Raw genomic sequence first — 66,677 nt, 5'->3', positions numbered from 1 at the left:
ACTGGGAATAGTGAAGATCCCAGCACAGCCCAGCTCTGGGAAACTGGGAATAGTGAAGATCCCAGCACACCTCAGCTCTGGGAAGCCGGGAATAGTGAAGATCCCAGCGCATCTCAGCTCTGGGAAGTCAGGAGCATCAATGTCCTTGAGGAAGAACAAAGGGGAAAGACAGCACCAGCATTGGACATTCCAAACCTTTCTGCCTACAAGGCCACCACCACCCCCCCACCCCACCCCCCCGCCTTCCCCACTGGGACAAAACCCCGTGAGTGACCAGGGCAGTTTACTGAGCCCAACAACAGGACAACAGTTTGTGAACATTCTGGGTCTACAGGACTGGGACTAGTAATGATCTTTCAGAGTATTCTTACTGAATGAATTTGAGACTGCAATTCTAACTGTGTAAACTAGAATGAAGGATTATAGCAACTGAAGATTTATGTTCAACATTCTCCTTTTCAATCCACTCCAGCAATCTCTCTCTCTCTCTCTCTGCAACATTATCTCTCCATTACTTGCTCTCCCACACTCTCTCTCTCTGCCTGTCTGTCTCTCTGTTTCATTCTCACTTTGTTTCTCCACATCTCATCTCTCCCTTTCTCTGTCTCATTCTGTCCCTCTACCTCTCTCTCTTTCTCGGCCTCTGTCTCATTCTCTCTTGTTTCATTCTCTGTCACCCTCTTTGTGTCTCTCATTCTCTCTCTTTCTTTCTGTCTCCCTCTCTCTGCCTCTTTGTCTGCTTCTCTCTGCTTCATTGTTGCTCTCATTTTCTCTCCATCTCATTCCCTCTCACTCTGCATCTCTCTTTCTCTCTTTCTCTCTCTCTATCCCCTTTCCCTGTCTCTCTGTCTCTGTCTCATTGTTTGTCTCTCTCTTATTCTGTCTCTATCATTGTCTCTCTCTCTCATCTTCTCTCACCTATTGTGTGTGTCTCTCATTCTTTCTCTCTGTCTGTTGCCCACCCCGTTGCCCCACCTCGTTGCCCCATGGTTCTAACAAGATATCTGGAAGTGAGTTCAAGAAGCTCTGGAGTGAACTGATTGAATTTGATATTTTTATCCCATATTAATTTATGTCTCCACTCGGCTCAATTTAACACAATTGTGTGTTTTTTTCCCCAAACATATATTTCATTCATAAAATTTGTAAAAATACGTTACAAAACAATTCAAATTTGACATTTCATAAATTACAATAAAGATCAGTTTTTTCAATACAGTACAGGTGGCCTCACTACTCTTTGCCATTTCAAGTTATATTAACAACTTGCAAGTGTCACACGAAAGCCCTAAATATTTTTTTTTAGAACATTACAGCGCAGTACAGGCCCTTCAGCCCTCGATGTTGCGCCGACCTGTGAAACCATCTGACCGATACTATTCCATTTTCATCCATATGTCTATCCAATGACCACTTAAATGCCCTTAAAGTTGGCGAGTCTACTACTGTTGCAGGCAGGGCGTTCCACGCCCCTACTACTCTCTGTGTAAAGAAACTACCTCTCACATCTGTCCTATATCTGTCACCCCTCAACTTGAAGCTATGTCCCCTCGTGTTTGCCATCACCATCCGAGGAAAAAGACGCTCACTATCCACCCTATCTAACCCACTGATTATCTTATATGTCTCTATTAAGTCACCTCTCCTCCTCCTTCTCTCCAACGAAAACAACCTCAAGTCCCTCAGCCTTTCCTCATAAGACCTTCTCTCCATACCAGGCAACATCCTAGTAAATCTCCTCTGCACCCTTTCCATAGCTTCCACATCCTTCCTATAATGCGGTGACCAGAACTGCACGCAATACTCCAGGTGCGGTCTCACCAGAGTTTTGTACAGCTGCAGCATGACCTCGTGGCTCCGAAACTCGATCCCCCTACTAATAAAAGCTAACACACCATATGCCTTCTTAACAGCCCTATTAACCTGGGTAGCAACCTTCAGGGATTTATGCACCTGGACACCAAGATCTCTCTGTTCATCTACACTACCAAGAATCTTCCCATTAGCCCAGTACTCTGCATTCCTGTTACTCCTTCCAAAGTGAATCACCTCACATTTTTCCGCATTAAACTCCATTTGCCATCTCTCAGCCCAGCTCTGCAGCCTATCTATGTCCCTCTGTACCCTACAACATCCTTCGGCACTATCCACAACTCCACCGACCTTAGTGTCATCTGCAAATTTACTAACCCACCCCTCTACACCCTCTTCCAGGTCATTTATAAAAATGACAAACAGCAGTGGCCCCAAAACAGATCCTTGCGGTACACCACTAGTAACTAAACTCCAGGATGAACATTTGCCATCAACCACCACCCTCTGTCTTCTTTCAGCGAGCCAATTTCTGCTCCAAAGCTCTAAATCACCTTCAACCCCATACTTCCGTATTTTCTGCAATAGCCTACCGTGGGGAACCTTATCAAACGCCTTACTGAAATCCATATACACCACATCCACTGCTTTACCCTCATCCACCTGTTTGGTCACCTTCTCGAAAAACTCAATAAGGTTTGTGAGGCACGACCTACCTTTCACAAAACCGTGCTGACTATCTCTAATGAACTTATTCTTTTCAAGATGATTATAAATCCTGTCTCTTATAACCTTTTCCAACATAATACCCACAACCGAAGTAAGGCTCACAGGTCTATAATTACCAGGGCTGTCTCTACTCCCCTTCTGTCCAAGGTCATCACCAATCGGGTTGAGTCTGCCTTTGCAAAACAGGTGTGGAAAGAGATGTAGTGGTTTCTGTCAAGGTTCATCTCGAGCAGCTCTGTAACACAGGAGTCTGTGCTCTCCGGGCTGTTCCCAGGGACGTACACTGAGATAAATATCAACTGTTGCTGAAGGACCATCAACTCGGTGGAAAGATGCTCTGGTCTGCCCGAAACTTGCTGGTCCTCCAGTGCAAAGAGTTGTCCATGACCGAGTGTTGCAGACTGGCACATTCCAAGGTCCAGGACTAGGTGCTGAGGGACGCGCGAAAGCTTGGGGCAGCCGCGGCAAAGGCCACAGTGTAAGGGCCTCCCACCACAGTGAACTGAGGGGCTGGAACCCATGTAAAACCCCTCGGGCTGTATGCACGAGAGAATGTTTTTGGTAGATAATGCAAATGTGCATTGCAAATATTACCTTCAGGAGCGGAGAGCAGTCGGACCTGTGTGGAAACAACCAGAACCAGGAGTGGATAAATCCAGCACGAGGCTCGGGGCCTTCACTTACCTTCAGGAGCGGAGAGCAGTCAGACCTGCTTGGGAGTAGTCGGACCTGCTTGGGAGTAGTCGGACCTGCTTGGGAGTAGTCGGACCTGCTTGGGAGTAGTCGGACCTGCTTGGGAGTTTTCGGACCTCTTGCAGCGCGCTGGAGTTATGAAAAATGAGAGGGGAAAAAAAAGCCAATAGCGACATCACAGGAAAGCTGCAAGGTGATTGGTTGGTGAGTCACTGCTGTTAGAGAATAGCTCTAAATAGCTGGGTAAGTATCTAAGGTAGGAAAGGTTTACGTGTTTATTTTCATATCTAGTAAGTAGTGTTTTTTAAGGAGTTCTGTAGTAATGAGGACCAGGGAAGAAGGTCCCTGGAGTAACTGATATTATTTGACATTAAGATCTTCCAGAAGGTTAATTTAAAGGGTTAAGTCATGGCAGGAGAGCTCAAAACCGTGGTGTGCTCCACCTGCTCCATGTCGGAAGCTGGGAACATTTCCAGTGCCCGGGACCAGCACGTGTGCAGGAAGTGTCTCCAGCTGCAGCTCCTGGAAGCCTGGGTTTCGGAGCTGGAGCGGTGGCTGGGGACACTGTGGAGCATCCACCAGGCGGAGAGTATCGTGGATAGCACGTATAGAGAGGTGGTCACACCGCAGGCTCAGACTCCACAGGCAGGAGGGGAATGGGTGACCACCAGGTAGAGCAAGAGGACTAGGCAGGCAGTGCAGGAATCTCCTGTGGCTATTCCCCTGCAAAACAGATAAACTGCTTTGGATACTGTTGGAGGGAATGGCCTCTTGGGAAAGCAGCAACAGCCCAATTCGTTGCACCATCATTGGCTCTCCTGCACAGGGGAGGAGTAAAAAGTGTGGGAATGCAATAGTTATAGGGGATTCAATTGTAAGGGGAATAGATAGGCATTTCTGTGGCTGCAAAAGAGACTCCAGGATGGTATGTTGCCTCCCTGGTGCTGGGGTCAAGGATGTCTCAGAGCAGTTACAGGACACTCTGAAGGGGCAGGGTGAACAGCCAGTGGTCGTGGTACACATTGGTACAAACGGCATAGGTTAAAAAAAAGGATGAGGTTCTAAAAGCAGAATATAGGGAGTTAGAAAGTAAGTTGAAAAGTAGGACCTCAAAGGTAGTGATCTCAGGATTACAACCAGTGCCACATGCTAGTCAGAGTAGAAATAGCAGGATATATCGGATGAATACATGGCTGAAGAGATGGTGTGAGGGGGAGGACTTTAGATTCCTGGGCTATTGAGACCGGGTCTGGGGGAGGTGGGACCCGTACAAACTGGACGGGTTACACCTGGGCAGGACCGGGACTGATGTCCTAGGGGGAGTATTTGCTAGAGTGGTTGGGGAGGGTTTAAACTAAAGTGGCAGGGGGATGGGAACCTTTGCAAGGAGTCAGAGGAGGGGGGATCAAAGACAAGAACAAAAGATAGTAAGGGGAATAAGAAAAGTGATTGGCAGAGAAATCAAGGGCCAGAATCAAACAGGGCCACTGTGGAAAATAGTGGGAAGGGGACAAGTAATGTTAAAAAGACAAGCCTTAAGGCTTTGTGCCTTAACGCACGGAGCATTCGCAATAAAGTGGATGAATTAATCACGCAAATAGATGTAAACGGGTACGGTATAGTCGGGATTACGGAGACATGGCTGCACGGTGACCAGGAATGGGAAATGAACATCCAGGGATATTCAGCATTTAGAAAGGACAGACAAAAAGCAAAAGCGGTGGAGTTGCATTGCTGGTTAAAGAGGAAATTAACGCAATAGTGAGGAAAGATATTAACAATGACGATGTGGAATCTGTATGGGTAAAGCTGAGAAACACTAAGGGGCAAAAAACGTTAGTGGGGGTTGTATATAGACCCCCAAACTGTAGTGGTGATGTTGGGAATGGCATTAAACAAGAAATTAGAGATGCATGTGATAAAGGAACATCTGTAATTATGGGTAACTTTAATCTGCATATAGATTGGGCAAATCAAATTAGTCACAATATCGTAGAGGAGGAATTCTTGGAGTGTATACAGCATGGTTTTCTGGACCAATACGTTGAGGAACCAACTAGAGAACAGGCCATCCTAGACTGGGTATTGTGTAATGAGAGAGGAATAATTGACAATCTAGTGGTGTGAGACCCCTTGGGGATGAGCGACCATAATATGATAGAATTCTTCATCAAGATGGAGAGTGACGTAGTTGATTCTGAGACAAGGGTCCTGAATCTTAGTAAAGGAAACTATGAAGGTATGAGGCACGAGTTAGTTATGACGGATTGGGAAACGTTATTTAAAGGGATGACGGTGGATAGGCAATGGCAAACATTTAAAGAGTGGATGGATGAACTGCAACAATTGTTTATTCCTGTCTGGCGCAAAAGTAAAACGGAAAAGGTAGCCAAACCATGGTTTATAAGGGAAATTAGAGATAGCATTAGATCCAATGAAGAGGCATATAAATTTGCCAGGAAAAACAACAGACCTGAGGATTGGGAGCAGTTTAGAATTCAGCAAAGGAGGACCAAGGGATTGATTAAGAAGGGGAAAATAGAGTACGAGAGCAAGCTTGTGAGGAACATAAAAACTGACTGTAAAAGTTTCTATAGGTATGCGATGAGAAAAAGCTTGGTGAAGACAAATGTAGGTCCCTTACAGTCAGAAACAGGGGAATTTATTATGGGGTATAAAGAAATGGCTGACCAACTAAATGCATACTTTAGTTCTGTCTTCACAAAGGAGTACACAAATATCATACCAGAAATGTTGGGGAACACAGGGCTTAGTGAGAGAGAGGAACTGAAGGAAATCAGTATTAGTAGAGAAATCGTGTTGGGGAAATTGATGGGATTGAAGGCCGATAAATCCCCAGGGCCTGATGGTATACATCCCAGAGTACTTAAGGAAGTGGCACAAAAATAGTGGATGCATTGGTGGTCATCTTCCAAGATTCTATAGACTCTGGAACAGTTCCTACAGATTGGAGGGTAGCTAATGTAACCCCACGATTTAAAAAGGGAGGTAGAGAGAAAGCAGGGTATTATAGACCAGTCAGCCTGACGTCGGTAGTGGGGAAAATTCTAGAGTCCATTATCAAAGATTTTATAGCAGAGCACTTGGAGAACAGTGGTAGAATCGGACAGAGTCAGCATGGATTTACGAAAGGGAAATCATGCTTGACAAATCTACTAGAATTCTTTGAAGATGTAACTAGTAGAGTTGATGAGGGGGAGCCAGTGGATGTGGTTTATTTGGACTTTCAGAAGGTTTTCAACAAAGTCCCATATAACAGATTAGGTTGTAAAATTAAAGCACATGGGATTGGAGGTAGTGTATTGCGATAGATAGAAAATTGGTTGGCTGACAGGAAACAAAGTATAGGGTCTTTTTCCAAATGGCAGGCAGTGACTAGTGGGGTACCACAGGGATCGGTGCTAGGACCCCAGCTATTCACAATATACATTAATGATTTAGATGAGGGACCTAAATGTAATATCTCCAAATTTGCAGATGACACAAAACTGGGTGGGAGGGTGAGTTGTGAGGAGAATGCAGAGAGGCTTCAGGGTGATTTGGACAAGTTGAGTGAGTGGGCTAATGCATGGCAGATGCAGTATAATGTGGATAAATGTGAGGTTATCCACTTTGGTAGCAAAAACAGGAAGGCAGATTATTATCTGAACGGCTATAAACTGAGAGAGGGGAATATGCAGCGAGACCTGGGTGTTCTCGTACACCAGTCGCTGAAGGTAAGCATGCAGGTGCAACAGGTGGTAAAAAAGGCAAATGGTATGTTGGCCTTCATAGCAAGAGGATTCGAGTACAGGAGCAGGGATGTCTTGCTGCAATTATACAGGGCCTTGGTGAGGCCACACCTGGAATATTGTGTGCAGTTTTGGTCTCCTTATCTGACGAAGGATGTTCTTGCTATAGAGGGAGTGGAGCGAAGGTTTACCAGACTGATTCCTGGGATGGCGGGACTGACGTATGAGGAGAGATTGAGTCGGTTAGGATTATATTCGCTGGAGTTCAGAAGAGTGAGGGGGGAATCTCATAGAAACCTATAAAATTCTAACAGGACTTGACAGGGTAGATGCAGGAAGGATGTTCCCGAAGGAATTCAAGAAGGAGTTAGATATAGCTCTTGGGTTTAAAGGGATCAAAGGGTATGGGGAGAAAGCAGGAACAGGTTACTGAGTTGGATGATCAGCCATGATCATAAGGAATGGCGGAGCAGGCTCGAAGGGCTGAATGGCCTACTCCTGCTCCTATTTTCTATGTTTCTAGGTTTACCTGGAATGGCAAGAGGAGTGAGGCAGCTTATTTAATGTATTGAAGAAACTGATCTTTATTGCAGTTTCTGAAATGTTCAGTTTGAGTTGTTCCGTAATGTATTGTTTTACAAATTTTATGAATAAGGCATATTTTTGAAGAACAAATGTTGACCATCACTACCTGGCAGTCACTATCTGGCGAAAGAGGAAAATGGCAACACACCCTGTGGACTGGTGTGCACTACCATGATGATCAGTCACTACAGCAGCTTGGCAACAGGCACCGATACCAAAAACAACAACTCACAGAGTCACTTGGCAGTTAAATGCCTAGCACTTGTGGCAGAACCTGCTTCTCAAGGACTGACCTTCAGAGTCATCAGCAAAGGTACACCAAGAGAAGACACCCCACTTAAATGGATTGTTTACTGCATGTCCATCATCTATCCTGGATGGAAGGATTCCAACACACACTGTCCTCATACAGACGCCATTGACAATATCCTCCTGTTGGATATTTTCCGCATCACACACTGTCCACACGCACACCATCAGGACTCTTCCCCTGGCCAGCAGGATGAGGGTGACATTGGGTATGTTTTTCCCCCCTTTATCTCGATGTTTGAACATCGTGTGCCTGTGGACATGGTCCATTTTTAATTTCCAGATAAAGATGGCTTGGGTGACTGCCACGGCACAGGGGTGGGGCATGGGTCAGACCAGCGCCACATATAGAAACACCAAGAGCACCTTACACCTGATGACCAGGTTCTTACCCACAATGGAAAGGGAGTGTTACTCCCACATGACCAGCTTCCATTTCAGTTTTTGGTGGATGCCCTGGTCCCTCCGAACCATATCCCCAGCACCTTCAGGTAGTCTGACCTGACGGTGAAGGTGACAGAGGATTGGTCGGCCCAGTTCCCGAAGAACATGGCCGCGCTCATGTTGTGATTTGTTTTGGCTCCTGAGGCCAGTTTCAGTTGGACACAAATGCTCATCAATCTGCAAACTGTGCCTGTCTGTGTTTTTGTTTGTCTGTCTCTGTGTCTGCCTGAGTGTTTATGTGTGTGTGTGTGTGTGTGTGTGTTTGAGTGTGTGCATATCTACGTGTGTGTGCCTCAGTCTCTGTACGTTTGTCTGCCTCTGTGTGTATGTTTGTCTTTGTGCCTGTGTGTGTGTGTGTGTGTGTGTGTCTGTCTCTCTGTGTGCATGTGTGTGTGTGTGTATCTGTCTGTGTGTGCCTGTGTGTTTATGTGTGTGTGTGTGTGAGTGTCTGTCTCTCTGTGTGCATGTGTGCGTGTGAGTGTCTGTCTGTGTGTGTGTGTCTGTCTCTGTGTGCTTGTGTGTGTGTGTCTGTCTGTCTGTCTGCGTGTGTGTGTGTGTGTGTGTGAGTGTCTATGTGTGTGTGTGTCTGTCTGTGTGTGTGTGTCTGTCTGTCTCTGTGTGTGTGTGTGTGTGTGAGTGTCTGTCTCTCTGTGTGTCTGTGTGTGTGTGAGTGTCTATGTGTGTGTGTGTCTGTCTGTGTGTGTGTGTGTGTCTGTCTGTGTGTGTATGTGTGTGAGTGTCTGTGTGTGTGTGTCTGTCTGTCTGTCTGTGTGTGTGTGAGTGTCTGTCTCTCTGTGTCTCTGTGTGTGTGTGTGAGTGTCTATGTGTGTGTCTGTCTGTCTGTGTGTGTGTGTGTGTCTGTGTGTGTGTGTGTGTGTGTGAGTGTCTGTCTCTCTGTGTGTCTGTGTGTGTGTGTGAGTGTCTATGTGTGTTGTGTGTCTGTGTGTGTGTCTGTCTGTCTGTGTGTGTGTGTGTGTGTCTGTCTGTGTGTGTGTGTGTGTGTGTGTGTGTGTGTGTGAGTGTCTGTCTCTCTGTGTCTCTGTGTGTGTGTGTGTGTCTGTCTGTGTGTGTGTGTGTGTCTGTCTGTCTGTGTGTGTGAGTGTCTGTCTCTCTGTGTGTCTGTGTGTGTGTGTGTGTCTGTCTGTGTGTGTGAGTGTCTGTCTGTCTGTGTGTGTCTGTCTGTGTGAGTGTCTGTCTCTCTGTGTGTCTGTGTGTGTGTGTGTCTGTGTGTGTCTGTCTGTGTGTGTGTGAGTGTCTGTCTGTGTGTGTGTGTCTGTCTGTCTGTCTGTGTGTGTGAGTATCTGTCTCTCTGTGTGTCTGTCTGTGTGTGTGTCTGTGTGTGTCTGTCTGTGTGTGTCTTTCTGTGTGTGTGTGTGTGTGAGTGTCTGTCTCTCTGTGTGTCTGTCTGTGTGTGTGTGTGTGTGTCTGTCTGTGTGTGTGTGTGTGAGTGTCTGTCTCTCTGTGTGTCTGTGTGTGTGTGTCTGTCTTTAGCAGGACTCAAACGATGGGCAGGAAAGATTTCCTCCACTTTTCACAGCTCCCCTTGTCATAGTCTCATTCAGTATATGGTCCAGGGTCCCTGGCTGATGGTCAGACCCCACATGCCACCCCTCCTGGTCCCAATGACCTGAGTCCTTGTGGCCTTTGGATCAGCAAGCTAATCAACCAAGGGGTGAAGTGAATCCCTGTTAATCTGAATCCCTTCCCCACACAGTGTGTACACCCTTTGCGGGTAAGGGTTGTGGGAGCCCCTTAAACCCTCCCATGACAACTCTGGCAAGTACCAGAACCGAAAGGTGTTTCACTCCCCCAATAACCAACCGAGTGTTGCTGACTGGCACATTCCAAGGTCCAGGACTACGTGCTGAGGGACGCAGTAAAGCTTGGGGTAGCCTCTGTAAAGACTCAATGGGGAAAGACCACTGTGTAAGGTTCTACCGCCATAATGAACCGAGGGGCTGGAACTCGTGTAAACCCCCTCGGGCTGTATACAGCAGAAAATGTTTTTGATATATAATGCAAATGTACATTGTATATAAAATGGAATGGAGCAAGTAGTGAGGCACCTCATGTCCTGTACCAAAATAAACTGATCTTTATTGCACTTACTGAATTGTCCAATTTGAATTGTTTTGTAATGTATCTTTTTACAAATTTTATGAATAAAGTAAATTTTTGGAGAAAGAACAGTGGTCATGGTGTCTATATTCTGCAGCAGTTCCCTCATGCTATCTGCACTTGAGCCACTACGACAAACCAAAGGGAAAGCTGCTGACTGACAAGGACTATCTTTATATCTCTGTATCTCTCTGTGACTTTCATTTGATCTCTCCCTGCATCTCTCTCTCTGTTTTTACCTGTTGCTCTTTGTTTATCTATTTATCACTTCTTGTCTTTCTGTCCACTCCTCTGTTTTGAATCTCTCAGAGTCTCTGCTTTCTGCTCTCAGTTTCTCTCACTGTCTCTTGGTCTCTCGGGATACCTCTCCATCTCATATTCTCTACCTATATCTCCCTCTCTTCCTGTTTCTCTCTTTCTCAGTTCGGCCTCTCTCTCTCTCTCTTTGAATCTCCGACACGCTGGAGAGAAGTGATCAAGGCAAACGCGGGTTCTTTATCTTCAACGGTAGTCAGAGGGCGAGAGAGAGACAGAGGGAAATGTCCCGACTCCAGAAAAGAAGCAGAATCTGCTCCGGCTGCAGTCGATGGGGGTCGAGGTCAAGAAGGATTTATTTATTTATTTAGAGATACAGCACTGAAACAGGCCCTTCGGCCCACCGAGTCTGTGCCGACCATCAACCACCCATTTATACTAACCCTACAGTAATCCCATATTCCCTACCACCTACCTACACTAGGGGCAATTTACAATGGCCAATTTACTTATCACCTGCAAGTCTTTGGCTGTGGGAGGAAACCGGAGCACCCGGCGAAAACCCACACGGTCACAGGGAGAACTTGCAAACTCCGCACAGGCAGTACCCAGAATCGAACCTGGGTCCCTGGAGCTGTGAGGCTGCAGTGCTAACCACTGCGCCACTGTGCTGCCCAAGAGGTGAAGAGCCAGTCGGCCTCACTCTTTGCCACGGAGGCCTCCAAGATCATCTTCCGGTCCAGAGTCACTGTGTGGAGCAGGATGAGACGTGCTCGCGTTACTTCTTCAGAGAGAGAGCTCTGTGATCAGCAGCCTGAAGGAAGAAGATGGCTCGGTAACATCTTCGCAGTCCGACATACTAAGGATCAGCAAATCCTTTTATGCTGGGCTGTATGATGTGAAGCCCACAGACAGCAGAGCCTCCCAGTCCTTCCTGTCATCTATCACAGAGGTCTTAGATGACAGCACACGGGAGAGTCTGGACAAACCGCTAACTCTGGACAAGCTGACAAAGGCCATCCAGTCCTTTGAGACGAGTAAAACTCCCAGAAGCGACGGCTTACCGGTCGAGTTGTACTCGGCCCTGTGGGACTGGGTCGGCCCGGACCTGCTGGAAGTATACGAGAGTATGCTCCTGGCCGGTAGCATGTCAGAATCCATGAGAAAAGGCATCATCACCCTCATTTACAAGCAGAAGGGGGAGAAGGCAGAAATCAGAAATTGGCGGCCCATCTCACTGCTTAATGTTGATTACAAGATTCTGTCCAAAGTCATAGCCAGTCGAGTCAAGTCTGCTCTGGAGTTGGTGATTCACCCTGATCAGACCTGTACTGTACCCGGCAGGAAGATCTCTGATAGTCTCGCGCTACTCAGGGATACGATCGCCTACGTACGGGACAGGAGGGTGGACACCTGCCTCATCAGCCTGGACCAGGAGAAGGCTTTTGACAGGATATCGCACACCTACATGATGGACGTGCTTTCCAAAATGGGGTTTGGGGAGGGAATCTGCAATTGGATACAACTGCTCTACACAAACATCATTAGTGCAGTCTCAATCAACGGGTGGGAATCGGAAAGTTTCCCAATCAAATCTGGAGTCAGACAGGGCTGTCCTCTCGCCCCGGTCTTGTTTGTTTGCTGTATTGAACCCTTTGCTGAGTCTGTTAGGAAGGATGTGAGTATAAGAGGGGTGACAATCCCAGGCAGCGGAGGCACTCAGGTTAAAGCTTCTCTGTGATGGACAACAATCTTGTCTTCTGCTCAGATCCACTGTCTGTTCACTGGCTAATGAGCGTCTGCTACCAGTTCGTACTAGCCTCGGGAGCCAAAGTAAATCATGGCAAGAGCGAGGCCATGTTCTTTGGGAACTGGGCTGACCGATCCTTTGTTCCCTTCACCATCAGGTCAGACTACCTGAAGGTTCTGGGGATATGGTTTGGGAGGGTCCGGGGCATGTGCCAAAACATGGGAGGAGCGAGTAGCCAGGGTGAAACAGAAACTGGGCATGTGGGGGCAGGGATCTCTCTCCATTATGGGTAAGAACCTGGTCATCAGGTGTGAGGCGCTCACGTTGTTGCTGTACGTGGCGCAGGTCTGGCCCATACCCCACTCCTGCACTGTGGCAGTCACCCGAGCCATCTTCCACTTTATCTGGAGATTGAAAATGGACCAGGTCCGGAGGGACACGATGTTCAAACCGCTAGATAAAGCGGGAAGAAACGTACCCAACATCGCCCTCATCCTGATGACTACCTTCGTGTACGGCTGCATCAAGCTGTGCATAGACCCCAGTACGCAAACACCAAGTGTCACTGTGTGCTGAGGTTCTGTCTCTCCCCGGTGTTGCACAGAATATCCTTGAGGCCCTGTGGAAAAAGGAGATGGTGGATCCTGTTGGATGGTTCCCCGAGCAGACTGTCGAACTCAGTTGGTAGAATGCTGTATCACCAGAACGTTCAAACAAGCCCCAAGATATAGTTTGGCTGGTGGTGAGAAGGGCCCTCCCGGTCAGATCCTTCCTGCGCGCCCAGAGTCTCACCGCCTCCGCATGCTGCCCTCGAGGTAGACTACAAAATTCTGTTCAAAGTCATCGCCAGTCAGGTCAAGTCTGCTCTGGAGTTGGTGATTCACCCTGATCAGACCTGGACTGTACCCGACAGGAAGATCTCTGATAGCCTCACACGACTCAGGGATACGATCGCTTATGTACGGGACAGGAGGGTGGACACCTGTCTCATCAGCCTGGACCAGGTGAAGGCCTTTGACAAGATATCGCACACCTACATGATGGACGTGCTCTCCAAAACGGGGTCTGGGGAGGGAATCCACAATTGGATCAAACTGCTCTACACAAACATCTCAATCAATAGGTGGGAATTGGAAAGTTTTCTGATAAAATCTGCATTCAGAAAGGACTGTCCTCTGTGGTGAGGAAGAGATGATTTCCCAACTCCTTCTGGAATGTGCCTTTGCAAAGCAGGTGTGGAAAGAGATGCAGTGGTTTTTGTCGAGGTTCATCCCAAGATAAATATCTTATGTTGCTGCACAGTGAAAGAGGCTCTTTGGTCTGCCTGAAACTTGCTGGTCTTCCAGTGTAAAGAATTATCCACGAGTGTTACAAAAAAAGTGTATGTCCCCAATCATTAATTTGTTCTATGTACAAAATTTTTTCACTGATTTTATTTTTTTGCTTTTTGTTTCCTGGTTGGCTGCCTGTGGAAATCCTTGAATTTGATTGGCTGCTTGGGCAGCCTGATGACATCACTGCAACTCCACACTGGGAATCCCCAGTAAAGAACACAGCAATCAGTTCCAGTCCCACTACACGGTGATCGAGGGGAAATTCTCACCACAGAGATTGCTGGATCTCTCAGCGAGACTTAGTTTGAAGTCAGCGATGAGCGTTCTTGCTAAACATGCCGGTGGATCACTGCGGACTAGCCCCAGGCTGTCTCTTACTGTGTTAGTGAATCACAGTTTGGGGGATAAGAGGCCCTTTTGCTGTTTGGAGGGCAGTCTTACCCCCTCGAGATAAAACTGTTGATCAACACCTTCCAAACTCCAGCACCAAGGGATAGGCCAAGGGTGGAAAGTGTAATATTCTGCTTACTGTTAAACTAGTACAGAGTCTGAAACGGGAGCTTTATTAAACAGGTCTTAATACTGAGGTTTACATCTTCCAAGCCTGGACACGAGGCTTCACACACGTGGTGTTACATCACTTCCTGTGATGAGGTGGACAGCCTGATTAGCATATTTCACCCAGTAACAACCCATTGTCCAGTATATTACATTATAATACAGAAAGCACATTCAGAATAATTTTCCCCACAGATTTTTAACCAATTTGATTCCGATCGGGATGGCTTTGTAATAACCAGGTGCTGTCAGAATGGCCGTGTCGAGAACCATGTCTACAATTGATGGGGATTCAGTATCTGTCTGCTGCTTCTTCAGGGAGTCTATCTCTTGCTGCATTTCCCCCGCACGGCTCTGGAATCCTTCTTGTTGCAGCTTCTGCTGCTCCAGCAGCCTTTGCTCCAGGACTTTCTGATGCTCCTGGGCCAAGTTGAGCTGGTCCTGTTCTGCCTTCTTTCGCAGTTGTGTGAGGTTCTCCTCCATCGCCAGCTTCTGGTCCTCCAGCAGCTGCTGGGCAGCTCGTCTCTCCTCTTCCTTCCCTTTCCGTTCCTGCTCTGCCAGTTCCGCCCTCTCCCGTGCAGCTGCTCAAAGAAAACGAGAGGAATTACATCAGATTTAACAACATAGGAATAGGCCATTCGGCCCCACTGGTCCATACTGGGGTTTATGCTCCACATGAGCCTCCTCCCACCCTACCTCATCTCACCCGATCAGCATCTCCTTCTATTCCTTTCTCCCTCATGCTGGACCATAGGGACAGAAGGAGGCCATTCAGCCCCTTGAGCTGGTTCTGCCATTCAATTCAATCATGACTGATCTGTACCTTAACTCCCTCTACCCGCCTTGGTTCCATAACCTTAAATCCCCTTACCCAATGAAAATCTATCAATCTCAGTTTTGAAATTTTCAATTGAGCGCCAGTCTCAACAGCTTTGTTGCTCTGGGGGAGAGAGTTCCAGACTTCCACTACCCTTTGTGTGAAGAAGTGCTTCCTGACAACACCCCTGAATGGCCTGCCTCTAATTTTAAGGTTCTGTCCCCATGTTCTGAATTCTCCCCCCACCAGAGGAAATAGTTTCTCTCTATCTATCCTGTCAAATCCTGTAATTATCTTAAACACCTCAAAATGAACAGCTTTAATCTTCTATACTCAGGGAATACAAGCCCAGTCTGTGTAACCTGGCTTCATAATCTAATCCTTCTGTTTTACCCATCTTCCCCTGAAATGTATCTATTCTATTTGCATCAACTACTCCCTGTGCTAGCGAGTTCCACATTCTCACCTCTCCCTGGGTAAAGACGTTTCTCCCGAATTCCCTATTGGATTTATTAGTGACTCCCTGATATTGATGGTTCCTTGTTCTGGTCTCCTCCACAAGTGACAACATCTTTCCACATCTTTCCTATCAAACGCCTTCATAATTTGAAACACCTCTGCCAGAAATAAGTTCGAAAGGTCAGTGCTCCTGTCCCACAAGGGGAGGGAAAGAGGGCCATGGGAAAAGAATGGGGGATTGGTGGGGAGAGGGAAGTGGGAATAATTGGACAGCTCACACAAAGGGCCGGCGCAGGTACGATGGGCTGAATGGCCTCAATCCGCACTGTCAGATTCCAAATCTCCTTGTAAAGGATGACTGAGCAGGAAAGGAGCATTGACTCCAGTTTGGCCTTTGACCCCAGTGTGAACCTTTGACACATCTTTGGCACCAGTGCTGATTAGCCACTGGTTTTCTTGTGCTTTGGAGAACCGTACCTGCGAGCTCCTTCTCTCTCGCTGTCATGTTCACATCGACCTGTCGAAGAGACTCCGAGAGTTGCTTCTGACTGTCCTGAAAGTTTTGAAGAACTTGTTCAGCCTGCAGAGGGAATGAGTTTGTACATTTTTAGAGAAGTTCTTTATGCTTCAATAAAACGAGGGGGTCAAGCAAGAAACCAACGGGCAAAGGTCATAGGCCAAAGAACAAGAGACAACCACCACATACAGAGATATTAGGGTCTAGGCAGCTGAAGACTCAAGAGGTATGCTCAAGAGACCAGAGATTTCATAGGATCACAGGGATCATCGGAAATAGGAGCAGGAGTAGGTCATTCGATCTGTCGAACAGATCATGGATGATCAACTACCTCTACGCCATTTTTCCCCACTATACCCATATCCCTTGATTTCATTTGTATCCAGAAATCTATCGATTGCTGTTTTGAACATGCTCAATGATTGAGCTTCCACAGCCCTCTGGGGTAGAGAATTCCACAGATTCACCGCCCTCTGAGTGAAGACATTCCTCCTCATTTCAGTCCTAAATGGCCTGTCCCATATTCTGATGCCTTGGTTCTAGACTCACCAGCCAGAGGAAAAATCCTATCCACATCTACCCTGTCACGCCCTGTTTCAATGAGATCACCTCTCTTTCTTCGAAATTCTAGAAAATACAGGCCCAGTCTCCTCAATCTCTCCTCATAAGACAATCCTGCTATCCCAGGCGTTAGTCTGATGAACCTCCATTGCACTCCCTCTATGGCAAGTATATCCTCCCTTAGATAAGGAGACCAAGACTACACGCAATACTCCAGGTGCGGTCTCACCAAGGCTCTATACAATTGCAGCAAGACATTTTTACTCCTGTACTCAAATCCCCTTGCAATGAAGGCCGACATACCATTTGCCTTCCGAACTGCTTGCTGCACCTGCATGCTAGCTTTTAGTGACTCATGAACAAGGACACCCAGGTCCCTTTGGACATCACTTCCCAACCTCTCTCCATTTAAGAAATACTCTGCATTTCTGTTTTCTCACCAAAGTGGATAACTTCACACTTATTCACATTATATTCCATCTGCCATGTTCTTTCCCATTCACTTAGCCTGTCCGAATCCCCTTGAAGCCTCCTTGCATCCTCCTCACAACTTACATTCCCACCTAGTTTAGTGTCATCAGCAAATCTGGAAATATTACAATTGGTTCCCACATCCAAATCATTTATTGTGAACAGCTGTGGTCCAATCACTGATCCTTGCGGTACCCCACTAGTAACAGCCTGCCATCCTGAGAATGACCCATTTATTCCTATTCTCTGTTTTCTGTCTGTTAACCAATTCTCAATCCATACCAGTATATTACCCCCAATCCCATGTGCTCTAATTTTGTTTATTAACCTCCTATGTGGGACCTTATCAAAAGTCTTCTGAAACTCCAAATACACCACATCCACTAGTTTTCCTTTATCTATGCAACAAGTAACATCCTCAAAAAACTCCAACAGATTTACAAATAGTTGTTCGGTAGTACAGAACTTGAGCATTGCTGAAAACAGAGACATTTTATTGAAGCTTTTCATCTTGCACTCATCAGCACTATTCACAAGAATATCAATGAAGGGAAAGTAACAAATTTATACTGTATGAGAAGAGACTGCTGATTGGTTGGCAGGTGAACTCTCATTGGTAGAGGCTTTGCCATGGAGAATGCATTAGTTTATGGTGACTGACAGTTAACTGCCAAGCTTTGTTTGAAATTTAAACCAGACAGCTTAATTCTTATTAGTCAAGGCATTGCCCTGAAGAATGAACCAGCGAATGTCGGTCACTTATTTTGTTTAGCTGAAACAGGCACAATGTGTGCACATGTTCTTTCAGTCTGCAAAGAACAGGGACATGTGTATTAATATATGTAGCTTCCAGTATGCGCAAATGCGCCACACTGCGAGCCCTACTAACAATCAGAAATGGGTTGTCAGTGTAATTCTTAGCACACTGAGGATTATTTATCAAACGTTGTCCAATCGCAGAATCACATCTAATGTCGGACGCTGTGTTTTGAGTTTTGCAAGCATAGGCTGGTTGGGTATGGTCTGTACCTTGCCCGTTGCGAAGAGTGAAGGAACATGCTGTTTGATACGATCCACCAGTCTTTGTGACATACGTCCTCTGTACCTATATGCCTTTGATTTGCCATATTTCAACATCAAGCTTGGTTCCTATTTATGAGGTTGCCGATAAGGACAATCTTATCGTGCGTGGAACTATAAAAATCCCAACAATATCTCACAAATTTGCCTGCAGGTACATGTGCAGACTCAACTGCACTCCCCTGTGGCACTTCGACAAGGTGAGGCATCACCCTCACGGGTTCCCTACCCCCTAGAGGTCTTTCGTTGTCTCTGTAGGTTCCTGTAAATGCTGTTAGCAACTCTGATGGGGTGCTTCTAGAAAGTCTGCATTTACACAGGACGATGTGGGGTCTAACTTTTCACATTTTTCGGGGCTGGCTGACCAGACAGTCGGGGTTTTCATCTGGGAATTGCTCCCGGACTTCCTTTAACCTGCCCTCATCACTTTTTCCCCTTCTTTTTCTAAACTTTCGTCAGCCTTGTGCCTGCCTGTCCCTTTTTGTGTTCGGTGCGAGTCCCTTACAGTTCACCAACCCTCTGCTGGAGGGTCCTCCTAACACCAGTACAGGACTTAGGGGTGCAGGTTTCACTGTAGGTTGGGCTTTCCCCTCAACCTGACACATGTGGCAACTCCTGCAGTACTCCACCACATCTTTGTGGAGTTTTGGCCAGTTATACTCCTATCTTAAGTGGGCTTTGGTCTTTCATATACCAACATGTACAGCCACTGTAGTCTCATGGGCCCTTCTTAATATTTCTCTCTGGTACCTCTGTGGCACCACTAACTGGTGAACTACTGTCCACTCCTTGCTCTCAGGTCTGTGGGGAGAACTCCATTTCCTCATCAGTACCCTCATTCTTTAAATAGAGCAGTCAGGGACTCGCTCTGCTTCAATTTCAGACTGGGCAGCCTGTGCTAACTCTCTCAATACTGGGTCGGCTCGCTGAGCCTCAGCTAGGGAGAATTCATTTAATTCATTCTCTGGGTCTCCTAACTTTCCAAAGAAAGTCTTGGACAGACAGACCTCATGGTCATCTGCCTGCAATGCCAATGCAGTCTCCTCTGGGGGAGCTGGTTTGATCATGGCCTGATCCACTACACATTCAGGGAAACTGCAGGGGTCTGTCTCCTGCCACTGCCCTGTTTCTCTGACCTCCTGTGGTTTTTCTATCACTACTGTAGGTGGGGGGGAGCTACCACCTTCACCCCCGCCAAATCATTACCTTGGAGCAGGTCAACCCCATCCACAGGCAAACGAGAGACAATCCCTACTGTCACCGGTCCTGAAACTAGGTCGCACTCCAGGTACACCCGGTGTACAGGTACAGGCATACACTGCCCTCCAATACTTCTTTCTTTTGGGCCTCCTTATCTCGAGAGACAATGGATACGCGCCTGGAGGTGGTCAGTGGTTTGTGGAGCAGCGCCTGGAGTGGCTATAAAGGCCAATTCTGGAGTGACAGGCTCTTCCACAGGTGCTGCAGAGAAATTTGTTTGTTGGGGCTGTTGCACAGTTGGCTCTCCCCTTGCGCCTCTGTCTTTTTTCCTGCCAACTACTAAGTCTCTTCGACTCGCCACAATTTAGCCCTGTCTTTATGGCTGCCCGCCAGCTCTGGCGAATGCTGGCAACTGACTCCCACGACTTGTGATCAATGTCACACGATTTCATGTCGCGTTTGCAGACGTCTTTATAACGGAGACATGGACGGCCGGTGGGTCTGATACCAGTGGCGAGCTCGCTGTACAATGTGTCTTTGGGGATCCTGCCATCTTCCATGCGGCTCACATGGCCAAGCCATCTCAAGCGCCGCTGACTCAGTAGTGTGTATCAGCTGGGGGTGTTGGCCGCTTCAAGGACTTCTGTGTTGGAGATATAGTCCTGCCACCTGATGCCAAGTATTCTCCGAAGGCAGCGAAGATGGAATGAATTGAGACGTCGCTCTTGGCTGGCATACGTTGTCCAGGCCTCGCTGCCGTAGAGCAAGGTACTGAGGACACAGGCCTGATACACTCGGACTTTTGTGTTCCGTGTCAGTGCGCCATTTTCCCACACTCTCTTGGCCAGTCTGGACATAGCAGTGGAAGCCTTACCCATGCGCTTGTTGATTTCTGCATCTAGAGACAGGTTACTGGTGATAGTTGAGCCTAGGTAGGTGAACTCTTGAACCACTTCCAGAGCGTGGTCGCCAATATTGATGGATGGAGCATTTCTGACATCCTGCCCCATGATGTTCGTTTTCTTGAGGCTGATGGTTAGGCCAAATTCATTGCAGGCAGACGCAAACCTGTCGATGAGACTCTGCAGGCATTCTTCAGTGTGAGATGTTAAAGCAGCATCGTCAGCAAAGAGGAGTTCTCTGATGAGGACTTTCCGTACTTTGGACTTCGCTCTTAGACGGGCAAGGTTGAACAACCTGCCCCCTGATCTTGTGTGGAGGAAAATTCCTTCTTCAGAGGATTTGAACGCATGTGAAAGCAGCAGGGAGAAGAAAATCCCAAAAAGTGTGGGTGCGAGAACACAGCCCTGTTTCACACCACTCAGGATAGGAAAGGGCTCTGATGAGGAGCCACCATGTTGAATTGTGCCTTTCATATTGTCATGGAATGAGGTGATGATACTTAGTAGCTTTGGTGGACATCCGATCTTTTCTAGTAGTCTGAAGAGACCACGTCTGCTGACGAGGTCAAAGGCTTTGGTGAGATCAATGAAAGCAATGTAGAGGGGCATCTGTTGTTCACGGCATTTCTCCTGTATCTGACGAAGGGAGAACAGCATGTCAATAGTCGATCTCTCTGCACGAAAGCCACACTGTGCCTCAGGGTAGACGCGCTCGGCCATTCACCACTATTCTGGTGTTCACTGCACTCTCTTGGGGGAAAGGTCAGGTCTTTTCCCAGTAAAAGGGATCTAGTGGCCCCTGTGTCCCTGAGAATTACTATGGGCTTGCTTGCCCCACTCGAGGGGTATGGGGTTACTTTCCCTTCAAACACAAAACCTTGATAACCTTCAGGAATCCTATTAAATTTTTCTGCACTTGCAGCATTACACTTCATGAGTCTCAATCTTACCGCAGTTAAAGCCACAGCTTGTTCTGCTGTGCTTTCCATCAGGTTCACTTTCTCACTGAGCGGGTGTGCCCTGATTAACCCTATCGGTTTTCCCTTTAGTTTCCAGCAGTCAGCTTTTAAATGCCCTGCTTTATTACAATGGAAGCACACAGGTCTCCGGGTCTCTGTCTTGCTCACAGCACCTTCCTTTTTTGGTTGGAGGGGATCCCCTTGTGTCTCCTGCTTTCCTTTCTCCCCGAGGACTGCATGGGCTTCAATCACCTTCCCAACCTTTGTCCTTTTTGGATTTGTGTGGGTGATTAGGAAAGGTTCTTCCCTGGGAAACCGACGTATAAATTAAAGCAAACTCATCGGCCAGACTGGCCGCTTGCCGGGCTTTCTGAACCTGCTGCTCCTCTACATGTGTCTTTATGGAGAGTGGGAGAGAGTTTTAAAATTCCTCTAACAGAACTACTTCTCTGAGATTCTCACAGCTGAGCTGTACTTTAAGAGCCCTCAGCCACTGGTCAAAAGCCAGCTGCTTACTTCTTTCAAACTCCAGATATGTTTCATTAGCTTGCTTCTTGAAGGTTCTAAACTTTTGGCCATAGGTTTCGGGTGCTAATTCATATGCCCCGAGGATAGCATTTTTGGTCAGTTCATAATTTGCTGAACTCTCGTCTGGCAACAGGGAATAAACCTCATGGGCTTTTCCTGTTAGCTTGCTTTGTAGCAAAAGAGGCCAGGTCTCAGCTGGCCAATTTAGCTGCCTTGTCAGTTTCTCAAAAGGCCCAAAAAATGTCTCCACATCTTCCTCATTGAATTTTGGAATTAGTTGAGCGAGTTCTTAGCAATTTTGCACCCTAGCTCTGAATTATGTTCCTCCATATTGGCCATGCTTTCACTGGGGTTACTCTGTCACCCCTTAGTTAACTCAAACTGCTTCAATTCTCTTTCTTCGCGTTCTTTCTGGAATATTCTTTCTCTCCCTCACTCCTGTCTTTCATTTTCTTCACGTTCCTTCTGGAAGGATCTTTCTTTCACCCTCTCCTGTTTCTCTCTCTTGCCCTGTCTTCTAATTCAAGTTTCCTTTGTTCCAATTGTATCTTGGCTAGCAGTACCCTGTCTGGGTCTACTTCTAACTTTGTTTCTGCTTCTTCAGATTCAAGGGAAAAATAGTTGGTCACTCGCCTTAGGAGTTCAGACTTCCTAGCCTTGCCACGTACAGTGATCCCACACTGCTCAGCCATTTTCCTCAACTCCTCCATAGACAGTGCTTTTAACTTATCCCAAGTTACTTCACCCTGGCTTGGGGAGCTACTCGCTTCAGTTGCAGACATGTTAGTATTCAATCACACACAACCACAAGAAAACCTGTATTAATCGTGCTCTTTTTTTGATTGGGAACAATTTGGCTCCCCACTTCCAATTTCTCTCATTTGTCTATGGGTCAATTCCCGACGCTAGCACCCAAATTTCTGTTACAACCAGGTGGCAAGTGGTGTAGGGTTCCCTTTCAGCCTTCACCTGGTCTTACTGTAACAGGGTGTAATTTTAAACACACTGTGTTTTTAGCTCTCCCTTGGTGAATCCTTGTTCACTGCTTTCCAATTATAAAGGTAAAGAAACAAGCACAAACAGGCTTTCTTAGGTTTAAAGAAGAAAGGTGAAATGTTATTAAACTTAAACTCTATTCAGTTGACGCCTATGGATACATGACACACCCACATTAGCATGCAACACATGCAAAGAGAGACAAAAAAAGAGCAGAAGAAAAATAAAGTGGAAAGGTTTGAGGCAATATCTGACGAGTCCTTGTTTGTAGGTAGATCTTGCTTTTCGTTGGGGCCCAGTATTTTTCTTAAACCTTGCTCACCGTCAGAGACTTTTCTCTCTTAGGGTTCATGTGTCTTCAGTCTGTTTTTGGAGTTCCGTGAGAAAGAGATGGGAGCAGACAGGACAGGAGAGGAGGTCTTTTCAACCCAGGAGCAATTGTTCAAACACTGTCTTTACAATTTAAAACTCCCCAAGTTGGCCAGCAAGGTAGTCACGTGACTGGTATAACCACTTCTGGCTTTGTGTATTGGGTGGGTCAGGGAATGGTCCTTTGCCTAAAAATACTGTTAATATGCAAAAATGTCTTTCCAGCCAGGGGCCTGGCAACGTCTTGTATCAGGCCTTCTCTTCTTCATAGCAACAATATGAAATTGAATGTCCATGTGGAGAAATTAATGTGCCTCATTCTTGGCAGGTGGGGCCCTGCATGGCATCCACACAAACTAATTCTACATCTTGCTCCTTCGATCTAAGATCCTCTCTCACTAATTTACTGATGTACTTATTAACAGAGCAAAGTGCTTTCTGACAACGCAGCGGCCTGCTGACATCGTCAGAGTGCCCCAAGCTGAATGGGAGGCTTTGAGGCCGGAGCTGTCACCCCTCAGCTGCTTGCTCCAGATATCACTGATCCCCTTCACTACCCCCCCCCCCTCCCCCACCCCGGCTGATAGATCCCCGCTCTTCGCAACCCTGCTCTCCGGTTGCTCGCTCCCCACTTCCCCCACCCTCTCCAGCCGCTAGCACTAGGCCGCACCTCTTCCCTCCTCTCGGCCATTCGCTCCTACGGCGCCCTGTTACCCCTTCCTTCTTCAGGTGGCACGTTGAGACCGATCAAATGTGGGAGCGAATGGCCGAGAGGAGGGAAGCAGCGCGGCATGGAGATAGTGGCTGTAGGGAGGGAGGGTGGGGGGGCAGTAAGCAACCGGAGAACAGGGTGCTGAGGACAGGGGAACATTCAGTCAGGGGAATCAGGGGGAACAGTGAGATCTGGAGCGAGCGGCTGGAGGTGGGGAGGCGGGGGAGCGAGCAACCAGAGAACAGCCTGCTGAGGAGAGGGGAACAAAGAACAAAGAACAGAACAGCACAGGAACAGGCCATTCGGCCCTCCAAGCCTGTGCCGATCTTGATGCCTGCCTAAACTAAAACCTTCTGCGCTTCCGGGGACCGTATCCCTCAATTCCCTTCCTATTCATGTATTTGTCAAGATGTCTCGTAAACGTCGCTATCGTACCTGCTTCCACCACCTCCCCCGGCAACAGGTTCCAGGCACTCACCACCCTCTGTGTAAAGAACTTGCCTCGCACATCCCCTCTAAACTTTGCCCCTCGCACTTTAAACCTATGTCCCCTAATAACTGACTCTTCCACCCTGGGAAAAAGCTTCTGACTATCCACTCTGTCCATGCCGCTTATAACTTTGTAAACCTCTATCATGTCGCCCCTCCACCTCCGTCATTCCAGTGAAAACAATCCGAGTTTATCCAACCTCTCCTCATAGCTAATGCCCTCCAGACCAGGCAATATCCTGGTAAACCTCTTCTGTACCCTCTCCAAAGCCTCCACGTCCTTCTGGTAGTGTGGCGACCAGAATTGCACGCAATATTCTAACTGTGGCCTAACTAAAGTTCTGTACAGCTGCAACATGACTTGCCAATTTTTATACTCTATGCCCCGACCAATGAAGGCAAGCATGCCGTATGCCTTCTTGACTACCTTATCCACCTGCGTTGCCACTTTCAGTGACCTGTGGACCTGTACGCCCAGATCTCTCTGCCTGTCAATACTCCGAAGGGTTCTGCCATTTACTGTATACTTCCCACCTGCATTAGACCTTCCAAAATGCATTACCTCACATTTGTCTGGATTAAACTCCATCTGCCATTTCTCCGCCCAAGTCTCCAACCGATCTATATCCTGCTGTATCCTCTGACAATCCTCATCACTGTCCACAACTCCACCAACCTTTGTGTCGTCCGCAAACTTACTAATCAGACCAGCTACATTTTCCTCCAAATCATTTATATATACTACAAACAGCAAAGGTCCCAGCACTGATCCCTGCGGAACACCACTAGTCACATTCCTCCATTCAGAAAAACACCCATCCACTGATCCCCTCTGTCTTCTATGACCGAGCCAGTTCTGTATCCATCTTGCCAGCTCCCCTCTGATCCCGTGTGACTTCACCTTTTGTATCAGTCTGCCATGAGGGACCTTGTCAAAGGCTTTACTGAAGTCCATATAGACAACATCCACCGCCCTTCCTTCATCAATCATCTTCGTCACTTCCTCAAAAAACTCAATCAAATTAGTGAGACACGACCTCCCCTTCACAAAACCATGCTGTCTCTCGCTAATAAGTTTGTTTGTTTCCAAATGGGAGTAAATCCTGTCCCAAATAATCCTCTCTAATAATTTCCCTACCACTGACGTAAGGCTCACTGGCCTATAATTTCCTGAATTATCCTTGCCGCCCTTCTTAAACAAAGGAACAACATTGGCTATTCTCCAGTCCTCTCGGACCTCACCTGTAGCCAATGAGGATGCAAAGATTTCTGTCAAGGCCCCAGCAATTTCTTCCCTTGCCTCCCTCAGTATTCGAGGGTAGATCCAATCAGGCCCTGGGGACTTATCTACCTTAATGCTTTGCAAGACACCCAACACCTCCTCCTTTTTGATAATGAGATGACTGAGACTATCTGCACTCCCTTCCCTAGGCTCATCATCCACCAAGTCCTTCGCTTTGGTGAATACTGATGCAAAGTACTCATTTAGCACCTCTCCCATTTCCTCTGGCTCCACACGTAGATTCCTTTCTCTGTCTTTGAGTGGGCCAACCCTTTCCCTGGTTACCCTCTTGCTCTTTATATACGTATAAAAAGCCTTGGGATTTTCCTTAATCCTGTTTGCCAATGACTTTTCATGACCCCTTTTAGCCCTCCTAACTCCTTGCTTAAGTTCCTTCCTGCTGTCTTTATATTCCTCAAGTGCTTCGTCTGTTCCTAGCCTTCCAGCCCTTACAAATGCTTCCTTTTTCTTTTTGACTAGGCTCACAATATCCCGTGTTATCCAAGCTTCCCGAAACTTGCCAAACTTGTCTTTCTTCCTCACAGGAACATGCTGGTCCTGGATGCGAATCAACTGACGTCTGAAAGACTCCCACATGTCAGATGTTGATTTACCCTCAAACAGCCGCCCCCAATCTAAATTCTTCAGTTCCTGCCTAATATTGTTATAATTAGCCTTCCCACAATTTAGCACCTTCACCCGAGGACTACTCTTATCCTTATCCACAAGTACCTTAAAACTTATGGAATTATGGTCACTGCTCCCGAAATGCTCCCCCACTGAAACTTCGACCACCTGGCCGGGCTCATTCCCCAATACCAGGTCCAGTACGGCCCCATCCCTAGTTGGACTGTCTACATACTGTTTCAAGAAGCCCTCCTGGATGCTCCTCACAAATTCTGCCCCATCCAAGCCCCGAGCACTTAGTGAGTCTCAGTCAATATAGGGGAAGTTAAAATCACCCACTACTACAACCCTGTTACCTTTACATCTTTCCAAACATTCAGTCAGGGGAGTCGGGGGAGCAGTGAGGTCTGGAGTGAGTGGCTGGAGGTGGGGGGGGGGGGGGGGGGCGGGGAGCAAGCGATCGGAGAACAGGGTGCTGAGGAGAGGGCAACATTCAGTCAGGGGAGTCGGGGGGAGCAGTGAGGTCTGGAGCGAGCGGCTGAGTGGGGGGGAAGTGGCAGGTGGGGAGGGGGAGAAAGCGAGTTGCCGAGGGGGAAGAGTGGCCGTTGGGGCGGGAACTAGTAGCTGCATTTGGGTGAAATCAGTCCTGGTCAGTCATATAATCGAATCACAATAAAGAATTGGCAGCACATTTTATACTCTGCCCGATTTCCAATGGAAATGCAATCATAAAATTCCTTTTGCATTTAATGGAATTACTAGAATATTAAATGGATCTGAGGATTACAGTTAGTATCCTGTAACTACATAGTAACATATTACTGGGCTTCCATCCAACTTAATGCAAGGTTAGTTTGCTAGAATGATCTAACCATAAACATTTCCTGTGATAAATTGAGCAGTGCCATCTTTAATCCTGGCAGCTGCCTGAACATCGCAGACGCTGACGTTCCAGTTGAAGAGCCTGCATTTGCGCATGTGCAAGTACTGCGCCACCTAGTGGTTGCATTGTCAGCAAATGCAGCCTTTCCCCTCTGCCTATCCTCCCTAAATGATCACACCCATTTACCTCTATTCGTGCCTTCAAATCATCTGCCTTGTTACGAATGCTGTGTGCATTCAGATAGAGTGCCCTTAACTTTGTCTTAACATTATTCCTCATTCTGATCCTATTTGATTTTTGCCTTTAACTCGACTGCCATCCAATTTTGCTTACTACTTTTCTACTTCCTGTTAGCTGTTTTGCTTCCCACCAATTTGACCTCCCTTTTAGGTTCCCAACCCCCTGACAATTTAGTTTAAACCCCACCCTCCCCCCACCGCCCCCCACAACCTCACTAGCAAATCTCCCTGCGAGGATATTAGTTCCGGTCCTCTTAAGGTGTAATCTGTCCATCTTGGACAGGTCCCACCTACCCCAGAACTGGTCTCAATGCCTCAGAAATCTGTTGCCCTCCCTCCTGCACCAGTTCTCCAGCCACATGTTCAATCGATCAATCCTCCTATTCCTATGTTCACTAGCATGTGACACTGGGAGTAATCCTGAGATTACTGCTTTTGAGGTCCTGTTTTTTAATTTCTTTCCTAGCTCCCTAAACTCTGCTTTCAGGACCTCATCCCTCTTCCTACCTATGTGGACCATGACATCTGGCTGTTCACCGTCCCCCAGAAATATGTCCTGCAGCCACTCTGTGACGTCCTTGACCCTGACACCAGGGATGCAACATACCATCCTGGAGTCATGTCTATGGCCACAGAAACACCTATCTGTTTCTCTAACTAATGAATCCCCTATAACTATTGCCTTTCCACTCTTCTTCCTCCCTCCCTGTGCAGCTGAGCCACCCGTGGTGTCACAGACTTGGTTCTTGCTGCACTCCTCTGAGGAACCATCACCCTCAGCAGTATCCAAAATGGAAAACCAGTTAACAAGCGAGATTGACTCAGGGGACTCCTGCACTACCTTCCTGGTTCTCTTAGACTGCCTGGCGGTCACCCATTCCCTCTCTGCCTGCATGCTCCTAACCTGCAGTGTGACCACATCCCTAAACATGCTATCCACATAGTACTCTGCCTCGCGGATGCACCACAGTGACTCCAGCCACCGCTCGAGTTCTAAAACCTGGAGCTCAAGCTTCTGTAGCTGGTGACAATTCCTGTAGATGTGTTTGTCGAGGACGTATGGTGCGTCCACAACTTCCCACATGCCACAGGAGGTACATTCCACTCTGCCAAGCTGCCCTGCCATACCCTAACTGTACAAACTAATTATTGTTAGTGGAATAAATAGAATAACTTACCAGTTACTCACCAATCAGTTTCTTCCCCTTTATTGAAATAAGAACCAAATGCTGGAGGCTGAAAAGGCAGAAAAAGAAAAGAGACAAAGGAGCACCTCCTTCCCCTTATCACTGAACTCCCTCACACACCAAACTCACAGCTTCACTGTCTGTCCATGCAGCACTTTCTAATTAGTAATTACTAATAAATTATACTAATTTAAACATTAGCAATACTCGTAACCTTATCACTTGTAAGGTAACTATTTGAGGGTTAAAACAAAAATAATTTCAGAAGATTGCAGGGCTGGAGGAAGTTACAGCATCGAGGAGGATTGTAAGGCTGGAGGTAAGGAGGGGTGAGGGCCATCCAGGGTTCTGAATAGGAGGATGAGCATTCTAAAATGGGCGTGTTGTTGGACTGGAAACCAATGTTGGTGGTCACTGAGCGGGTGATGGATGAACGGGACTTGGTGTGAGTTAGGATGGACAAATGGGCAACATTTGGCTGTGCTCGTCCCAGGCAGCATCAAATGTATTGGGATTGTGACTCAAAAAAGACAGCAAAGTTCCTGACATTCCAAACCATACCTGGATTCCTTTCCCCTGTGTAGCCCGGTATTGCTCAACCAGTGCTTCCATGTCCTGCTCATACTCCGCATATCCTCCCGGCTTGGTGTAAGATCCTTTCTTGATCTTATCTTTCATCACCGCTCCGAGCTCCAATATGATGGAGGTCGATTTGTCCACAGATTCTTGGCAGTTCTTCTTACACATTGTGCTGTAAATTTCAGCCACTCCATTCTGTGAGCAACAAAGACACAAAGTACTTACACGGGTCACAGTGTTAGCTATTCGAGAATAAAGGTGGGTCAATGGAGTTGTGATACAGAGCAGCCGTGATCTCACTGAATGGTAGAACAGGTTAGAGGGGCTGCATGGCCTCCGCCTGGTCCTATATCTCCCTATGTTCCTCCTGACCTCCAGTAGCAAAGGATTAAACAGACAAAACATTCCCGGCTGGTGAACTTCCCCATTGGTCACTTACAATGACATGATGATGGAACCAGGAGAAAGACTTCAGCAGCTGGTTCCACTGCTCCACCTGGTGGCTAGGGCCTGTCACTACACCGTGACAGTTGACATAGCAAATTTAACTGGGCAATGTGAACATGGGAATTTACAACGGAAAATGTTGTCACAATTGCTTCATCAAAAGTTGCGACAGGTTGTAAGGCTTGTGGAGAGAAAAGGTTTTCCAATATCCGGATATATTTTCCCAAAAATGATCAACTGCTCCTTCTAATCTATCACATTTTAGGAAGGGGGGAGTTGGTGGGGTAGTGGTATTGTCACTGGACTAGAAACCCAGAGCCCCAGGCTATTGCTCTGCAGACATGGGTTTGAATCCCACCATGGCAGATGGCGACATTTGAATTCAATTAATCTGGGAATTGAAAAGCTAGTCTAATGGTGACCATGAAACCATTGTCGATTGTTGTAAAAGCCCATCTGGTTCACTAATGCCCTTTAGGGAAGGAAATCTGCTGTCCTTACCTGGTCTGGCCTACATGTGAATTCAGACCCACAGCAATGTGGTTGACTCTTAAAATGCTCTCTGAAATGGCCTAGCAAGCCACTCAGTTCAAGAACAATTAGGGATGGGCAATAAATGCTGGCCTTGCCTTTGATGCCCACATCCCACAAACAATAAAAAATGTCAAGGCCTTGGAGGGTATACAGAGGAGATATACTAGAATGGTACCAGGGATAAAGGAGACCAATTCTGTACAGACTGGTGCAGCTGAGGTTGTTCTCTTTAGAGCAGAGAAGCTTAAAGAGAGAATTTAATAGAAGCGTTCAATATTACATAGGATTTTGATGGAATAAATAAGGAGAAACTGTTTCCGGTGTCAGGAGGATCTGTAATCAAACAACACAGAGTTAAGGTCATTGGCAAAGGAACCAGAGAGGGAGATGAGGAGAAATGTTTTTACTCAGTGAGTTGTTGTGATCTGGAACGCGCTGCCTGAAAGGGCGGTGGAAGCAGATTCAATTGTAACTTTCAAACGGGAATTGGATAAATATTTGAAGGGGTAAAATTTGCAGGGCAATGGGGAAAGAGCAGGGGAGTGGGACTAATGTGATAGAATCTTTCAAAGAGCCAGCACAGGCACGATGGGCTGAATGGCCTCCTACTGTGCTGTATATTTATGATTCTATGAGAGGCATTGACATAAGGGATTCCTGTGTCCACAGCACCGATACAACTGAACTCACCATGAATTCCTGCTGATATTTCTGTCCTTCATCCTTGAAGCATCGTTTCATGAAGAGCTGAAGGGCCTGGGACTGACACCGATTGTGAATCTCTGATAGTTCCTTCACTGTTTCCGTCGGGAGCCGAACCTGTTCTCCCATCATCTCCTCATAGGCCTTGACCGCCTCGCTGACCGCGGCCGTGTTCTCAATCTGCGCCAACGTATGGACCGTGCTCTCCAGGCACGGGATCGTCCCACTGCGAATGGCATCCACATAGGTGAGGGCCAGGGTCCCCAGCACTGAGAGAGAGAGGCAGATCGGCCAGGTCAGGAAAGTATTAACATCAAGAATGTACAGGGAGTGTCTCCTGGATATACATGCTTATCCGTTCCATTAAAACAATGAGTGCTGGTAACTTGTGACGAGAATGACTGAGCGGGCAGGAATCTCCCTTTAATTGCAGGAGCTGGGAAAGTCAGCGGGAATTTGACAGAATCCCAACGTGTGTCACTCCCAAACCCTGTGTGACCCTCCCAGCATTCACCCAACATCCTGCTGAGGGGCATCCTAAATTGGGTCACACTTCAGTCCAATGGCATCAAAACTTCTCCATTGTTGGTGTAGGAGGAAAACGAGGAGAAGGAGGAGGGTGAGGGAAAGAGGAGGGGTGGGAAGAGGGAGAAAGGAAATGGGTTCAAAGGGGAGGGTTGAAGGGAGGACTGAGTGAGGGATCGATTGAGGGTAAGAGGTGAGGGGGGGCAATGTGGTGGTGTAGAAGAGGAAGAAGAGGAGGAGGGGTAGCTGGATAGGAGAGTATGAGGAGGGAAAGGAGGGAGGAGGAGGAGGGGGAGGAGAAAGATTGACTGGCTGTCTAATTTTCACATTGATGCATTTTGGCGTGAGTGAAGATCAGGCAGTTTCTCTAATAGGTGGGAGACTCGCTAACACCAGTTCGACACGCGGGCATGAACTGGAAAGAGCCGGTGTCTCTCTACTGTCCCCACTGCACACCGTCAGCCCGTGACCTCTGACCCCGAGGTGATCGTGCCACCCACTGAACCACTGACACTTTAATGAGGGGCAAAGAACTTACTGAACTGCCAGGAATAGCTGGTGTGATTGATATGTTATCGGCAGAGCCTCTGTAATTAACCCTGAGATAATTGTAGATGGTCTGTGCCATTTACCTGATATCAGAGACCGGTTGTGACAAGAGTAAATTTACTGGGGACTGTCCTAGTATCAGTGACCCACATTGTCCCTCACTCTCACACACCTCCCATCACTGCTCTCTCTTGTTTTATCCTTCATATATTGAGGAGAGATTGCAGAAACTCAGCTTGTATTCCCTGGAACACTGAAGGGATGATTTGATGGAGGTATTTAGGGTGTTTAAAGAGATTGATCGGGTAGATAAAGAGAAACATTTTCTGCTGGTGGGAGGAGTCTAGGCCAAGGGGACACAACCTTAAACCAGAGCAGGCCATTCAGGAGAGACGTTTGGAGAACATGTCCTCACACAAAGCATGGGAGAAGTGTGGAAATCTCTCTTACGTAAAGCAGTAGATGCTGGAGCTCAATTTATCGATTGAAATCTGATCAGGTAGATTTTTGTGAAACAAGGGGATAAAAGGATGTGGATCCAAGGCAGGGTGGATGGAGTTAAGATGCAGATCAGTTTTGATCTTATCAATTGGCAGAACAGCCTTGAGGGGCTGAATGGCCTCCTCTCGTTCCTGTGTCTCTAATTATCCAACTCACTGCCCTTGGAGAGGGTGCTGAAGAGATTTACTAGAAGAGTACCAGGGATGAGGGACTGCAGTTAATGTGGAGAGACTGGAGAAGCTGGGATTGTTCTCCTCAGAGCAGAGAGCGTTGAGGGGAGGTTTAATCGAGGTGTTTAAGATGATGTAAGAGATCACATGTGAGAGAGACTTGAAGACAGATGCAGCATGGCTTTGGAGGAGTCACACAGACTGGTGTAAAGTGTAAATAGTTATAATGTCATAAAGGTTAATGTTCTAACTGCTCCAGACTAAACAATCTCTCTAGCTAAACTAAGGTGGCAGCGTACTAAACAAACATACTGCGTACTGAACTGTGCGGCACAGTGGCGCAGTGGTTAGCACCGCAGCCTCACAGCTCCAGCGACCCGGGTTCGATTCTGGGTACTGCCTGTGTGGAGTTTGCAAGTTCTCCCTGTGTCTGCGTGGGTTTCCTCCGGGTGCTCTGGTTTCCTCCCACAAGCCAAAAGACTTGCAGGTTGATAGGTAAATTGGCCATTATAAATTGTCCCTAGTATAGGTAGGTGGTAGGGAAATATAGGGACAGGTGGGGATGTTTGGTAGGAATATGGGATTAGTGTAGGATTAGTATAAATGGGTGGTTGATGGTCGGCACAGACTCGGTGGGCCGAAGGGCCTGTTTCAGTGCTGTATCACTAAACTAAACAATATGGTGATCAGCGGTGAGATCGAGGACAGACGAGATTTCGAAGGCAGAAACATTGGCCATAGCGGGCACAGGGCTGAAAAAGCTCAGAAAACTTCTGATACTGGAGGGGAAAACTCAAACGTGAAAGTAGAACAAATTGAAGCAATGGAGCTTAAATTCTCAAAACCAGAGAGGTTAAGACACATGGAGGGACCAAATCAAACCCAGAATTGGTCAGTCTGGTGAAAAAGGTTTCTCAGATACAGAATTGCTTCTAAATTAGACAGCCAGTCTGAAGCAGAGCAAGTTAATAAATACATTCTTGCATTCTACTGGGGCTATAGCAGATGATGTTATTAAGGTATTAAATGAGATATCTGCCAAGTTCAAGGAAGTTTTAAAAAGCTTTTGATTCTAATTTCAACTTGCGGAGCAATAAGATTTTGGAAACAGCAAGATTCAACAGAAGGGTCCAGAACAGTCGATGCTTTTATCAATGACCTTCACAGGATAGCTGAAGGTGTGAATATGGATATCTTAAAGCAGCATTGATAAGAGACCGCATTGTGGTGGTTATTGCTGATCAATCCCTATCAGATTTATTGCAGTCTAAAGAAGACCTCACCCTGGACAAAGGCTATTCAGCTAGTGAGACAAGCAGAGGTCCAGTAGAACAACACAGCAATCCTGCGAGGTGAAGAAAGACCTTGATTCAGGAAACCTCCAGCGACCACACAGTTCCTCCTAACAAGAGGACTGAAAAAAGAGGCACCAGGAGAAAAGTTACACTGGGGTGATGGGGGTGGGGTGGGGGGGGATGGGGGAGCTAAAGACATCATTAAACCCTGCCAGCGATGTGGCTGTAAAAGTACCCTCAGACACCAACAACGTCCTGCAAATAGAGCAGAACGCTTCTGCTGTAGGAAAAGAGGACATTTTGGTAAAATGTGCCAAATTTAAATCTCAGCCCTCTCAAGCTCGGAAGAAAAAAGCATTCAAGAATAGAGTGGTTAATGAAGTTAAACCACCTACTTCCGGAGAGCAATTGAAACACTTTCTTGGTGAGATCAATGATCCTAATCAAGCATTTCAGTCTGCAAATATATCTGTCAGTGGATATATCACTAATTTTAAAACTCGACACCACAGCAGGTTTTATCATTCAAAGAGCCGTGCTTATCAACACACTTTCTGCAACCAACAGAAACTCAGTTGCATGACCCAAGAGGAATTGAACTTGAAATAAAAGGCAAGCTACAGGCAACACTTCAGTACAAGGGAGAGCAGATATCAGAAACACTTGTCTGTTCTAAGAAATCAGGAATTCTCTCTCTTTATACGATGAAGGTCGATATAAAGGAAAGTAGAAGAAGTTAAGCAACAAGAATCCAGGGGACACTTCCAAGAGGAATTCCCACAATTGCTTACTGGTCTACGGAGACTGAAGACCAAGTATGGTATTACTTTGCGGAAAGATGCTAAACCAGTTTGTCTTTTCCGGCCGAGGAAGATTCCACACCCACTAATTGAAGCACATCCAACATCAACTAGCAGACGTGAGCAGGATGGGAATCATTTCTCCTGTCACTGAACCTACAGAGCGGTGTTCGGGAATGGTTCCAGTTCCGAAATCTAACGGTGATCTTCACATTTGTGTTGATTTAACTCAATTTAATAAGACTGTGGCACGAGAAGTCCATCCAATGTCCTCAGTGGATGAAAGGTTTGCAAAGTTATCCAAAAGTACCATCTTCACGAAGCTTGACGGGAATAGTGGCTTTTGGCAGGTTACATTGGATATAAGGTTATTGACAACCTTCACTACTCCATTTAGAAGATGTTGTTTTAACCGTCTTCCTTTAGGTATCACATCATCACTGGGAATATTCCAAAAAACTATGTCGAATATTCTACAGGGCCTTGAAGGTGTAATATGTCATATGGATGACATCTGAGTTCATGGTAAGTCCATTGAAGAACATAACCTAAGGGTCAGAGCAGGTTTGACTCGTCTGCAGGATTAAGGCATAACACTCAATAAGAAATGCAAGTTTTCAAAAACGTCTATTTGTTTTTTAGGGCACATTGTCAGCAATCGTGGCATAATGGCAGTCCTGAAAAAGACAAAAGCCATTAGCAAATTCCTACTTCCTGTTTCTATCCAACAAATTCGTCATGCAAGATGAAGAATGCATCTATGTCCACTAATATTGCAAGTAAGGTTGGCCATGACAGAGTCCCAAGGGTAAGAGGATGAAAATCTTATTCAAACACAGAAGGCACTTTACCATAGTGGACAATTTGCTGGAATATGACGAGAGATTGGTGATTCCAGAGTCACTCCATGTAGATATCTTGGAGATCTTGGGCGGCACAGTGGCGCAGTGGTTAGCACCGCAGCCTCACAGCTCCAGGGACCCGGGTTCAGTTCCGGGTATTGCCTGTGCGGAGTTTGTAAGTTCTCCCTGTGACTGCGTGAGTTTTCGCCGGGTGCTCCGGTTTCCTCCCACAGCCAAAAACTTGCAGGTTGATAGGTAAATTGGCCATTGTAAATTGCCCCTAGTGTAGGTAGGTGGTAGGGAATATGGGATTACTGCAGGGTTAGTATAAACGGGTGGTTGGCACAGACTCGGTGGGCTGAAGGGCCTGTTTCATAATTTGCAAACAATTACTTTTGGCACTCTGCAGAAAAATGCCGATTTATTCATCCAACAAGTTCCCCTAGGTATCCACAATCTAATGGAGAAGGTGAACGAACAGTCAGAACTATTAAAGCACTGTTAAAGAAAAATCAAGATTTTCAAACAGCACTTCTGACCTACAGAACAATCCATTGTCATGTGGATTAGCACCATCCGAACTGCTAATGGGGAGAAAACTTCAAACGCAACTTCCAATTCTACCCAAGGAATTACTTCCAGGACTACAAATCCAGGAGTATCAGAGAGTTCAAGACAGAGAAAAGTCTTACCAAAAGAAACAAGCCCATAATTATAACAGGAAATACTGTACCAGGAACCTACCAAAGTTGTCAGAAGGACAAAAGGTAAGGTACGAGACCAAGACAGAGGAGTAATTCTCCAGAGACAGAAAAATCAACAGCGATCTTATTTACTAAGAACTTATTCCTATTCATCAAAGACGTCAATTGATCATACAGTTGGACGAATCAGCTGTTAGAATTAGAATTAGAATTAGAACATTACAGCGCAGTACAGGCCCTTCGGCCCTCGATGTTGCGCTGACCATCTGACCTACACTATTCCATTTTCATCCATATGTCTATCCAATGACCACTTAAATGCCCTTAAAGTTGGCGAGTCTACTACTGTTGCAGGCAGGGCGTTCCACGCCCCTACTACTCTCTGAGTAAAGAAACTACCTCTGACATCTGTCCTATATCTATCACCCCTCAACTTAAAGCTATGTCCCCTCGTGTTTGCCATCATCATCCGAGGAAAAAGACTCTCACTGTCCACCCTATCTAACCCTCTGATTATCTTGTATGTCTCTATTAAGTCACCTCTCCTCCTCCTTCTCTCTAACGAAAACAACCCCAAGTCCCTCAGCCTTTCCTCGTAAGACCTTCCTTCCATACCAGGCAACATCCTAGTAAATCTCCTCTGCACCCTTTCCAAAGCTTCCACATCCTTCCTATAATGCGGTGACCAGAACTGCACGCAATACTCAAGGTGCGGCCTCACCAGAGTTTTGTACAGCTGCATCATGACCTCGTGGCTCCGAAACTCGATCCCCCTACTAATAAAAGCTAACACACCATATGCCTTCTTAACAGCCCTATTAACCTGGGTAGCAACTTTCAGGGATTTATGTACCTGGACACCAAGATCTCTCTGCTCATCTACACTACCAAGAATCTTCCCATTAGCCCAGTACTCTGCATTGCTGTTACTCCTTCCAAAGTGAATCACCTCACACTTCTCCGCATTAAACTCCATTTGCCATCTCTCAGCCCAGCTCTGCAGCCTATCTATGTCCCTCTGTACCCTACAACACCCTTCGACACTATCCACAACTCCACCGACCTTCGTGTCATCCGCAAATTTACTAACCCACCCTTCTACACCCTCATCCAGGTCATTTATAAAAATGACAAACAGCAGTGGCCCCAAAACAGATCCTTGTGGTACACCACTAGTAACTAAACTCCAGGATGAACATTTGCCATCAACCACCACCCTCTGTCTTCTTTCAGCTAGCCAATTTCTGATCCAAAGCTCTAAATCACCTTCAACCCCATACTTCCGTATTTTCTGCAATAGCCTACCATGGGGAACCTTATCAAACGCCTTACTGAACCATATACACCACATCCACTGCTTTACCCTCATCCACCTGTTTGGTCACCTTCTCGAAAAACTCAATAAGGTTTGTGAGGCACGACCTACCTTTCACAAAACCGTGCTGACTATCGCTAATGAACTTATTCTTGTCAAGATGATTATAAATCCTATCTCTTATAACCTTTTCCAACATTTTACCCACAACCGAAGTAAGGCTCACAGGTCTATAATTACCAGGGCTGTCTCTACTCCCCTTGTTGAACCGGAAATTCAGGAAGCACCGGATACTACAAACCTCAATGAATTAGATATAGTTCTTAGGACTAAAGGAATCAAGGGATATGGGGAGAAAGCGGGAACAGGATACTGAGTTTGGACAATCAGCCAAGATCGCATTGAATGGCAGTGCAGGTGCAAAGGGCCGAATGGCCTACTCCTGCTCCTATTTTCTATGTTTCTATGTCTATGTTTCTAAAGTCGTCCAAGTCAAGAAAAGAGGGATCAGAGAAAGACTACCAATCTTCCGCATCTGCCGACAAGACCAGGGAGAGAGTGAAACCTCCTGACAGATTGAACCGATGCAGTCAGAGACTTGGTGGGAGATGGGGTAGTATGTAAATAAAAAGTGAATGTATGGAAATATATATTTAGATAAAGAGTTGGGGAGTATAAGGGTCTGAAAGGGTTAATGTTAAGAAAGTGTAAAGAATACCTCCGACCATAATGATGTAAGAGATCACATGTAAGAAAGACTGAAGATAGATGTAGTGTGCCTTTATAGGAGTCACACAGATTGGTGTAAGGTGTAGTTATAATGTAACTAATATAATGTTCTAACTACTCCGGACTAAAGAATCTCTAGCTAGACTAACTAAGGTGGCAACGTACCAAACAAACATACAAGAGTAACATACAAAAGGGAATTAGATAAGTACTTGATGAATGAAAGTTTCAAGGCTATGGGGATAGAGCGGGGGGATGGGCCTGACTGAATAGGTCTTTCAAAGAACCAGCACAGGCACATGTTGGAACTGTCCGAATATCAGTAAGGCACACTGACCCTCACCCTCACACTCGGGATCTCTCCTATCTCTTGGTTCATCCTCCGTATTGATCGCATTGTCCTGAACTCTGAACTCCGGTACTTACATCTCCCGCTGACTGTGTAGCCTCCTTTCAGTCTCTTTATCTGCGCCATGCTGTAAACGTACTTCACAAAAACCTGGGCCTGTCGCACAAAATCTGGATCTAGGCCGCAGTCTGGAATCTGATCCATATCTTTCATTACTTCCTTATCAGCTGGTCTGTCAAACACAAAACACTTCCGGGTGGGGAAGTAATTCCTGATGCATTCCCTGGGTAGGTTGTAGACCTGAGTCTTTTTACTCGAGCCTGGCAGGAAAGGAAATAGACACAAAAAAAATCAACTCTTCAAATGTGAAAACCAAACCCACAACAATCAGGTATGTTATCCATTGCTTAGTGGGTACTTCTCTCACCTTTGAGTCCTAAGGTTGTTAGTTTAAGTCCAGACTGAAACTCCTGTTGCCAGTACTGAGGGAGCCCTACTCTGTTGGAGGGTCAGTACTGAGAGAGTGCTGCACTGTCAGATGTGCGGTCTTTTGGATGAGACATTAAACTGAGGCCCTGTCTGCCATCTCAGGTGAATGTAAAAGATCCTAAGGTCATTGTTTCCAAGAAGAGCAGGTTAGTTTTACCTGGTGATCTGGATCAGTAGTTATAATACAAGATGTCAGTCATTCACGGCATAGAGGGAGGCCATTTGACCCATTGAGTCCATGCTGACTCAAATCCATGAAGAATTCAGGGTGAGAGGAGGCTCATGTGAAGCATAAACACCAACATGGATCAGCTTGGGCACAATGAGTCTGCAGTTTGAAAACAGAGCAATGTAACACTATGTCACTGAGGGAGGTGGGTTCGGGGGGGGAGGGGGTGATAACTGAATTATTGGAATGGTCTCGAACTCGGGTTAACACTGCTGGGCCCTTCAGTCACTCGGGTGTTGCCTGTCCCGCACTCACCAGGCTTCAGTTTGAGAGCGTTGTCCAAGTATTCATCCTCCGTCACCTCCCTGCCAGCTAACTTCAACTCCAGGGTGAAGTCTCGAACAGACCAGACAAAGGCCGGGAAGAACCGGGCAAACTCCACGGACTCGTCGTCCCCTCCCGCTGACTTCACTTTGATGAGCTCAGTCAGTTCTGTGATGTAACTGAACAGTAGTTAAGGAATGGGTTTACAGAGGGGGTGGGAGAGTCTAGCAGGCGTCAGACAGAGTAAAGTGATTGTCTGTCCAGAGCTGGAGGGTGTGAGTGATCGTGTATCGAGGAACTGCCTCCTCTCAGATAAGCAATAAAGCTAAAATGTGTTTGCTGCAAGAAAGGGTGAATTTATTAATAAGGATCTAGTTGTGTTTTTTTTATTAATTCTCTGGATATCGATGTCACTGGTAAGACTGCCATTTATTGCCCATCTCCAGTGGCCCTCTTGAACCACAGCCACTTACTCACTAGGTCACTTCAGAGGGCAGTTCAGAGTGAACCATGTTGGTATGGGACTGGAGTCACATATAGGCCCAGAATGGGTAAGGACGGCAGGTTTCCTGTCCTAAAGGGTCATCGGTGAACTGGCTGGCTATTTCACAGCTACTCCTCTCTGGTTTGATTGTAGAAAACCAGGCATGTGATTGGACAGGACAGCGGCCCCAGGTGAGTTTGAACCTGCCTTGACCTGAGGAATTGAACAGTAAACACTCTGCTTTAAACTGACCACTGGCTGGTGTGGAGGCCCAGAACCCATGGGGTAGGAGTGGGGAGTGGGGGAGGGGGATTGATAATTAGGAACATTCAGCTCCCATTTTATGAGACAATGCTACAAGTAAAATGGCGGACGTGGCCTCAATAACATCTCGGGATAGAGTCATGATCAGGAATTGTCCGTGCACTGCGATTATCAACTGTTCACAACAAAAGATCACGTGGAATTTGTCACAAGCTCAAACCCTCTCATTTTATCTGAACTTGGACACTTTGCCCTAGTCAGGATTCTTCACCTCAAAATCCACAGTCAGGATCAAGTGACTATTGGACCATGAATGGCATCACAAAGCCAGCCTTGCTGATGGTCCTGAGATTGTGAAAGGTGCTATATCAATGCAGGTTCTCTCTCCTATTTAATGCAGACGTCTACTCTGAAATAAGGGAGTATTGTCTTGCCAGCAATGCACAAAGGATACTGCAGCTTCTCCACAGCGTACTGATCGATGGTGCCAATGCTATTGTACACCAACATGCTGCTCAGCAGCACAGCAAGAGCAAAGATCCAAGAGTCATTCTTTTCATCACCCTGTAGAGAGACGGAAATACACATATGTTGAACCACTTCCCACAATTACCTCCCCTTCTCCAATGGACACAACACTGGCACATTACCTTGTTTCAAGCAGAGAATGCAAAACAGATGTTCCAATGTAACAGGTTCGAGGGGCTGAATGGCCTCCATCTGTTCCTGTGTAACAGGTTCGAGGGGCTGAATGGCCTCCTCCTGTTGTTTGCAACAGGTTTGAGGGGCTGAATGGCTTCCTCCTGTTCCTGTATAACAGGTTCGAGGGGCTGAATGGCCTCCTCCTGTTGCTTGAAACAGGTTCAAGGGGCTGAATGGCCGGCCTCCTCCTGTTGCTTGCAACAGGTTCGAGGGGCTGAATGGCCTCCTCCTGTTCCGATGCTCCAGTGCAAGTCACAAAGCAAAGCATGCTGACTGATCAGTTGATGAATATTAAACCATTGACCCTCCCTACTTCGCAGCCTGTCCTGCAACATCTAATAGGTAAAATAGAACCCGAGTGCGTTCCTCGGATGAACAGAATGTTGTCAGTGATCCATCAAACACAGCAGTGGTTTGAGAGATAGGATGACCCACCTTCTCCACATCACCCAGTCCTTCAGTGTCCAGTAATACGAGGCAGTGGTCAGGGTTTAGTGGGTGAGGCACACACCACATCCAGATCCCTTTGGTCTGGGATTGAATGGTGGATCCCAATGAGAAACCTGGATTGTATTTGGGAAAAACACAAGACAGTTACTGATTCACAGAATCACAGCTCTCGAACATTCAGGTCATCGTTCAGCAGAGCCCCAAAGGTTAAGGCCATTGGGATGGAGAGAGAAAGGGAGATAAACTGGAGAGAGAAAGAGAGAGGGTGGGAAAGAGAGAGTGTGAGAGAGAGAGGAAGAGAAACAGAAAAAGAGAGAAGGAAAGAAAGAGAGAGAAAGAAAGAGACAAAGAGAGAGAGAGGGAGAGAGATAAAGAGAGAATGATCAAGAGGGAGAGAGATAAAGAGAGGAAACAAGACTACAGATGTTAAGATGGAAATCTATACAATGGTGGTTTGTTCGTGGTGTCAGTAACAAGAGACAATGTCTGGGCAAGGCCATTTCTCCACTCTCACACGGTAGTTGCTAAGATATTTCTGAAGTTTAGAATTTTGTACCTCTCTGTTTCCGGGCGAGCTTGTTCATCAGGTAGGACTTGCCGGTGCGGTACAGTCCCACTATGGCCACCACTACTACCGGTTGGCTGATCTCCGACAGGATGCTCACAGCCTCTTGGTTGACCCGGAGTTCACCAGAATCGCTGTTCTCAATCAAACACACGGGCTGCTCCATGTTGGAAAGGGCACGGCCTCCACTTGGCTTTGTGAGGGGAAGAACTCTTTCCATCTAATGCACAGAGAAAATTACAATGCACTCACTTTCCAGCTACTAAAGGAAGGCGAGATGAATGCAATAGTCTATTGGAGTATGATCAGGTAGTTAATTGCTAATTGGAGTAGTGCAAATAAGATTAGAGAAATGAAGGTGTGGCTCAAAGACTGGTGTGGTAGAAGTGGGTTCCGGGTCGTGGGGCACTGGCACCAGTACTGGGGAAAGTGGGGGCTGTACCGATGGGACGGCCTACACCTGAACCGTGCTGGGGCCGGTGTTCTAGCAAGTCACATAACTAGGGAAGTAGAGACAGTTTTAAACTAAGTAGTGGGGGCAAGGGATCAAATTTGGGAAGATGTGCTAAATCCAAGAGCAGAGACAAGGCAAGAGGGAAAGGTATTAATACAGGAAAAGATAAACAGACCATGACAGGAAGGGACAGAGAGTACAAATCTAAGAGTAAATCAGTAAACCAAGGCTAGAGGTTACAAAAGTAATAAAAGGACAAAACTAAAGGCTCTGTATCTGAATGCACATAGCATTCGAAACAAAACAGATGAACTGATAGTGCAAATCGAAATAAATATATACGATCTGATAGCCATTACGGAGACATGGCTGCAGGACGGCATAGATTGGGACCTGAATATTGAAGGGTACATGATCTTTAGGAAGGACAGGAAGTCAGGAAAAGGTGGAGGGGTGACTCTGTTAATTAATGATGGTATTAGCACAATAGAGAGGGATGACATATGTGCAGGAAACCAGGATGTAGAAGTGGTTTGGGTCGAAATGAGAAATGATTAAGGCAAGAAGTCACTTGTGGGAGTGGTGTATAGGCCCCTAACAGTATCCACACGGTAAGACAGGGTATAAAGGAAGAAATAATGGGAGCTCGTCAGAAAGGTACTGCGATAATCCTGGGGGATTTTAATCTACATATAGATTGGAAAAATCAGATGGGCAAAGGTAGCCTCGATGAGAAGTTCATAGCATGTTTTCAGGATAGTTTCTTAGAACAGCACATTCTGGAGCCAACCAGAGAGCAGGCTATACTAGACCTGGTATTGTGCAATGAGTTTGAATAAATGAATGACTTCATAGTGAAGTTGCCCCTATGCAGCAGCGATCATAATATGATTGAATTTTACATTCAGTTTGAGGGAGGGAAGAGTGGGTCTAAGACTAGTATTTTTAAATTAAATAAGGGCAATTATGAGGGCATGAAGGAGGCCCAAAAGAAGAAGAAGAAGAAGAAGAAAGCAGAGCTAGCTAAAGTGAACTGGCAAATCAGGTTAAGGGATAGGTCAATAGAGATGCAGTGGCAGACATTTAAGGGGATATTTCAAAATACACAGAATAGATACATTCCAACGAGAAAGAAAAATTCCAAGGCCAGGACCCACCATCTGTGGTTAACTAAAAAAGTTAAATATAGTTTAAACTTAAAGAAAAAGCATATGATTGCGCAAAGATGGGTAACAGGTTAGAAGATTGGACAGAATATAAAAAGCAGCAAAGAACAACTAAAAGATTAATAAGGAGGGAAAAATTAGAGTAAGAGAGAAAGCTGGTGAGAAATATAAAGACAGATAGTGAGAGTTTCTATAGATATTTTAAAAAGAGTTAACAAAGTGAGCGTTGGTCCCATAGAAAGTGAGTCTGGGGAATTAATAAGGGAAAATAAAGGGATGGCAGATGAATTGAACAAGTATTTTGCATTGGTCTTCACCATAAAGGATACAAGTATCATCCCAGAAATAGCTGTAAATCAGGAAATGGAAAGGAGGGATGAACTCAAGAAAATTACAATTGCCATGGAAGTGGTACTGAGCAAATTGTTAGAGCTGCAGGCCAACAATGAAATGAATGATCAGATCATTTGTTTCTGGTGGATGGACATCCTACTTGTAAGTATACAGACATATAACTCACTTATACTTTCAGTCGCAATTAATAAAATTTATCACTGGCATTCGATCGTATACTATTTAGATTAATGTACTCTGTTGGTCTAGTACAGGTCAGTAAATTGATACCTTGATTTGATTGGCTGTCTTCACCCTTTTTCCAACAGTAGCTTTATCCAGTTCCACAACTGGCTTCTTACACAGGACAACATCACGGAGATTCTCCAGGATAATCATTTGGTTATTGGATACACAGCTCACACAAGCTTCAACCAATCTACCGAACACTGAAACAGATTTGAAAGTGTATCACATAATCTCTCCACCATCTACAAGGCACAAGTCAGGAATGTGATGGAATACTCTCCACTTGCCTGGATGGGTGCAGCTCCAGCAACATTCAAGAAGCTCGACACCATCCAGGACAAAGCCACCTGCTTGATCGGCACCCCATCCACAAACATTCACTCTCTCCACCACCGACGCACAGTGGCAGCAGTGTGTACCATCTACAAGATGCACTGCAGCAACTCACCAAGGCTCCTTCAACAGCACCTTCCAACCCCATGACCTCTACCACTTAGAAGGACAAGGGCAGCAGATGCATGGGAACACCACCGCCTGCAAGTTCCCCTCCAAGTCACACACCATCCTGACTTGGAACTATATTGCCGTTCCTTCACTGTGGCTGGGTCAAAATCCTGGAACTCCCCTCCTAACAGTACTGTGGGAGTACCTACCCCACATGGACTGCAGCTCACCACCACCTTCTCAAGGGCAATTAGGGATGGGCAATAAATGCTGGCCTGGCCAGTGACAGGGACATCCTGAGGACGAACTATTAAAATTTACAGTATTTAAAATTCTACTAAACCCCTGAATCAACTGAAGTTTAAACCTAACCTTTTATGTTTTATTTAATATAAAGCATCATGTCAAATTAAGTTTGCACCAACATTACCCATTTGCCTGAATTTTATTTGCCTGTATCGCCTCTGCTCTGTCTTTTAATGAATCAAATGTTGATGTCATTTAATGGCCATTGGAAACAAACCTTCCTTTCCTTTCCCCCAGCACCGTTTCCCTCCCTTCATACATCAACAACAAGTTGCATTTATATAGCGCCTTTATGTAGTGAAATGTCCCAAGAAGCTTCACAAAGCATTATCAGACAAAAATTGACACTGAACCATGTATTCTGATATAGGACAGGTGACAAAAAGCTTGGTCAAAGAGGTCGGTTGTATGAAGCATCTTAAAGGAGGAGAGAGAGAGAGAGAGAGTCGGAGAGCCACATACTGGGGCCCAGGCAGATGAAGGCAGGGCCGCCAATGGTGGAGTGATGAAAATTAGGGATGCAGAAGAGGCCAGAACTGGGGGAGCCCAGAGATCTCAGAGGATCGTAGTGCTAGAGAAATTACAGAGATAGGGAGGGTGAGGAGGTCATGGTGGGATCAGAAAACAAGGACGAGAAATTTAAAATCTGGGAGTCAAGATAGGTCAAAGAGCACAAAGAGTGATGGGTGAATGGGAGTTGGTTCAAGGATACTCTCACCAGTGTTTTGGATGAGCTGACGTTTACGACGGTGGCAGGTGGGGGAGACAGTCAGGAAAGAATTGGAATAGATGAGTCTGGGAGGTAACAAAATCGCGAATGGCACTTGACCCACGGGTTGAAGAAGGGGAAACATACTCTGCCCATTAATCTTGTGGCCTCCCATGATGGTTTTTGCTTGGCTGTTCAGAACGTGGCCCCTCAGTCTTTCCGTCTGCATCTGGAAATCTCGGTCCAACTCCCCCTCCAGGACCTCGCTCATACTCTTTCCTCCAGCGTCTGGACACGGATGGCAGAATTCAAAACACTTGCGTTTGCGAAAGAGTTTCTCGAGGTAGTGACTGACTGAAGAGCCACTGGTGTCTGCAAAACATAAGCAGTTGTTCAGTGACTTTATTGAGATGGAAGGAATAAATTAAATGCAATCACTTGAATATTAGCACAGAGGAATAATCAAAAAAAAGTACTCACCACTCCTCCCAGTAGAATTCAAACTGCCCGCCTCTTCCTATATTATTCCTATACATTATTCCTATATTATTCCTATACATTATTCCCATATTAATGAATTAGATGAGGGGACTGAGTGTAATGTAAGTTTTCTGATGATACAAAGTTCGGTGGAAAAGTAAGCGATGAGGAGGATGCAATGAGGCTGTAGAGGGATCTAGACAGGTTGGGTGAACGGGCAAGAACATAGCAGATGGAATACAATGTGGTGAAGTGTGGAGTTACCCACACTGGTAGGAATGGTGAGAGAGTGGAAAACGTTCACATTCAGCGGGACCTGGGAGTCCTTGCACATGAATCACAGAAACCTGACATGCAGGTACAGCAAGCAATTAGGAAGGTAAATGATACTTTAGCCTTTGTTACAAAGGGATTTGAGGAGAAGAGTAAAAAATGTCTTGCCATAATTATACCGGAGATCGTTGAGGCAACACCTATAGAGCACAGTTATAGTCTCTTTATCTAAGGAAGGACATACTTGCCCTAGAGGGAGTGCAATGAAGGTTCACTAAACTGGTTCCTGGGATGAGGGGATTGTCCCACGAGGAGAGATTGAGTCAACTAGGCCTATATTCCCTGGGGTTTAGAAGAATGAGAGGTGATCTCATTGAAAGATGCAACATTATTAGAGGGTTTGACAGGGTAGATACAGAGAGACTGTTTCCCCCTGGTTGGAGAGCCCAGAACACTGGGTCACAGTCTCAGGATAAGGAGTCAGCCATTTTGGACTGAGATGAGGAGAAGTTTCTTCACTCAGAGGTTGTAAATCCTTGGAATTCCCGACCCCAGAGGGTTCTGGATGCTCAGTTATTGAGTATATTCAAGACAGAGGTTGATAGATTTTTGGGTTCAAAGGAATTAAGGGATATGGGGATAGTGCGGGAAGGTGGGGTTTAGATAGAAGATCAGCCATGATCTTATTGAATGGTGGAGTAGGATCGAGGGACTGAATGGCCTTCCCCAGTTCCTAACTTTGATGTTCATAAAACAACCAACTACACACTCATACAACAAGAACAGCAACTTGCATTTATATAGTGCCTTTATAATTGTAAAACTTTCCAAAGTGCTTCACAGGAACGATTATCAAACAAAATTTTGACAAACTGGGCCTTAAAGGAGGAGTGAGGTAGACAGGCGGAGAGGGTTAGGGAGGGAATTCCAGGGCTTAGGGTACAGACAGCTGAAGGCGCGGCTGCCAATGGTGGAGCAATTCAAATTGGGGGATGGACAAGAGGCCAGAATTAGTGGAGCACAGAGATCTCGGAGGGGTGTAGGGGCTGCAGAAGGTTACAAGAAACAAGGAGGGATGAAATCTATGAATTACGGACACATTAGGGATCGACGTCACCTGTCCTTTTTCTGCAGCTGTTTCTTATTTTCGAAATGATCAGTGCACGCCCGATCAAAATTTCAGTGGAATGGCGAATTCTTCACCCAGCATGCAATGCAGCAGAGAACGTCCTCTATTCCCAGGATGGAGACTTGTGAGCGTTCAGTCCCAGGGATAGAGTCACAAAAAAAAGCCATTCCTTTCAAAAAATCCACTGCCGTGCTGCACTGACAGCCAGATACTGACCTCAGGCAGGCAGAAAGGAGGTGACCTGCAAGGGCAATGGCCAGTGACCCAAACTAAGTGAAAGTTACAGAAACAGCAGCATTGCAACAGGCTGTGTTTTAATTTCTGTGTGATTGAAATAGTAAAAGGTGATTAGTCCATCAAAGACGATTTGCTGTTTGTAATTTCTGAGTGCTCATGGTTTCAGGGTGTCTCATGTATATTTTGAAATTATTTTCGTCTCTTGATAGATTTTTGTTTGGTAAAGGTAGCAAGATCTGAGATCGGTAACTGGAGTTGACAAGATCAGCCATGATTGAACTGAACTGTGGAAACTGGCTGCAGCAGCTGAATGGCCTCCTCCAGTTACTGTGCAACAGGCTTGAGGGGCTGAATGGCCTCCTCCTGTTACTGTGCAACAGGCTTGAGGGGCTGAATGACTTCCTCCTGTTCCTGTGAAATAGGCTCGATGGGCTGAAAGGCCTTCTTCTGTTCTTGTGCCACTGGTTTGAGGGGCTGAATGGCCTCCTCTGTACCTGTGTAACTGGGCTGAATGGCCTCCTCCTGTTCCTGTGCAGCAGGCTCAAGAGGCTGCACTATCAGAGGGGCAGTACTGAGGGCGTGCTGCACTGTCAGAGGGGCAGTACTGAGGGAGTGTTGCACTGTCGGATTGTCAGTACAGAGGGAGTGCTGCACTGTCAGAGGGTCAGTACTGAGGGAGTGTTGCACTGTCGGATTGTCAGTACAGAGGGAGTGCTGCACTGTCGGAGGGGTCAATACTGAGGGAGTGTTGCACTGTCGGAGGGGTCAGTACTGAGGGAGTGTTGCACTGTTGGATTGTCAGTACAGAGGGAGTGCTGCACTGTCAGAGGGTCAGTACTGAGGGAGTGTTGCACTGTCGGATTGTCAGTACAGAGGGAGTGCTGCACTGTCAGGGGGTCAGTACTGAGGGAGTGTTGCACTGTCGGATTGTCAGTACAGAGGGAGTGCTGCACTGTCGGATTGTCAGTACTGAGGGAGTGTTGCACTGTCGGATTGTCAGTACTGAGGGAGTGTTGCACTGTCGGAGGGGTCAGTACTGAGGGAGTGTTGCACTGTCGGATTGTCAGTACAGAGGGAGTGCTGCACTGTTGGAGGGGTCAGTACTGAGGGAGTGTTGCACTGTCGGATTGTCAGTACAGAGGGAGTGCTGCACTGTCACAGGGGCTGTCTTTCAGAGGAGACATTAAACCTCAGTGCGTATCTGCCCTCTCAGGTGGATGGAAAAGATCCTATCAGCACTATTTTGCAGAATAGCAGGGGAATCATTCCCGCTATTCTGGGCCAATATTTATCCCTCAACCAACATAATTGAAACAGATGATCTGGTCATTATCACATTCCTATTTGTGGGATCTTGCTGTGCACACATTTCCTGCCACCTTTCCTCCATTGCAATAGTGACCACACTTCAAAAACAGAACTCCACTGTCTGTGAAGTGCTTTTCGGACACATCAGGGACTCTGAGAGCTGGTTTACAAAGGTGCTTTCTTGCTGCTTGTTGCTCAGTGCTTGTACCGAGCTCTCTCTGGATTCTTACAGTGCTTACCTTTCTCAATGGTCAGAATAGACAGCAGGTAGTCATCTGCAATCAACCTGAAACCGTCCACCCAGAGCACGAGCTCAGAGTCCCGAACACACCAGAGAAATTCGGGGCATTTGCCACCTTCATCAGCATCTGAACCTATCTGAACATAGTCGCAAAGCTTTGTGAAGAAGCTGTTTGGTGATTAAGGGAAAGAGACAAAAGGGACACATCCTAAAATGTACCATTCACCACCTTATTATGGCTGGTTAAAGTATTAAATCCCCCAACTATCAGCACAGTGTAAGATCAAGATCTCATTTTACACGGAATTTACTGCACGTCTACCCATCTACTCCTCTATGTGTCTACGTTTTACACTGGACCCCCAGATTAATGCCACTGATCATTGTGGCACCAATAGGGTTAATTATTAACCCTGGAAATTCCCACTGCTTGCATTAGCCCCAGACTGCAGCTACACTAATATTCACACCCCCACAAAATAAAACCCCTTCCATATTCACACCATGCCTCAAACATCTTCACAATGGGACAACTATCGTGGTTTGGTGTCTGGAATAAAGCAGAGATTCCTCAGTGAGAATCCAGGGGGTACATGGTCAGCACCAGGGGAAATCGGGATGAGGCCAACCAGACCAATCAGGCTAATAAAATTACATACAAATACACAGAATCTGCAGCACACAAACAGGCCATTCTGCCCTGAAGAGCGGTGCTAGCCCTAATGCTCCAGACAAGACTAACTAGAAATTACTGTAATTAAATGGAATTTCGTTACTAATACTTTTCTGTTTTTCACTTACAGTCTGAGGCAAAGAGGGAGGGTTTGTGGAAGCGTTCTGATAAAGGAGTCAGAGAAAGAAATAGAGACAGACACATTGTTATGAAAGTGCTTCTATATTTTTTGTTAAGTATATGTTTTTGAGGACTTCTATATAAATTGTGGCGATGGATTCATTGGAAGGCTGAAGATTTCATAAAAGCTGGAATTTAATTTGTTGTTGACCTTTCATTGAAAGGACACTGAGATGTTGTTTAAAAACAGCCTTGCTGGAAGTCATGTGCTTTAAGCGTTGGTGACCTAGGGAAGATGTTTACAGAGAAGTGACAGGTCAAGATTTATAGGGGTCAGGAGGCTTGACTCTTGAGATATTGTTTTTGGCTTCACTTTGGACAGAGTGTTGGGGTGTGAACTGTTTTGAAGACAGTTGGAGAAAACCAGCCAAGAGAGCAGCCACCATAAGCTCACCCTTTTCCATCTCTTTGAGAACTTGCTGAGAATCAAGTGGAAGAAATAGAGAAATTGATGCTGTATTTCTCCTGAAAAGCCTGTCAGAAAGTCCTGATGCCGCATTTCTCCTGGAAAGTCTGCCACACTGATCCTCACTGTTGCCTGAAAAGAACTGCTCGAGAAAGATCCCAGTAACAGTTGTCTACGCGTATTTGCATCGTCAGACCAAAAAGGAATATCTGACATCTTTCCATTACTTCTCTTTTCTCTTCAAGAATTAACAAGTATTTGGCCAAAGTATTTTTGTCTCTTTTTTTGTAACAGACCTTTGCAAAGAGAAGTTCTATTTTTTTTAGTGTGTTTGTGAGTTTGTGTGTGAGGAATTTAAAAAGTGAACTTTCATATTTCAATCTGAGATTAATGCTTTGCTTTGTTACTGGTTAAGTTTAGTTTTATAATAAACCGATATTTTTGTTGTTTATTAAAGAAAAGTGGTAGGTGTATTTGATTCTGGGATAAAGAGTGGAGTACATGATTGACCACATCGGTAACTCCTCCCACCTTGGTCGTAACAACTTGAAGAGATGGATGGATAGAGAAACGTAAAGAGGAAGACAGAAAAAGACATATTTAGAGAAAGATTGAGAGAAAGGGAGCGATTGAGAGAGAGAAACATTCGGGGAGGGAGTGAGGGAGACAGAGATAAAGGTGTAACTGAGTACAATGACAGAGAGCGGGACAGAGAGAGGGGCAGAGAGGTGTAACTGAGTACAGTGATAGTGAGAGTGACAGAGAGGGATAACTGAGTACAGTGATAGAGAGAGTGACAGAGAGAGCAATAGAAAGGTCTAACTCAGTACAGTGATAGAGTGATAGAGAGAGTGATAGTAAGAGCGACAGAGAGGTGTAACTGAGTACAGTGATAGTGAGAGTGATAGAGTTATTGAGAGGTGTAACTGAGTACAGTGATAGTGAGTGATAGAGTTATTGAGAGGTGTAACTGAGTACAGTGATAGTGAGTGATAGAGTTACAGAGAGGTGTAACTGAGTACAGTGACAGTGAGAGTGATAGAGTTATAGAGAGGTGTAACTGAGTACAGTGATAGTGAGAGTGATAGAGTTATAGAGAGGTGTAACTGAGTTCAGTGATAGTGAGTGATAGAGTTATAGAGAGGTGTAACTGAGTACAGTGACAGTGAGAGTGATAGAGTTATAGAGAGGTGTAACTGAGTACAGTGACAGTGAGAGTGATAGAGTTATAGAGAGGTGTAACTGAGTACAGTGACAGTGAGAGTGATAGAGTTATAGAGAGGTGTAACTGAGTACAGTGACAGTGAGAATGATAGAGTTATAGAGAGGTGTAACTGAGTACAGTGACAGTGAGAGTGATAGAGTTATAGAGAGGTGTAACTGAGTACAGTGACAGTGAGAGTGATAGAGTTATAGAGAGGTGTAACTGAGTACAGTGATAGTGAGAGTGATAGAGTTATAGAGAGGTGTAACTGAGTTCAGTGATAGTGAGTGATAGAGTTATAGAGAGGTGTAACTGAGTACAGTGACAGTGAGAGTGATAGAGTTATTGAGAGGTGTAACTGAGTACAGTGATAGTGAGAGTGATAGAGTTATAGAGAGGTGTAACTGAGTACAGTGATAGTGAGTGATAGAGTTATAGAGAGGTGTAACTGAGTACAGTGCTAGTGAGTGATAGAGTTATAGTGAGGTGTAACTGAGTACAGTGATAGTGAGTGATAGAGTTATAGAGAGGTGTAACTGAGTACAGTGATAGTGAGAGTGATAGAGTTATAGAGAGGTGTAACTGAGTACAGTGATAGTGAGTGATAGAGTTATAGAGAGGTGTAACTGAGTACAGTGATAGTGAGTGATAGAGTTATAGAGAGGTGTAACTGAGTACAGTGATAGTGAGAGTGATAGAGTTATAGAGAGATGTAACTGAGTACAGTGATAGTGAGTGATAGAGTTATAGAGAGGTGTAACTGAGTACAGTGATAGTGAGAGTGATAGAGTTATAGAGAGGTGTAACTGAGTACAGTGATAGTGAGTGATAGAGTTATAGAGAGGTGTAACTGAGTACAGTGATAGTGAGTGATAGAGTTATAGAGAGGTGTAACTGAGTACAGTGACAGTGAGAGTGATAGAGTTATAGAGAGGTGTAACTGAGTACAGTGATAGTGAGAGTGATAGAGTTATAGAGAGATGTAACTGAGTACAGTGATAGTGAGTGATAGAGTTATAGAGAGGTGTAACTGAGTACAGTGACAGTGAGAGTGATAGAGTTATATAGAGGTGTAACTGAGTACAGTGATAGTGAGAGTGATAGAGTTATAGAGAGATGTAGCTGAGTACAATAAGTGATAGAGGGACTGGCAGAGGGATTGAGAAAGTAATTTAATTGGGATGTGGGAAATTGCAGGGATTGTTTTTGAGTGTTGTGCCTGAATCACCACTTCTTCAAAAAGTTCAAAGCTGCTCCTCCCTGAACCGCCCTCAAACTGAGTCCAAACTATCCTGAAACCATCCATACACATACCCATACAATACACAAACACAAACCATCCCCAAATCCAAACTAAACCAAATCCGTCCTCAAAGATGCCTGGAAAGGATACTGCAGTTTGTCCAGGGCTTCACGGTTGATGGTTCCTTTGCTATTATAGAGCAAGATACTGCTGAGAGTCAATGCGAGCGCAGATATCCTGGTCTCTGTTTCCTGATCTCCCTGGAGGAAAGCAATGGAGAGATGAGGTCAGGGGAGAGTTGGAGAGATTGGGGAAGGAGGGTAGGGGAGGGGGACTGAATGGAGTTTGGAAAAGTGGGGTAGAGAGATTGGGGTATCTCTGTGCCTCTCCACTGAGACGTATTGTCTCCACTGAGCAGACTCTTTGACCTGAAGTAACCTCCCTCTCTCCTTCCAAAACTCAGTTTAATTATTGACCCCACATCTGAGTTTTAACACTGCTGTTTCTTTCAGACAGCGAGGCAGATGAATTGTGCCTTCACCTGGAAACACATGTGTGAATCAGCACAGTGGTTGACGGGAGCTGTTGGACCATGTGGGGCATCATCCAGATCAAATCTACTCTGCCCACAGATACTTCCTCACCTGCTGCATGCTTCAGTGAATCACAGAATGATACAGCACAAAATGAGGCCATTCAGCCAATCATGCTTGTGCCAGGTCTTTGACAAAGCTTTTCAATTGGCCCCACTCCCTGCTCTTTGCACAAAGCTCTGTAAATTTCCCACTTCCAGTATTTCTCCAATTCCCCTTTTAAAAGTTACTGTTGAATCTGCTTCCACCGCCCCTTTCAGGCAGCGCGTTCCAGATCACAACAACTCACTGTGTAAAAAACATTTCTCCTCATCTCCCCCCTCTGGTTCTCTTGCCGATTATCTTAACTCTGTGTCTCCTCTGTCTCCTCTCCTCCTGCCACTGGAAACAGTTTCTCCTTATTTACTCTATCAAAACCCTTCCTGATTTTGAAAACCTCTATTAAGTCTCTTCTTCGCCTTCTCTGCTCTAAGGACAACAATCCCAGCTTCTCCCAGTCTCTCCACATTAACTGAAGTCCCTCATCCCTGGGAACCATTCTGGTAAATCCCCTCTCACCCTCTCCAGGGCCTTAACATTGTTCCTAAAGAGCGGTGCCCAGAATTGGACGCAATATTCCAGCTGAGGCTGAACCAGTGTTTTCGAAAAGGTTCAGGCTAACTTCCCTGCGTTTGTCCTCTACATCACTACCAATAAAGCCTGTGTGACTTTTTAAACAGCTCTCCCAGTTAGCCACCTTCAGAGATTTGTACATCCTCAAGTATCTCTCATGCTGCACCCTCTTAAAAATTCCACCAATGTGCTCATATCACCTCTCCCCATTCTTCCGATCAAAGTGCCTCACCTCACACTTTCTGTCTTTATTACACTAAGTGGCCCATTTCATTCTCAAATTCAGTCCATTTCACCCCCACCCCACCCCCCAACAACATTACCTGTTCCTTTGTTTCAAATCCGTCGATATCCAGAATAATCACACACTGATCATCCCGATGAGGGTGAGGAAGACACCACATCCATATTCTCCGGCCAGGGGGCTTCATCCCAGATCCCATGGGGAATCCTGCGTGCATGGACAAAAAAAAAAACAAACTTGTCATTGATGAGGCTAAATTATTGCATTGAGTAGGCATGTAGTCCTTCGAGTCTGGAAGATTAAGGTTTCATCTTAATTGAGGAATTTAAGATGATTAATGGAGTTGATCGGACAGATAGAGAGAAAATAATCCCTTAATCCAGAACAAAGTGGGCAAAACTCTGGCAGATGGAGTCTAATGTGGGAAAATGTGAAGTTGTTCACTTTGGCAGGAAGAATAAAAAAGCAGAGTATTACTTAAACGGAGAACGACTGCAGAATTCCGGGGTGCAGAGGGATCTAGGTGTTCTAGTGCATGAGACATAAAAAAGTTAGTATGCAGGTACAGCAAGTAATAAAGAAGGCTAATGGAATGTTATCCTTTATTACGAGAGGAATTGAAAATAAAAGTAAGGATGTTATGCTTCAGTTAGACAGGGCATTGGTGAGACCACATCTCGAATACTGTGTGCAGTTTTGGTCTCCTTATTTAACGAAGGATGTAAATGTTTTGGAGGCGGTTCAGAGGAGGTTTACGCGATTGATACCTGGAATGAGCGGGTTGCCTTATGAGGAAAGGTTGGACAGACGGAGCTTGTTTTCACTGGAGTTTAGAAGAGTGAGGGGAGACTTGATTGAAGTTTATAAGATCCTGAACAGTCTTAACAAGGTGGATATTTCCTCTTGTGGGTGAGTCCAGGACTAGGGGGCACTGTTTTAAAATTAGGGGTCGCCCTTTCAGGACAGAGATGAGGAGAATTTTTTTCTCTCAGAGGGTTGTGTGACTTTGGAACTCTCTGCCTCAGAAGGTGTTGGAGGCGGGGTCATTGAATAGTTTTAAGGCGGAGGTAGATAGATTCCCTTGCCTAACCAGAATCTAAGGTTATCGTGGGTAGATGAGAGTGTGAAATTCGAGACACAAACATATCAGCCATGATCTTATTGAATGGCGGAGCAGGCTGGAGGGGCCGAATAGCCTACTTCTGCTCTTAAATATGTTTGTATGTTCGTAAAGGGACAGAACTTTCAAATTAGAGCCAAGCCATTCAGCAATGTGGCCAATCAGAATCTCTGCCAATAATACTTCTTTTTCTCTATCCTTCGGTGACATAGACTGATTCTACCATGTCCTCAGGAGACCCAAAAATGCTTCACGGCCAATCAAACGCAGTCACTGATTCTGGAGGCAAACATGGCAGTGGGGCAGTGCACAGCAAGATCCCACAAACAGTAACTGAAATAGCTGACCCCGGTGTCTCTGGTTGGTTTTTGGTTGAGGGATAAATGGTGCCCTGGAAACGCCCCATCCCCCTCCCCCCCAAAAAAAACCCCAATTCTATAGTGTCTCTCACCACCCAGGATGTCCCAGAACACATTACAGCCAATGAAGTACTTTCTGAAGTGTAGTCACTGTTGCAGCGTAGGACATGCAGCTGTCAATTGGCACACAGCAACATCCCACTGAGACAATGACCAGAAAATGTGTTTTTAGTGATGTCAGTTGAGGGGTAAATATTGGGTCCACGGACACTGTGGAGAACACCCCTGTTCTTCTTCCGAGAGTGGCCATGGGATCTTTTACATAGAGTCATAGAGTTATACAGCTCAGAAACAGGCCCTTCGGCCCATCGTGTCTGTGCCGGCAATCAAGCACCTAACTATTCCAATCACATTTTTCAGCACTTGGCCCATGGCCTTGTAAGCTATGACGTTTCAAGTGCTCAGCAAAATATTTCTTAAATGTTGTGAGGGTTCCTGCCTCGACCACCCCTTCAGGCAATGAGTTCCAGATTCCAACCACCCTCTGGGTGAAAAAAGTTTTCCTCAAATCCCTTCTAAACCTCCTGCCCCTTACCTTAAATCCATGCCCCCTGGTTATTGACACTTCTGCTAAGGGAAAACGTTTCTTCCTATCTACCCGATAAATGCCCCTCAAAATTTTGTATACCTCAAGCTTTCTCTGCTCTAAGGAAAACACCCCTGGCCTTTTCAGTCTCTCTTCAGAGCTGAAATGCTCCAACCCAGGCAACATCCTGACCCAAGACAATTGATGGGGGCCTCAGTTCAATGTCTCATCCAAAAGGCAGCACCTCAGACAGTCCAGCTCTCCCTCAGTGCTGCACTGCAAGTCCTCAGTCGTGATGACACAGGCCTAAGACAAAGCCTGGGGCTTTACTCAGCTGTGTGGCTCAGTCCCGCACCATGAGTCAATGTGTGACTGGCAGAATCTGAGATTTCCACCGAATTCTCACCCAAACCCCGCCATTCCAAAGGAAGTTGAATTTGGCTTCAATAAAGGCTGAAAAACTTGCATTTATAAAGAGTCTTTAAAGGCAACAAAATGTTCCAAGGTGTGAGAGAGACAGCCAGAGAGTGAGAGAGGTTGAGGGAAGGAATTCCAGAGCTTAGGACCCAGGCAACTGAACACCCAGTCACCAATGATGGAGCGATTAAAATCAAAGATGTAGAAGGGGCCAGAATTAGAGGGCCGCAGAGGTCTCAGAGGGTTGTAGGGGCAGGAGGAGGTTACAGAGATAGGGAGGGTTGTAGGGGCAGGAGGAGGTTACAGAGATAGGGAGGGTTGTAGGGGCAGGAGGAGGTTACAGAGTTAGGGAGGGTTGTGGGGCTGGAGGAGGTGACAGTGCTAGGGAGGGTTGTGGGGGCTGGAGGAGGTTACAGAGATAGGGAGGGTTGTAGGGCTGGAGGAGGTGACAGTGCTAGGGAGGGTTGTGGGGCTGGAGGAGGTTACAGAGATAGGGAGGGTTGTAGGGGCAGGAGGAGGTTACAGAGATAGGGAGTGTTGTGGGGCTGGAGGAGGTGACAGTGCTAGGGAGGGTTGTGGGGCTGGAGGAGGTTACAGAGATAGGGAGGGTTGTAGGGGCAGGAGGAGGTTACAGAGATAAGGAGGGTTGTAGGGGCTGGAGGAGGTGACAGTGCTAGGGAGGGTTGTAGGGGCTGGAGGAAGTTACAGAGATAAGGAGCGTTGTAGGAGCTGGAGGAGGTTAGATAGATAGGGAGGGTTGTGCGGCTGGAGGAGGTTACAGAGATAAGGAGGGTTGTAGGAACTGGAGGAGGTTACAGAGATAGGGATAGTTGTAGAGGCTGGAGGAGGTGACAGAGATAGGGAGGGTTGTAGGGGCTGGAGGAGGTTACAGAGATAGGGAGGGTTGTTGGGACTGGAGGTGGTTACAGATATAGAGAGGGTTGTAGTGGCTGGAGGAGGTTACAGAGATAGGGAGGGTCCTAGCGGCTGGAGGAGGTTACAGAGATCGGGAGGGTCCTAGTGGCTGGAGGAGGTTACAGAGATAGGGAGGGTCCTGGTGGCTGGAGGAGGTTACAGAGATAGGGAGGGTCCTAGTGGCTGGAGGAGGTTACAGAGATAGGGTTGTGGGGCTGGAGGAGGTTACAGAGATAAGGAGGATTGTAGGAACTGGAGGAGGTTACAGGGATAGGGAGGGTCCTAGTGGCTGGAGGAGGTTACAGAGATGGGGAGGGTCCTAGTGGCTGGAGGAGGTTACAAAGATAGGGCAGGTCCTAGCAACTTGAGGAGGTTACAGGGATAGGGAGGGTCCGAGTGGCTGGAGGAGGTTACAGAGATAGGGCAGGTCCTCGCGACTGGAGGAGGTTACAGAGATAGGGAGGGTCCTAGTGGCTGGAGGAGGTTACAGGGATAGGGAGGGTCCTAGTGGCTGGAGGAGGTTACAGGGATAGGGAGGTTCCTAGCGACTGGAGGAGGTTACAGGGATAGGGAGGGTCCTAGTGGCTGGAGGAGGTTACAGAGATAGGGTTGTGGGGCTGGAGGAGGTTACAGAGATAAGGAGGATTGTAGGAACTGGAGGAGGTTACAGAGATAGGGAGGGTCCTAGTGGCTGGAGGAGGTTACAGAGATGGGGAGGGTCCTAGTGGCTGGAGGAGGTTACAGAGATAGGGAGGATTGTAGGAACTGGAGGAGGTTATAGAGATAGGGCAGGTCCTAGCAACTGGAGGAGGTTACAGGGATAGGGAGGGTCCTAGTGGCTGGAGGAGGTTACAGAGATGGGGAGGGTCCTAGTGGCTGGAGGAGGTTACAGAGATAGGGAGGATCCTAGCAACTGGAGGAGGTTACAGAGATAGGGAGGGTCCTAGTGGCTGGAGGAGGTTACAGAGATAGGGAGGGTCCTAGTTGCTGGAGGAGGTTACAGGGATAGGGAGGGTCCTAGTGGCTGGAGGAGGTTACAGAGATAGGGCAGGTCCTAGCAACTGGAGGAGGTTACAGAGATAGGGCAGGTCCTAGCAACTGGAGGAGGTTACAGAGATAGGGAGGGTCCTAGTGGCTGGAGGAGGTTACAGAGATAGGGAGGGTTGTGGGGCTGGAGGAGGTTACAGAGATAGGGAGGGTCCTAGTGGCTGGAGGAGGTTACAGGGATAGGGAGGGTTGTGGGGCTGGAGGAGGTTACAGGGATAGGGAGGGTTGTGGGGCTGGAGGAGGTTACAGAGATAGGGAGGGTCCTAGTGGCTGGAGGAGGTTACAGGGATAGGGAGGGTCCTAGTGGCTGGAGGAGGTTACAGGGATAGGGAGGGTCCTGGTGGCTGGAGGAGGTTACAGGGATAGGGAGGGTCCTAGTGGCTGGAGGAGGTTACAGGGATAGGGAGGGTCCTCGTGGCTGGAGGAGGTTACAGAGATAGGGAGGGTCCTAGTGGCTGGAGGAGGTTACAGAGATAGGGAGGGTTGTGGGGCTGGAGGAGGTTACAGGGATAGGGAGGGTCCTAGTGGCTGGAGGAGGTTACAGAGTGGGGAGGTACAGATTCTCGCACAAGGATGAACATTTTAACATCGAGCCAGTGCTGGACTTGGAGCCAGTGCAGTACCTTTCCTCTGATCAACCAGTCTGTTCATCAGGTAGGATTTCCCGGTGTCTGGGGGCCCAAATATCGTCACAACCAGGACAGACTGGGTAATACCTGACAGGATATTCAAGGCCTCTGGATTCAGTGCCAGAGAGCCTGATGGAAAGATATGCAGGAGGCACAGAGGCTGCTTCATGTAACAATCAGTCTCCATTGCAAATAATTGTCCAATATCTGAAAAAAAAACACACAAGAGAGTTAGTCAAAACTAAATCAGTACTTGAAGAGATCCGGTTGACTTCACCTGTTTCATTGGGACAAGATCATAGCAAATAAATCCAGCCTTTCCCTCCATATCCTCTTCTCCGACCATTTCATTCTCAATTCCAATCTTTTCTCATTCCATTCCCTGCCAATCCATTCCCGAGGGAATGGGCAGTATTTCACATTCATTTCCCATCCCTCAATTACATAAGATTTAAAGCACAGAGACTGTTCATTTCGCCCAACTGCTTTCTCCCAGTCTTTATACACAACACCATCTAAATAAATGGGAGACAGGACTGAGGGGCTGAATGGCCTCCTCCTGTTACTCTGTAACAGGTTCAATGGGCTGAATGGCCTCCTCCTGTTCCTCTGTAACAGTTTCAATGGGCTCTTATTTCTACACAATGCAGATGGCACTATGTGCTGGGAAACACAGTTTCCGCTTTCACTGAAAACCTCAATGTACATTCAGGAAGTTATCTTAAACTGAATTAAAGCCTGGAAAGTGACCCGAATGGGACTAGACCCGATGGCGTGTCGGGTTCGGGTCATATCGAAATTCCGAGTCCAGCATTCTGGCTCGAGTCGGGTCGGGCGGGACGCTGCTGCTTCCGGGAAGTCACGGGATCAAGCTCACCCATGAATCCCTGCAACTCCAGCTGCAGGAGCAGCCTGCTGCCAGAACGGATGAGGGAGATTTGTGTTGGGTCGGGTCGGAGGGGGTCAGGGGGTGGTCAGGGGCGGTCAGGTGGGGCGAGGAAAAAAATGAAAGGTCTCGGTCTCGGGTCGGGTGCGGGGTGCCTGTGGTCGGGCGGGGGCCAGGTCAGGTTTTCACTTTATACCTGAGCCGGGTGTTAGACTGAATTATTCCTGACATTTCTGGTTACTGGAACTCATTTAGAATGTGCAGAATCTGGGAGGGAGCATCGCACTGTCGGAGGATCAGTACTGAGGGAGGGCTGCACTTGTCGGAGGGTCAGTACTGAGGGAGTGCTGCACTGTCGGAGGGACAGTACTGAGGGAGTGCCGCACTTGTCGGAGGGTCAGTACTGAGGGAGTGCTGCACTTGTCGGAGCGTCAGTACTGAGAGAGTGTTGCACTGTCGGAGGGTCAGTACTGAGGGAGCGCTGCACTGTCGGAGGGTCAGTACTGAGGGAGTGCTGCACTTGTCGGAGGGTCAGTACTGAGGGAGTGCTGCACTTGTCGGAGGGTCAGTACTGAGGGAGTGCTGCACTTGTCGGAGGGTCAGTACTGAGGGAGTGTTGCACTGTCGGAGGGTCAGTACTGAGGGAGCGCTGCACTGTCGGAGGGTCAGTACTGAGGGAGTGCTGCACTTGTCGGAGGGTCAGTACTGAGGGAGTGCTGCACTTGTCGGAGGGTCAGTACTGAGGGAGTGCTGCACTTGTCGGAGGGTCAGTACTGAGGGAGTGTTGCACTGTCGGAGGGTCAGTACTGAGGGAGCGCTGCACTGTCGGAGGGTCAGTACTGAGGGAGTGCTGCACTTGTCGGAGGGTCACTACTGAGGGAGTGCTGCACTTGTCGGAGGGTCAGTACTGAGGGAGTGCTGCGCTGTCAGATGGTCAGTACTGAGGGAGTGCTGCACTTGTCGGAGGGTCAGTACTGAGGGAGTGCTGCACTTGTCGGAGGGTCAGTACTGAGGGAGTGCTGCACTGTCGGAGGGTCAGTACTGAGGGAGTGCTGCACTTGTCGGAGGGTCAGTACTGAGGGAGTGCTGCACTGACGGAGGGTCAGTACTGAGGGAGTGCTGCACTTGTCGGAGGGTCAGTACTGAGGGAGTGCGGCGCTGTCAGATGGTCAGTACTGAGGGAGTGCTGCGCTGTCAGAGGGTCAGTAATGAGGGAGTGTTGCACTGTCGGAGGGTCAGTACTGAGGGAGTGCTGCACTGTAGGAGGGTCAATACTGAGGGAGTGCTGCACTTGTCGGAGGGTCAGTACTGAGGGAGTGCTGCGCTGTCAGAGGGTCAGTACTGAGGGAGTGCTGCACTGTCGGAGGGTCAGTACTGAGGGAGTGCTGCACTGTAGGAGGGTCAATACTGAGGGAGTGCTGCACTTGTCGGAGGGTCAGTACTGAGGGAGTGCTGCACTGTCGGAGGGTCAGTACTGTGGCTGTGCTGCACTGTTGGAGGGTCAGTACTGAGGGAGTGCTGCACTGTCAGAGGGTCAGTACTGAGGGAGTGCTGCACTGTCAGAGGGTCAGTACTGAGGGAGTGCTGCACTGTCGGAGCATCAGTACTGAGGGAGTGCTGCACTGTCGGAGGGTCAGTACTGTGGCTGTGCTGCACTGTTGGAGGGTCAGTACTGAGGGAGTGCTGCACTGTCAGAGGGTCAGTACTGAGGGAGTGCTGCACTGTCAGAGGGTCAATACTGAGGGAGTGCTGCACTGTTGGAGGGTCAGTACTGAGGGAGTGCTGCACTGTCAGAGGGGCAGTACTGTGGCTTTGCTGCACTGTTGGAGGCTCAGCACTGAGGGAGTGCGGCACTGTCAGAGGGGCAGTACTGGGGCTTTGCTGCACTGTTGGAGGGTCAGCACTGAGGGAGTGCTGCACTGTCAGAGGGGCAGTACTGAGGGAGTGCTGCACTTGTTGGAGGGTCAGCACTGAGGGAGTGCTGCACTGTCAGAGAGGCAGTACTGAGGGAGTGCTGCACTAGTTGGAGGGTCAGCACTGAGGGAGTGCTGCACTGTCAGAGGGGCAGTACTGAGGGAGTGCTGCACTTGTTGGAGGGTCAGCACTGAGGGAGTGCTGCACTGTCAGAGGGGCAGTACTGAGGGAGTGCTGCACTGTTGGAGGGTCAGCACTGAGGGAGTGCTGCACTGTCAGAGAGGCAGTACTGAGGGAGTGCTGCACCTGTTGGAGGATCAGCACTGAGGGAGTGCTGCACTGTCAGAGGGGCAGTACTGTGGCTTTGCTGCACTGTTGGAGGGTCAGCACTGAGGGAGTGCTGCACTGTCAGAGGGTCAGCGCTGAGGGAGTGCTGCACTGTCAGAGGGGCAGTACTGAGGGAGTGCTGCACTGTCAGAGGGGCAGTACTGAGGGAGTGCTGCACTGTCAGAGGATCAGTACTGAGGGAGTGCTGCACTGTTGGAGGGTCAGCACTGAGGGAGTGCTGCACTGTCAGAGGGTCAGCACTGAGGGAGTGCTGCACTGTTGGAGGGTCAGCACTGAGGGAGTGTTGCACTGTCGGAGGGTCAGTACTGAGGGAGTGCTGCACTGTCAGAGGGGCAGTACTGAGGGAGTGCTGCACTGTCAGAGGGTCAGTACTGAGGGAGTGCTGCACTGTCAGAGGGGCAGTACTGAGGGAGTGCTGCACTGTTGGAGGGTCAGCACTGAGGGAGTGCTGCACTGTCAGAGGGGCAGTACTGTGGCTTTGCTGCACTGTTGGAGGGTCAGCACTGAGGGAGTGCTGCACTGTCCGAAATGCCCTCATTTGGATGAAACGTTAACACGAGGCCTTGTCTTTCCTCTCATGTGGATGTAATCTTCATTCCAGATTCCTGGGAGATTTGTGAAATTTTGAGGGTAAAAGGGAATCACTCAGGAATTGAAACTGTAAATACACAGGGAAGGGGAGAGTGGGAAATGGAAGGGCTGAGAGTGAACAGGAAAGGAGAGGGAGAGGAGTTTGAAATGGGGTGCTGGAGTGGGTGAATGGAAGGTTAAGAGGACAGAGTGAGTGAAGGGAGCCCAGCTCCAGCAAGTTCATCTCCTATCATCCTGGCAGTCTCAGGACAGTCGCGGAATTGGATTAGTGACAAATTGCAGCAAATCACCTGTGACAAATCTTCTACAGCAGACCCGGACACAAGGCAGGGAAAACCCCAGTGTGGAGAATTTCAGTGGAGTCTGTGAACGGGAGAGGGAGAGAGAAACAGAAGGAGAGAGACACGGAATGAGAGAGAGAGAGAGAGAGAGAGAGAAGCCTGCCCTAGCTAAAACAGGCAAATGGAGTGGTCACAAATAAGAGAACAGTGTCACGTGTACAAGAAGTGTGATGAAAAAGTATGGGCTAAAACTGAAGTGTTATAAAAATTGACTTTGTCTTTTAAAAATGGACCTTTCTTTTAAATAATACTACTAAAATGGCCGCATGTGTATTCGAACATGGCCAGACTGTTTGTTTAGAACAGAAGATGCCTAAATAGGTTGGAGGTGTCAGTTACACCCATCCTGAATTATTCCCAAATATAAATGGGTTCGTCTGAAAAAAAGAAGGTGTGAAGTAGCCATATCCTGGGCCATTGTCAGTCACTACAGAGAGAAAATCCCTGTCTCTCAGCAGAAGTGAGATATAACAAATTTTAAATAAAAGCAAAATACTGCGGATGCTGGAAAGCTGAAATAAAAACAAGAAATGCTGGAACCACTCAGCAGGTCTGGCAGCATCTGTGGAAAGAGAAGCAGAGTTAACGTTTCGGGTCAGTGACCCTTCATCGGAACTGACAAATATTAGAAAAGTCACAGGTTATAAGCAAGTGAGGTGGGGGTGGGGCAAGAGGTAACAAAGGAGGTCTAGATTGGACCAGGCCACATAGCTGACCAAAAGGTCACGGAGCAAAGGCAAACAATATGTTAATGGTGTGTTGAACGACAAAGCATTAGTACAGATTAGGTGTTAATGCACTGAATATTGAACAGCAGCAAGTGCAAACCTGAAAAAAAGTGAGTAAGCAAACTGAACAAACGAAGATGAAATGAAATAAATGCAAAACAAAGATTGTAAAAAATGTAAAAAAGAATGTAAAAAAAAAGAAAAAAAAACAAACTAAAAATGAAAGTAAAATGGGGGGCTGTCATGCTCTGAAATTATTGAACTCAATGTTCAGTCCGGCAGGCTGTAGTGTGCCTAATCGGTAAATGAGATGCTGTTCCTCGAGCTTGCGTTGATGTTCACTGGAACACTGCAGCAATCCCAGGACAGAGATGTGAGCATGAGAGCAGGGGGGAGTGTTGAAATGGCAAGCAACCGGAAGCTCAGGGTCCTGCTTGCGGACTGAGCGGAGATGTTCCGCAAAGCGGTCACCCAGTCTGCGCTTGGTCTCCCCAATGTAGAGGAGACCACACTGTGAGCAGCGAATACAGTATACTACATTGAAAGAAGTACAAGTAAATCGCTGCTTCACCTGAAAGGAGTGTTTGGGGCCTGGGATAGTGAGGAGAGAGGAGGTAAATGGGCAGGTATTACACCTCCTGCGCTTGCAGGGGAAGGTGCCATGGGAAGGGGACGAGGTGGTGGGGGTAATGGAGGAGTGGACCAGGGTGTCGCATTTTTACCTTAAACAGCAGCCCTAAAGAGAGAGAGAGAGAGAGAGAGTGTGGAGAAGAGACAGACAACCAGAAAGAAGCATTGTCAGACAGGTTTTTCAACTAAGGAGTTGGGAGAAATCCAACAGCCGGAATGGACACGCCCTGCTGTAGAATTCTACATCGATACAAGAAAACCTGTCACTGTTTATTTGACAAATAAAACACCAAGGGGTTAAACCATAATAACAAAACACATTTTCTGCTGTCAGATAGCAGCTGAACAGTGGAAACCACCCACACCCCTCACTAAGTGGTCGTAACAGCAGTTTTAATCAAAGTTAAAACACTCAATAAATCGACATTTCTGAAACAGGAAATCACCAACAGCATCTGAAACCAGACTGTCAACCGGTCAGTCCACGTTTTGATGGAATGTGAAACCAGTTCTGTTGATCCTACCTATCTCTGCAGATTCTGGGCTGTGAGAGTGAGATGTCAGTCTGTGCAGTAATCCCCCAGTCCCTGTATCAGAGCAGTGAGCCTGTGAACTGCCGCAGTGTGACCCTCCTCAGGAATTGGAAATTGCAGCTGGTTTTCTGGGCAAAACGCTTAGTCTCAAAATGAAACTGAAAGCAGCGAGGAGAGTGAGAGAGATAAACCGACTGGGCAAGGTTCCACATGTCAGCTGATTCCCGGAAATGTGTCCAAACTCCCAACACTATCTGCACTCTACTCCCTGTTTCAATAAGTTTGACATGCCTGTAGTTTCCCAGTTATCACCAATCCTGCTTCTGCACACACTAACCCCCTGCAGTCCCTGTACACACTCACTCCTGATCAGCACACTTGTTCATTTAACCCCTTCCTGCCTAACTCAGTGCTCATTCACTACTTACTTTGTTCCTTCTTTTTGTCCTGTATTTTAATCCACTACAGCAGACGGATCCGGAACGGCGGCAGGATCTCCCTCTCTTTCTCTCTCTCTCTTTCTCTGCCGGCATGTGCTGAGTTTCAAGGGAGGAAAAAAGACTTACAGTCACATCAGGGGAAATCTGTAAGCTGATTGGTTGGGTAAGTAACAGCTGTCAGTGCCTGTAAATAGCTTTAAAAATCAGGGGAAAGTTCTTTTCTTAAAAAAAACCTCAAAACTTACCTTCTAAATGAAAAGGTTAGTACTACTAAGGTGTGTATTTTTTAAATTAGTGTAATTTATTAATAATTACTCGCATTATTACTTTTTCTCATATAGTAAGTAGTGGTTTTTTAGGCACTCAAGGTCCCTAGTGTAAATAATCTCTAATTTTTGATTAAATTAAGGGTAAGTCACGGCAGGGCAGCTCAGCAGCGTGGAGTGCTCTTCCTGTGCAATGTGGGAAGTCAGGGACACTCCCAGTGTCCAGGTCCAACACCGTTTCGGATCTGCAGCAGCGTCTGGGGACACCGTGGAGCATCCGCGAGGCTGAGATCATCGTGGATAGCACGTACTGGGAGGTGGTCATACCGCAGGTAAAG

The 66,677-nt window shown here is 46.9% G+C and overlaps 1 protein-coding gene across 2 annotated transcripts; it reads right to left on the bottom strand.

Moving 5' to 3' along the window:
- Positions 1-14,323: 14,323 nt before the first annotated feature.
- On the bottom strand, positions 14,324-66,192 carry LOC137352709 (guanylate-binding protein 1-like). 2 transcript variants are annotated; one of them, XM_068018444.1, is made up of 16 exons: positions 66,062-66,192; positions 59,657-59,869; positions 54,669-54,796; positions 53,291-53,400; positions 49,433-49,602; positions 45,914-46,138; positions 44,350-44,507; positions 42,097-42,325; positions 41,526-41,653; positions 40,843-40,952; positions 39,632-39,819; positions 38,736-38,978; positions 30,868-31,148; positions 29,179-29,391; positions 16,093-16,195; positions 14,324-14,920 (listed from the first exon to the last, which is right to left on the bottom strand). In XM_068018444.1, exons 2-16 carry the CDS (start codon positions 59,847-59,849, stop codon positions 14,514-14,516), a joined length of 2,886 nt encoding a protein of 961 aa, XP_067874545.1. In that variant the 5' UTR covers positions 59,850-59,869; positions 66,062-66,192; the 3' UTR covers positions 14,324-14,513. The 2 variants fall into 2 exon arrangements, with proteins under 2 accessions (XP_067874545.1, XP_067874544.1); XM_068018443.1 differs by lacking the exon at positions 66,062-66,192 and adding an exon at positions 65,625-65,773.
- Positions 66,193-66,677: the final 485 nt, after the last annotated feature.

This window comes from Heterodontus francisci, chromosome 39 (genome assembly GCF_036365525.1).
Source record: "Heterodontus francisci isolate sHetFra1 chromosome 39, sHetFra1.hap1, whole genome shotgun sequence".
In the NCBI taxonomy this organism is placed as follows: Eukaryota; Metazoa; Chordata; class Chondrichthyes; order Heterodontiformes; family Heterodontidae; genus Heterodontus; species Heterodontus francisci.
The sequence above is the reverse complement of the archived record's forward strand: the minus strand, read 5'-3'. Positions and strand labels throughout refer to the sequence as shown.

What these genes read in the sequence shown, in the direction of transcription:
- LOC137352709 (XM_068018444.1), bottom strand. Translation starts at nt 59,849, where the DNA reads ATGGAGACTGATTGTTACATGAAGCAGCCTCTGTGCCTCCTGCATATC. An exon ending in CCACAAGATTAATGGGCAGA is followed by an intron (nt 44,508 to 45,913) that starts GTATGTTTCCCC and finishes AATCTGTTTCAG; the next exon opens with TGTTCGGTAGATTGGTTGAA. An exon ending in GACTGGGTGATGTGGAGAAG is followed by an intron (nt 40,953 to 41,525) that starts GTGGGTCATCCT and finishes GTCTCTCTACAG; the next exon opens with GGTGATGAAAAGAATGACTC.